This window comes from Ovis aries, chromosome 14 (genome assembly GCF_016772045.2).
Source record: "Ovis aries strain OAR_USU_Benz2616 breed Rambouillet chromosome 14, ARS-UI_Ramb_v3.0, whole genome shotgun sequence".
Classification (NCBI taxonomy): Eukaryota; Metazoa; Chordata; class Mammalia; order Artiodactyla; family Bovidae; genus Ovis; species Ovis aries.
The window spans coordinates 6,118,790-6,190,516 of NC_056067.1; the positions used below are offsets into that span (position 1 = coordinate 6,118,790).

A 71,727-nucleotide genomic window follows, 5' to 3' on the forward strand; every position below is an offset into this window, starting at 1 on the left:
TTTAAGAAATATGTCTGCCTCTTTGAATTAGCGACGGTCACTTCACGTGGTGCTGTGATATTTTTGAAGAATGTTTTTGTTGGTGCAGCTTTCTCAACCACGTTGGTGCCTGACTCGGGGCGCTGGGAATTGACAGGCCTGAGAGACCTGTTTGGTTTCCATTAAGGCCTGCTAAGTGCACAGGAAACACGGTTTAGAGCTGAAAGAGGTTACAAAAACTGCCCTTCATTTCATGCCGTTTCCTCCTGGCCAGGAACAAAGGTGGAGCAAGGAATTCGTCCATGCCAGAGCGTCTGGAAGTATGTGGGTTAAATATTCCCCACGGGGCTGTCTGTGGTGTTTGGGATCCTTTATTCTTTGCCAGCCTGTGTCTGGGTGGGGTAGGGGGTGGGGGGCAGCACAAACACTGCCGTCCTGGAGGCCCCGATGCCTGGTGGCCTTTGTGGTGAGGAGGAAAAGCAGGGGCTCCTCTGTCTACGGAGTGCGAAACCCCGCCCAGCTCCCAGCCAGCATTCTGCTTTAGCTATTTGTCACTGCCGCCTCAAGAAGCTTTTTTTCCCCCAGGGAACACATTTCTCCTCTCAAAACACACATCCCTCCATCCTCCTGTCTTCCTCTTGGAAAAGCTTCTCCTAGGCATCGTGTGCAGAGTGGAATTCTGCCAAGGGAGTCGGGGGGGAAACAGTTGTACGGTGATCACGTGGTGTGGCGCTCAAGGCTGTGAATTCTGAACTCAGGCCTGCTTCAAATTCTAGCCTGTTTTTTCCTCTAGCCAGGTGATCTCTTTGAGCCTCAATGTCCTCACCTGTAAAATGGGGATAACAGCAGCCTTGCCGAGCTGCCCTCTTGAAAGGGCAGAGTGCAGATGTTGCCGGGCCCCTCACGTGCTTTCTTTGTGCGTCTGGGGAACCACACGGCAGTGGTATCCTCTCCTGTTGTCTTCCAGACAGAGCTTCTGCCATGGCTCTCCTAATTCCAGTAACCCTTCCAGAAGGGTCCCAGCCTGGAAATAACCACTTCAGAGCCGGAAATCACCGGTTCGTATTTCAGACCCTCTGAACAGACCTCTGACTTGGGCCAAACTGAGTGGTTCCGGACCCAGTTCTGGCTGTGTTAGAGAATGAGACAGAAAGCCAGCATTTCTTTCTGGAACAGAATATTCTCTAAGGAATGATCAGGGAACAGCTAGTCAGGATAAGCCCTCGTTTCGGCTGCCGCCGAGGGGCTGGGGCAGGGGTGGCGGTCCCCGGGCGCGCAGTCCCTTCGGTGTTGTTCTGTGTGGGTCCTGCTCTTGTGTTTTCGCTTCCCGCCTCGCCCCCCGTGGCAAGTATTATAAATAGGTCTCCTTCTTATCTGATCCTCCTCTAAATGTTTTTCATTTGAAAACCACAGTTAATTTCAGATAATTGTCTGAGATAATCTCAATTTGTGTGTAATATAGGCCTGAGTTCTAAGAAAAACGTGACATTTCTGGAGGACCTGGGTTTGGTCCCTCCAACCGAATTCCCGCCCTTTATCGGAGACAGGCTGTGCTGCGGGCCTGTGGGCTCCCTTTTCCAGAAGTGGAGAAACAGTCTTCCCCCACAGCGCTCCTCTTGAACTCAAGGGCTTCCCGGGTATGACTGTTTTAAAGCTGGAGAAAGGGGCTCAGGGTGGCGAGGCATGAGCCCCGCAACCCTGCCGCTGGGATCAAGTCTGCGTGTCCTCCGCGCTCTGACTCCACCCTCCACCCTCTGACTCTCACCCCCCCAGCCCCCCGATAACCGCAGTTGTAAATGTTGTGCAAAGGCTGCTGTGCAGCTCTGGTAAATAACAGGCCGCTTCTCAGGGCCTGGGCCACCCTTGTCCCGGCCCACCCTTGTCCTGGCCCGAGTTAAGAGGTAAAGAACATTCCAGTTGCGAGTTTGGAGGGAAAAAAATATTTTTGAAGTTTCTTTTCTGCTAACAAGGTAGGCAGAAGACTCAAATTCCAGTAAATGAAAGTTAAAGACAGGCTGGTTTGCAGAGTAGTCATCTCCCTCCCTCCTTCATTTTTCCATAAAGTGCCATAAAAAGCCATTATACTAACAAACATTTGGGGAAGGGAACAGGCTCCCAGCCAAGAAGCCGCAAGCTTCAACGGGGGTGGGGTGGGGGGGCGGCGGCTGGGGGGTGCGGCGGGGAATCTGAGCCCTGAGGCATGGTTTCCTGAGCAGTCAGGATTCTAAAAGAGATCAAGCATTAACAACACTGCCCAGACCAGCTCTGTGGCCACCCGGACTCCCTCCCGGGGCATGGAGGTCAAGGGAGGGCCACCTCCTCCAGTGCAGTCCTGCTCTTCAGCCTGACCTAAGAAGCATGGGGCGAGCGCTCCTCCGTGACCCAGCCTCCACACCTGAGAAGCAGACACGTCTCTCTGCTGAAAGGACCAAAAGCAAACCCAATGCAATGCAGTTCACAATCAAAACTCCAGCTGCATTTATTTTTTTCAGGACTTAACTGTTGTGAAACACAGAACTATTATGCAAAAACGGATACAGGAGAGCAGAGCTCCCCAGAAAGCTAGGTCAACCATGGAAAAGAAGAAATGGGAAAGGGCTACAGCCCACAGAATATTGACATACTACAAAACCATAATAATAAAATCAGTATGGTACTGGCTCAAGAACAGAGACCCACGAACAGCGCCTATTATAAATGAGGACTTGAAATATGATTAACACACTTTATAAATCATCGGCAATGATTATCTAGTAGACGGTATGGAGGACCTAGCCATATGGGGAAGAATAAAATCTGTATCCCTCTATTAGACAAAGGTGGAATCCAGATGAATAAGGGATTAAATGAGAGGCAACGTGATAAGGTTAACAAGGAAAATTGAGAAGAATATTTTTATGACTTAGAGGTAGAGAAAAATCTCTAAACAAGACCTAAACCCTCAAAGTCTAAGGGGGAAAAAAAAAATGGATGATTTTGATCATTTAAAAACTGAGGACCTTCTTTTTAATAAAGGATAGCAAAGATGATGCTAAAAAAATACAGACGGCAGCACAATATTCCCAATGCCCCGAACGGACTAAGAACCAACATAGGACGTGTGAAGGAGACTTGTCAATTAACGTGAAAGGAACCATAAACTGCAATACAAATGGGGCAAAGGATATGACAAGCAACTCGCAGAGGCAGAAAGAAATCCCAGTGGCTAAAGCAAGGAGAGGCGTTCAATTCATGAGTCTTCGGAGAAACCAAATCAAGCCTAGTGAGATCTATCTTTCATCAGATAAGCAAGGAAGAGAAAGCTGGATAATTCCAAGGGTTGCCAAGTGTAATGCTCTTGGGTTGTAAGAGAGATGGGGAACTTGGTGAGGCCATCCTAAACAGAGTTTCCTGAGACTGAGAATCTGTGAGCATTAGCTAGCATCTACAGTCCAACTTCGGGAGTATCTCGAAGAACCCTCACTTGGCTCCATCAGAGAGAACAAAGGGCATGTCCTGGGTACCTGTGGTTCCTGGGCATGGGAGGCAACCGTGGGATCCACAGTTGAGGAAAGAGGGGGTATATAAGATGGCGGGGTGCATTACGGAGTACTGTATCGGCAGCAGTTAGCAGAAATTTGGTGGATTGCCAATCGGCGCTAGGTGAAGTCCTTAAAAACACTCAGTTTTTCACTGAGTGAAAAACAAGGAAAGCACAGTCAGGGTTGCTGGGGCTCAGGCGGCAATAGAGCACCCCATGTGGCTACTGGCCCAAAGGAAGTATCTGATTCTGTCAACAGGTCGATGGGAAATCAGGAGGCTTAGTCAGCCCTAACTGGAGAGTAGGGGGTGGTATCTGGGACTATTCCGAATGGAGTCTGTGGACTGTCAGCTGCTCAGTTTTCTTTCCCTTGTCCTTTCTCTCCCACTTGGTAGCTGAACTGGGGATTCTGCAGGGAGGAAAACCCTGAATATGAAGCGTTACTAGACTGGCAGGCAGTCTACCTGTCCTAACGTGAGTGGGGAGACTCCTGGGTCGCCCTAAGCCAGGTGCCAGGTTTGCCAGTGTGAATTCGGGCCTGTTCGTTTCTGCAGGTCGCCACTCATCACTGGCCTGCCTTGCCCTTGCACGTGCAGTCCGTGTTCCAGCATCACGGAGGGAACCTGCTGAGCTTCACGGAGCATGTGGAGTCGATTTCAGATGGGCTATGGGGGAACCAACCATGATTGGATGGAATGAGGGTTCTTTTCCCCCTTCCTCCTCTGACCAGGCATACACTGAATATTTTTGAGCGCGGCCCTCCTATGAACGTGCACTATTGATCTGCCGGTGCCTGGCAGCTCTAGAAGTGGAGGAGGGCCATGGACGAGCTCGCCCAACACTCTTGTTCTGGGGAGCCTGGGAGGATAGATTCCATTCTGCAAGCAGGAGGCCAGGGAGTTCGCTCATGGTGCAGGAGACAGCAGGTTATTTACACTGTGTTTGCGATCAGGGGTCACAGAGAGGGGCCAGGAGTTGAATTCCAAGAATGGCACAGAATCCAGCTCTCTGAAAAGGAAATTCAGGGTTTGGACAACTCCCAAGGAGCAATAATTCAACCGGACTAACCCGATGAACTGTTTTTAAATGAGTTTGGAGAAATATAGTCAAACATTGAACAGCTTCCTAGAACTGAAACACCCGGGCAAAGGTAACCTTTTATTAGACCTTAGCAGTACGGCTGGGGAACTGGTCAGAGTGTAGGGCTCGGCTACCCCAGGAGGAGGGAGAGGAAGACTCCGTCTTATCTTCTCCATTGGGAAGCTGTGGAGCGCAAGGCATGCGTTTTCCACTTCCTGATAATTCCTTCTCAGAAGCTAAAGTATCAGGCAAACAAAGTCAACTCTGTGTATTGAATGCCTCCTCTATGCCTGGGGATCTGGTGGGGTTTCCCCTATCTTATCTCATGTAATCTGTTTGCAAGCCTTCAAGGAAGAAATGATCTTTCTCCATTTTTCCAGAAGAGACAAGGAGTCTCTGGGAGGTTAGAGAGATCCTCAAGGTCAGATGGCATTTACAAAGAAGGTGCAGGTTCAAATCCAAATGGCTATTCCACCCTGGAACGTCCTTCAACCCAGACCTGTGTTTTTAAGGGATATCAGGCAGCCTAGAGGGCCCGGTGATACCAGGGATGAAGGGATAAATGGTCGCCTCCCCATCCATCTTCAAGCAAGGGTGCTGGAGGAGAAGCTGTGCACTGAAAGGAAGCCGGGCAGAGTAATAGTCGTAGTCATGATAGTGGCCTTCCATCAAGCTCTCATGTGCCAGACACGGAAAGAGGGTCTGCAGGTGCCACAGTCCCAGGAGCTGCTTAGATTACTCAGGTTTTCCCTTTGGCAAAGTTGCATTTCCAACTTCAATTAAGTATCCAAACTCAAATATATAGTACTTCATGGCAGAGATCCTAAATATGTCTGACTTTCAAACCAGCACTTAAAAACAAAACAAAACAAAACACCACCTGAAGTTGCTCTCCTAGGAAATGGGAGTGTGGGGGGCGGCAGCGGCAGCAGCCGTGGGGGCGTTGCTCTGGTAGCTGCAGCAGGATGGTGGTGGAGATGGAGGTGGTAAAAGAGCTGGTGGTGGCGGTGCAGCTGAGGCCGGTGGTGGCGGTGGTAACAGCGGTGGTAACGGTTATAGAGGTGGTGGTAGTTGCGGTGACAACAGCAGTGGCGGTTACGGGGACCCTGTCGATGGTGATGGAGATGGTGGTCGTAGAGGTGGTGGTGGTGGAGGTGATGGAGGTGGTGGTGGTGGTGGTGGAGGTGGTGGTGCTGGTGGTGATGGGGCGATGGGGTGATGGTGGTGGTGATGGGGGCGGTGGTGCTGGTGATGGGGCGATGGTGGTGGTGGTGACTGTGGTGGCAATGGGGGCGATGGTGCTGGAGGTGGTGGTGATGGCAGCTGGGTGGCAATGGTGACGCTGGAAATGGTGGTGGAAGTGATGGTGGTAATGGAGGTGATGGTGGTGATGGTGGTGGTGGAGGTGATGGTGGTGGTGGTGATGGTGGAGGTGATGGGGGCGATGGTGGTGGAGGTGATGGTGGTGATGGAGGTGATGGTGGTGGTGGTGATGGTGGTGATGGGGTGATGGTGCTGGTGGTGATGGTGGTGATGGGGTGATGGTGGTGGTGGAGATTGTGGTGGTGATGGGGGCGACGGTGCGGGTGATGGGGTGATGGTGATGGTGGTGATGGTGGTGGTGATGGGGGCGACGATGCTGGTGATGGGGCGACGGTGGTGGTGGTGATGGTGGTGGTGGCGGTGGAGGTGATGGAGGTGATGGTGGTGGTGGTGATTGTGGAGGTGATGGGGGCAACGGTGCTGGTGATGGGGGCAACGGTGCTGGTGATGGGGTTATGGTGGTGGTGGTGATTGTGGTGGTGATGGGGGCAACGATGCTGGTGATGGGGCGACGGTGGTGGTGGTGATGGTGGTGGTGGCGGTGGAGGTGATGGAGGTGATGGTGGTGGTGGTGATTGTGGAGGTGATGGGGGCAACGGTGCTGGTGATGGGGGCGACGGTGCTGGTGATGGGGTTATGGTGGTGGTGGTGATTGTGGTGGTGATGGGGGCAATGGTGCTGGTGATGGGGTGATGGTGGTGGTGGTGATGGTGGTGGTGGTGGTGGAGGTGATGGAGGTGATGGTGGTGGTGGTGATTGTGGAGGTGATGGGGGCGACAGTGCTGGAGGTGGTGGTGGTGATGGGGTGATGGTGGTGGTGGTGATGGTGGTGGTGATGGGGGCGATGGTGCTGGAGGTGGTGGTGGCTTGCAATTGTGTCACTGGAAATGGTGGTGGTGGGGTGATGGTGGTGGAGGTGATGGTGCTGGTGATGGGTGGTGGTGGAGATTGTGGTGACTGTGGTGGTGACGCTGGAAATGGTGGTGCAGGTGCTGGGGGTGATGTGGTGATGATGGTGGAGGGGTGGTCACCTTGCCAGTGATGATGATGGTGGAGGGGGACTGGTCCTGATGGCGGCAGAGGCTGAGGTGGTGGTGGTCACAGTATTAGTGAGCAGAGTGGCTCTAGTTGCTTCTAGTTCTTCTAGCTTCATGGGTGAATACACAGAGGGGCTTCTTGGCACTGCCTCCTGTGGGGGGGGGGTGGGCTTAGCGGAACAGGGTTTTCTTTTCCCACCACCTAGGTGGTGGTAGATGTGAGGGTGCTGGTGGTTGCTGTCCATACACCCTCCTCTGGAGGCACTCCTGAGGCCTCTGCAGAGATTCTGAGAGAGGCTTTGATTTTCTGTATGCCTGCTAGTGTTACTTAGCTTTTTCTCCACAGGCTGCCCCTGAATTCCTTCACCTCTATTCACTTCCACACTGTGGACAAGGCCGTAGACATCCAGGACCAGCCAGGGAGAGATGGACCCCATGACTGCTTCCCTGAAAGCGGCCTTTGACCGCTCTGTGCTGGAACACATGAGCCTCTGCCTCGCCCCTGGCACCTGAACCAGGTGACTGCTTGCCAGGGCCCAGCCCAGTCCAAAGGGATTTGGGATTCAGTGTCCCAAAGAGGCACTGATTAGCTGGCAATCAGGCAGCGATTAGCAGGCCGGGTCACCTGCAGTTCAGTGCCCATTGTTCCCTGCAAAGTCCTGGGATGTTTGCCACGAGGTCGGAGAGTGCGAACATCTGAGGATCCCAGGGCCTGCAGCTCTGCTGTGTCGAGCGGTGATGAGGAAAAAAGAAACCCTGTTCCGCTAAGCCCACCCCCACCAGGAGGCAGTGCCAAGAAGCCCCTCTGTGTATTCACCCATGAAGCCAGCTTGAGAGCCCAGCACTGATCAGGAGAAGAGGCCCCGAGGATACACTGAAGAACCAGAAGCAATGATCACACTCTTCTTCATGCCTGATGTGGAGAATTGTGAGCAGGGAGACTGGACAGAACTGGGCCTGGACTGGGATTCTGCTGCGGCCTTGACCTGTGACTTTGGACAAGATACTCAACCTCTGAGTGTTACTTTACCTCGGTTTTTAAGAAGGTTAATAATAATGCTTGTTTATTATGATTGTTTGGGGTTTAAATGAAAAGAAAAAGTGAAGCAGTTACCGTCGCCTCTAGGACAGAGAAAGCAACCACAAGCGCTATCACCATTACCATACCGTGTAGCAGAAACGCCAGCATTTGAAATGCTCTAATTGTCCTTTCTTCGCAGACCACCATAAGGATGGGAGAGCTGACTCTTGCAGAGCACTCACCACGGGCTGGGCACACAACGAGCCCCCAACATGTGACAGTACTAACAACGAGAACTGTCATTACTATCTGCTCAAAGACGGTTGCAAAAGAATATTTTTGCAGCATGGCTCACCACGCTGCAGCATATAATCAGGAACATTTAGATGGAGCCTACTTTTGAATTAGAAGGGGATTAATGAAATGATTCATGGTACATTCACACCATCGAGCCCCATTTGGCCAGGTAATCCCCACGCCCTCGGATGACCTGGAGGTCTTGCTAAAACGCACATTCTCGTTTGCTGGATCTGGGGTGAGGCCCACGAGCCGGCATTTCTAATGAATTCTCAAGTGATTCCAGAACTAGGGTTCATGGACCATACACACTTTCATAAGAAAGAGAAGTGTGGGTGTATGCATTTCTATACCAGTAGAGAAAAAATTCCTAGACTCCATTAAAGAAGAGTCATTTCCAAATGAGGGTCTAGGAGTGCATTTTTCCCCCCTTTCCCTAAAATGTTCTATTTCCACCCCCCCAAATGCAATAATGAACATGTAAAGGAAATCGTACAAACACCACACGCTTTATCACAATAGGATAGAAAGCCCCTCCCTTCCCCTAAGTCCTGTCTCGCAGCTCTCCCAGCACACACCTTCCTGGTCAGAGGCCTGAGCCCGGACCTCCTCCTACAGCCACACGGTGCCGGGACCACAAGGACATCGAGTCAGTGTCCGCGGGCCCTGTCAGCGTCGGCTCTCCCAGGAACAGGGGACCCAGCTCAGAGCCGGCAGCTGGCCAGGGCTCGGGGCCCAGAGGTGTGCACGCGGCCTGGTGAGAGACGGGCAGCTGTGAGCCCCGAGGATTCTGAAGGTGATTCAGGCTGCCCGTGGAGAGGGCTTCCAGCAAACAAGGCAGGGCAGTCTCCAGAGAAGCAAAGAGCTTGAGAAAGTCCATCCCACTGGCCAGAGTGAGGGGGGGGACCCCAGGGACCCCCCTCTTCCTTACGAGTCCCCTCAAGAAAACAGGGTACGTGAGCCCCGTGTCTCAGCCTCACCAGGCTGTTCTTGTCACTGAGAGGCTGGTCTGCGTGGGCAGAGATGGGAGTGCACAGGGGAGTGAACTGAAATTCACTCAGTTGTGTGGGGCTCTGCGACTCCATGGACACAGTCCACGGAATTCTCTAGGGCAGAATACTGGAAAGGGTAGCCTTTGCCTTCTCCAGGGGATCTTCCCAACTCAGGGATCAAACTGGGTCAAACTCTGACCTGGCCATTTAACAGCTAGACCGCCTTAGACCTGCGCTGAGGCTCTGTGTCCCCATGAGGAATGGGGTGAGTGCTGCTCCGCCCTGGTCTCCTCTGGTCAGGCCCCCAGCAGGCCTGCAGACGATGACTCCGATAATGGGCACGGGTTTGGTTGCTGTCCTCCTCACCTCAAAGCTCCCCCTGTACTTGCCTAGAAAAATCACCCGCCCCCAACCACTGGGAAGTCCCTCGTCCCCACCAGCCCTGCAGTCGGAGGAGCAGACGTGCGCTCGAGCTGGGTAACAGAAGACGGAGGGACTTGTCACTGAGATGTGGGACCACGTGGGGTTGGCCACAGAGGCTGGAACTGGGGCTGAGAAGGGGCCCTACCCCCAGCTTGAAGGGGAGGGGCAAGTACAAGGGCCCCAAGAAGGCAGCTGTGCGGAGAGGGGCTGTGTGCCTGATAGGGGCTCTGGTCTTTATTAAGGGAGCGGCCACCTCACCAAGAAAGTGGTGGACAGCGAATAAAGAGCCCACTCCCTCTCTCACTACCTGTGGACATGCTGCGGACGTGCTTTTACCAAGACTGGGGGGTCCCCCTGGCTTCCCCTTGGTACCTCCTGACCGCGTTGGTGGCTTGCTTGTGTGCACTGGTGCAGGTTCAAGAGATGGAGGCTGTCATTCCAAAGAGGATTGTTGTTGCTGCTGTAGAGTCGTTTAGCCATGTCTGACTCTATGCAACCCCACAGATTGCAGCACACCAGACTCCTCTGTCTTTCACTATCTCCCAGAGTTCACTCAAACTCATGTCTGTTGAGTCAGTGATACCATCCAACCATCTCATCCTCTGTCGTCCCCTTCGCCTCCTGCCTTCAATCTTTCCCAGAATCAGGGTCTTCTAATGAGTCAGCTCTTTGCATCAGGTGGCCAAAGTATTGGAGCTTCAGCTTCAGTCCTACTAATGGATGTGCTGTGCAAGTTGCTTCAATCATGTCCAACCCTGTGCGACCCCGATGGACTGTAGCCCGCAGGCTCCTCTGTCCATGGCTCCTCTGTCCATGGGATTCTCCAGGCAAGAATACTGGAGTGGGCTGCCATGCCCTCCTCAGGGGATCTTCCTGACGCAGGGACTGAACCTGGGTCTCCTGCCCTGTGGTGGATTCTTTACCGCTGGGCCACCAGGGAAGCCGTACCTATGAATATTCAGGGTTGATCTCCTGTAGGATTGACTGGTTTGATCTCCCTGCTGACTAAGGGACTCTCAAGAGTCTTCCCCAGGACCACATTTCAAAAACATCAATTCTTTAGTGCTCAGCCTTTTTTATGGTCCAACTCTCACATTCATACAGGACTACTGAAAAAACCATAGCTTTGAGTCATTTATAGACTCCATCAAATTAGTACTCTAAAGTGCCAACTTCCTTGTAATCACTGACATCAAAATGTGGTCATAACTGTTCATGCCAAAGGGCCATCCAGGTAATGCCGAACAGGCTCTTACCATTTTACGTCACGGCTCATGTTTGGAATGAAAACACAGGGTTTGAGAATGCTAGCAGGGAAGCTGACTTCCCTGGCCCCCCCTACTGGGACATGGTTCCTGCAGAGGCACCTGCAGTCTCAGCCTCCAGTCTTGGGGGAGATGGGTGTGGCCCCTTCCATTTTCCATGCGAGGACCCGGAGGCTCAGGGGGCTCAGCCACTCACCCAGCTCTACCCACCGCGCAGGTGGCAGGGTGAGGCTCAGACCTCGGGCTGTGTGTGTATGTCCACGTTCAGTCCTGTGGTTAGACTGGGCTAATCTCAGAGCACCGCTGAGTGGTCAATGCTATGATACGTATTAGAGATGAGGGATTGAGGGGGGCGGTGCCAGAGAAATACAAGGGAAACAAAACGTGCTTGGCCAGAGACGGCGGTGTAGACACAGGCCCCTGGGCTTGAAAGAGGAGCCGGGGAGCCACGGACGAGGCACCGTGCCTGGGGCTCCGGGTGGGCCCACTCCACTGGGCAGAGAGGTACGAAGGACTGAGGGGCATGAAGAGAAAGTTCTAGATTGCTCCTCATTGTCTGACCCTCACTCCTAGTTCTAGGCATCTGCTGTTCCCTGCTTTGACTCTGAAGCTGGAGGTCCCTCCCCAGACCCTTTTGTGTCTTCAAAGAATCATAGGAAGCGTGACCCCCAGCTCATATCCACAAAGCTGGGGCCCTCTCTGCCTCCAGGGCTGGAAAGAGTGTCGTCAGCCAGTGCCGACAGTGAACGTCATCTTCACTGTGGAAAAGCCGAAGGAAGCTGCTGCCTGTCCTTTCAAGACTAAGTGTTGAGAATTCAGGAGGCTAGGAGATAGAGGCAAGATGGGATAAATGGGCAGACGGGATAAACACTTCGATCCAACACTCAACACAACTTTTGCAGGGCTTGCGTTTCCTGAAAATACAAATTAAATCTGCTGATTAAAAAAAAAAAAATCCCCTTCCTGTGGCAAAGTTACTTTTCTATTATTTTGGGGAGGACAAAGTGAGTCATGTGAAATTTCAGGAATATCACACAGACTCATGCACACACACAGCAGGTAAAGCCGTAACAAAAGTCCTTTTTGCTTTCCATATATCTCGAGGACAATGAAGCCATTCAATCAGTGCCCGGGAGGATAATTATCTTTTTGGACACATGACCTCACAGTCCCACGCTATTAAGCACACAAAATCTGAAAATGAGTGGCATTAGTGATTCTATTGAAATGGATACAAGGGAACTGAAACAAAATAAAGCCAGCTTTACCTATGTAATCCCTGAAGGAATACGTGCTAAGAAGATGGTGACTTAGGACCCTTAGGAAGAAAGAGTACAGGGAAGTGACCTAGTGGATGCTTGCAGGGTTTGACTCGCTAGATGCCTGACCTTCTCGGCTTCGGGTCACATGGGCTTTGGGGCAGGTGACTGAGGATGGGGGCTGACTTGGGTGAGGGTAAGAACTGTGATGATCGACAAGTCCACGTAAATGATTGCATCCCCAACTGCCCCTCAGTTATTGCTGCCTTTTTTTTTTTTTTTAAATTAGGATCCTAAAATAGCTGTGCTTTGGGCTACTAGAGCCAGTCCATAGAAGGGTTACTTACAGAAACTTATGGTAGTTTCGCCTTCACTCTTGGGGCACTCTCGTCCAGGCTTGTGGGCCCTCCCTTCTCTGCAGATGTGGGTGCAAGCCGCACCAAGCTGACGTGTGCTGGAAGGTGTGTGACTGCGCTGCTCTCACAAGCTGATCTGCCAAAAGAGACCCACTGGGGATCGGGAGAGCCTGCGGGCAGCTCGCATGCCCTCAGTATAGGGCCCGCTTCCTGCCTTTCTGGAATAGTTTCTGTACAGAGAAGGGGCTGAGCTACCTGCTCTTAATAGGGAGCTTAATTTCTGTGTCCTGAGCCCCACCGTGTGTGGTCCCAAATTTATTACTCCTCCTGGAAGGCCTAGGAGTGGGTGTTCAGGCCCATGGAAACCTTGGGGAGGGGGCTGAAGGTCTCAGGTGGGAATGTTGACCCACTGTCTCCATGGCCCGTCCTTTCACCCCTCTTCTGCCTCCCGCTCCAGCCCCCAGAGAGACCCACAGGAAAAATGCTTCAGAGCAGGAAAAGCAGGAAACCTGGCTGATGGATTAATCAATCAACCAACAAGTACTTATTGAAAGGACCTAATTTTTACTCAACAAATGCTGACAGGAGGGGATGGTGCAGGAACAGTTAATGGAGGACTCTTCAAAGTCAGATAGAGGACTTGAGACAGATAAGCAACTCGCCATGGATTCATTCAACAGGCGGTGACTGACCACCCGTGCGCGAACTGTACCGCCTCCTAGGAAACAGGGGTAAGGAAGACAGGTTAGACTCATATCCCATGGAGTTTATAGTCTATCAGGGCCGTGGGTCGTGCTTTTTTTAAAAGCACTTAAAGGTAGTCCGTATTATAACTGGAAAACAGCCTCCTTAGGCAGCATATAGTAGCTACAGAAATGAGGACATTCCTCAGCTGGTAAAGAGTCTGCCTGCAATGCAGGAGACACAGGTTCAATCCCTAGGTTGGCAAGATCCCCTGGAGAAGGAAATGGCAACCCACTCCAGTATTCTTTCTTGGAGAACCCCATGGACAGAGGAGCCTCGGCAGGGGGCGGGGGAGCTACAGTCCAAGAGTTCAAAGAGAGTTGACAGGACTGAGCGGCTAGCACACACGGAGCTGCTGTAGGCTTGCAGCCCTACAAGGATGGAACCAAGCGGGTTTTGGGAATCCGATGATGGTGGCGGCAGACAAGATGGACTGAGGGTGAGGATGAGGTACTGGGTTGAGTGACGTGCCCCCCACGTCCATATCTACCTAGAACCTCGGGATGTGCTATGATTGCACCACTATAGGGTCTCTGTAGGTGTAATTAGTTAAAACAAGGTCATATGTTTTAGGGCAGGCCCTGAATCCAGTGACAGGGGTCCTGATAAGCCAGTCTTGTGAAGATATAGAGGCCCAGAAAAAAAAAAGGCAAGTGAGCATGGAGGCAGAGACTGGAGTGATGCAGCTAGAAGGCAGGGGACACCAAGGATTACTGGCCGTCACCAGGAGCCTGGAGGGGAGTACGGGCAGGTTCCTTCCAGAGCTTTTAGAGGGAGCAGGGCCCTGCTGAGAGGCTGACTTCAGACTTCCAACTGCCGGAATGGTGAGAGAATAAACTCCTGCCCACAAGGAACTCCAAGTGCTGGTCGGCTTCAGGATAAGAGGATTGAAACAAGGGGATACAGGGCAAGACGGAAGGAGGCTGAAAGGGATGCGAACAATGCCGAGGAGAAAAACATGAGCTGTCCCTGACGAGGGCAGTCAGGGTTTCTTCACTGAGAAGATGACAGCTTCAGTTCAGTTCAGTTGCTCAGTCGTGTCTGACTCTTTGTGACCCCATGAATCGCAGCACGCCAGGCCTCACTGTCCATCACCAACTCCCCGAGTTCACTCAGATTCACGTCCGTTGAGTCAGTGATGCCATCCAGCCATCTCATCCTCTGTCGTCCCCTTCTCCTCCTGCCCCCAATCCCTCCCAGCATCAGAGTCTTTTCCAGTGAGTCAACTCTTCTCATGAGGTGGCCAAAGTACTGGAGCTTCAGCTTTAGCATCATTCCTTCTAAAGAAATCCCAGGGCTGATCTCCTTTAGAATGGGCTGGTTGGATCTCCTTGCAGTCCAAGGCACTCTCAAGAGTCTTCTCCAGCACCACAGTTCAAAAGCATCAGTTCTTCGGCACTCAGCCTTCTTCACAATCCAACTCTCACATCCATACATGACCACTGGAAAAACCATAGCCTTGACTAGATGGACCTTAATTGGCAAAGTAATGTCTCTGCTTTTGAATATGCTATCTAGGTTGGTCATAACTTTTCTTCCAAGGAGTAAACATCTTTTAATTTCATGGCTGCAATCACCATCTGCAGTGATTTTGGAGCCCCCCAAAATAAAGTCTTACACTGTTTCCCCATCTGTTTCCCATGAAGTGATGGGACCGGATGCCATGATCTTCGTTTTCTGAATGTTGAGCTTTAAGTCAACTTTTTCACTCTCCACTTTCACTTTCATCAAGAGGCTTTTTAGCCCCTCTTGACTTTCTGCCATAAGGGTGGTGTCATCTGCATATCTGAGGTTATTGATATTTCTCCTGGCAATCTTGATTCCAGCCTGTGCTCTTCCAGCCCAGCGTTTCTCATGATGTACTCTGCATAGAAGTTAAATAAGCAGGGTGACAATATACAGCCTTGACGTACTTCTTTTCCTATTTGGAACCAGTCTGTTGTTCCATGTCCAGTTCCTACTGTTGCTTCCTGACCTGCATACAGATTTCTCAAGAGGCAGGTTAGGTGGTCTGGTATTCCCATCGCTTGCAGAATTTTCCACAGTTTATTGTGATCCACACAGTCAAAGGCTTTGGCATAGTCAGTAAAGCAGAAATAGATGTTTTCTGGAACTCTCTTGCTTTGGAAGAGGGTGTTTGCTATGATCAGTGCATTTTCTTGGCAAAACTCTATTAGTCTTTGCCCTGCTTCATTCTGCATTCCAAGGCCAAATTTGCCCATTACTCCAGGTGTTTCTTGACTTCCTACTTTTACATTCCCGTCCCCTATAATGAAAAGGACATCTTTTTTGGGTGTTAGTTCTAGAAGGTCTTGTAGATCTTCATAAAACTGTTTAACTTGAGCATCTTCAGCGTTACTGGTTGGGGCATAGACTTGGATAACTGTGATATTGAATGGTTTGCCTTGGAGATGAACAGAGATCATTCTGTCATAAAATAACTGATGAGGGTGGGCCAGCCAGTGAGAGGAGAGGAGAGGGGAGAGGACCAGAACCATGGAGGTGGAGAGAGATCCGAGCTCCAGAGAAGTGAGAAGGAGCTCCTAGGCGTCAAGAAGAGAAAGAGTGATCAGGGAGGAATCAATTCTTTGGCTAAAGGTTTAAGTCACTTGGTAGAAAAAAGAAAAAATAATGAAGTAGGTTTCAATACAGAATGTTGGAGGAAAAGACAGAGGTTGAAGGCAGAGAAGAAGGGACTTTGAAGATACCAGGGACTTCCATTTCCTTAGGAGAGAGGGGTGAGAGACAAATGAATCAACCAACGTTTACTGAACACCTAGGACATGGCAGACACTGTAGCCATTTTCAAATACACTTTCTCTGCATCTGAAATCCAGACTCCCATGAAAGAAGAAAGAGATGTTAGCTTTGGAAAGAAGAAAGAGATTTTCCTCTAATGATGGGAGGGGGGAGGGCAGAGAGATGAATCTTTAAGGAAGCAGGGTGAACAGGGTCTCCCCTCAATCATCAAATATCCACTGGGAATTTCCTTTCTGCTTGACACTCTGCCAAGGGCATCAGATCCACTACCCAATGGGAGCCTCACAGCAACTCTAGAAGTTCTATTGTGGTCCTCTTCTTGGAGATGAGGAAACTGAAGCTCTTGGAACCTTTGCCAAATTATTCTTCATGCAGGCAGTTACTAGTGAAACCAGGAGTCAAACCCGAGTGTGCCTGGACAAACAACTATTTATTTCTCTGCCACTGCGTCTTCATCTGTGCAATTACCTGCAGGGCCATGGTGAGGTTGAGTCATGGGGATGATACGTGAACATTCCTGTCCTTACTCTCACTTGCCTTCTTCAGAAGGAGGCCATTGGGTCCTCACTAGACCCTCAATCCTCTGCAAGACTTTCCATCACTTTCTGGAATCACAGACTTCCTGAACACCCCTGTCCTCCCCTACTCCCCCCCGCCGCCACACACACACACACACACACACACACACACACACACACACACACAAAGGTGCCACAAGCATTAGAAACTGAAATCCACCTGCTACCTCGGCCGCAGATGTCTGCTCCTTGCTCCCAGAAAAGAAGCCATGTTGAGGATGTACCCTAAGTACAGAACAGGACCGAAAGCAAAGGGGTGTCTCCAAAAGGGATAATGCAAACTGAGACAACAGCTTCACAGATCAATAGGAAACCTTTAAAGGCCACTGATGAGCTAGACTGCAGGGACGCTCCTGTTCTGTAAAAGGAAAATAAAATGGATCAATAAGAGACGAAAACTGATATGAAATGGCTGAGATGGACGCCTGCTCCCAGGCGTTCTTCACCAACTTGGTTTTTCGGTCAGACTGTTCTTTCCCGTCCTCCCCACTGTGATGAGACCCTAAGGCCCTGGCGTCACAGCAATGAGCCCCTTGAAAGAGGGCAGCAGAAAAGCCACAGGTCGGGCCCATCCCACCACTCTGCACACTGGTTCCCACAAGGCGGGCAATCTGCCTGAATGCACCGAGCTGGGGATAAGAGGAAAATGTGTATGCCTAGACTCAACCCTTCACCCGCACCCTGCAGTCCCATTTGTGCGGTGTTTCAGCAACATGGTACATTCTAAAGGGCTCCCTGATGCCTTTAAAGGATTCATCTACTGACTATGTGATCTCGGGCAAAATTTTGTAACCTCTCTTAGCCTCAATTTCCTTTTCTCTAACCTTGTGAGCGTTGCTATGATGGAACAGGACAAATGATCATTGCCACCTTCTTCGTCACCACCACTGGTCCAATGATTAAGTGGGTGGGTGTGGCTGAATGCTGCATGCGGCTCTGTCGGGGGAGGGTTGAGTCAGATGGACCATTAGTTGGGCGGTCTTGAGCAAGTTGTGAATCTTCTCTGACTTTCATGTAATCCATTGTGGACCCAGGCCAAAAAAAAAATCTCAGCTGGCTGCTGTGAGGACTGGAGGAGGCAGGTAAAGTGCTCAGCACGTGCTGGGCATATACCAAGTGGTCAGTAAGGGTCCTTTCTCTTTGCCCCCTGACTCCATCCATGACTGGTGCCCAGCAGAGAGCCTTAAGCTGAAATCGTGGTGAGTCCAGGTTGATAATCTGGAGTCCAGGTCAAGAAGAAGACAGGAGGGGTCATCCTGGGGAGAGAGAGAGGTAGAAACCTTCGCGGTCTAGACTGAAGGAGGTCCTGGCAGACTCGCGCCCTTGAGGAGAAAGCGTCCCACCTCCATGACACCGATCCTCGCATCTCTGGAGCCTACAGCTTCACTCCAAGGTGCTGGGGTGCCTGCACAGAGCAAAGGGACACGAAACTTCTCTGCTGGGCCCCTGGCCAACCTTCTCCAGCTCTCTGCCCTGGAGTGCTTGGGGCTCTCCTGTTTCCTCACCCGGTGCCCGCCGTCTCACTTTGCTTCTAGGCCTCTGGGCTCCACTGGTGGTCCAGGGATCAAGACGGCCACTCTCCCGCCGTAGGTACGGGTTCATTCAACACTGCCTGAGCCCCTGCTGTGTACCAGGCCCTGTGTTGGGCAGCAAGCACCATGAGATGAACCAAGCAGAGTCCTCACCCCTCAGGCCACCCTGTGCTGGTCCGTAACCACAGATGTCTTGAGCTCTGCCCCACGCCGAGACCATTTTGCCTTGACGAGAAATCAGAGAATGTACGATTCTCTCCCATGTTTTTTGAACAACTCCTTTAACACCGCCTCCTGCGCAACTGACAACCCTAGAACGTCACCCTGAGCCCCCCATGCCCTCCCTCCTCCCGCGCCGCTGAGTCCGGCGTCCCCTCCCCCACACTGCCCTCCTGGCTTCTGCCTCTGCTGTCCTCTCTCCCATTACACTTGGATGCTTCCTCCCCTTTTTGTCTCTGCTGCTTGTTGGCTCACTGCTCCCAGTGGAGGGTGGGGACCTGCTCTTTCTCTGCCTCTCTTGCTCTGACCCTGAATAAGTGAATATGTAAGCATCCGGGTGTCCAACTCTCATGCGCCCCCCAGAAGGCATTCTTACTTGCCAGACAGTCTATTGTCCTGGCTGTGTGTGGCCTACACTGTGTCTGGGTGAGGCCTACGCAGCTTGTCTGCCCCCACCCTCTGCAAAAAAAAAAGGAGCCACGGGGAAGCCAACCCTTTTCTTTCTGCTATCTCACTGCTCCTTGGAAGAAAAGCCATGACGAACCTAGACAGAGCAAGCAGAGACATAACTTTGCCAGCAAAGGTCCATCTAGTCAAAGCTATGGTTTTTCCAGGGGTCATGTGTGGATGTGAGAGTTGGACCGTAAAGAAGGCTAAGCGCTGAAGAATTGATGCTTTTGAACTGTGGTGTTGGAGAGACTCTTGAGAGTCCCTTGGACTGCAAGGAGATGAAATAGTGAAACCTGAAGGAAATCAACCCTGAATATTCACTGGAAGGACTGATGCTGAAGCTGAAGCTCCAACACTATAGCTATCTGATGTGAAAATCCAACTCACTGGAAAAGCCTCTGATGCTGAGAAAGATTAAGGGAAGGAGGTGAAGGGGGCGACAGAAGATGAGATGGTGGGATGGCATCACCGACTCAATGCATATGAGTTTGAGCAAGCTCCAGCAGATGGGGAAGGACATGGAGGCCTGGTGTGCTGCGGTCCACGGGGTTGCAGAGTCGGACACGACTGAACAATACAATCTCACTAATCAGGAGTTCTTCCACTATAAGATTTCTTATGCCATTGTTGTTCTTAGCACACACATCGCCTGGTTCCTCTGAGTTCTCCTGTATCGTTTGGAATTCCATTTTAGCAATGAACTCTATCCTTTAGCAAGGACGAGACCTTCCTTATCGAACATAAAGAAGACCTCTGCAGGTCGCTTTCTTTCTTCTCTCTTCCACCTTCCTTGGGAGGAGAGGGACTGACGCCTGTTGGCACCTCCACATTTCACGACGTCATAAAATACGTGCTCGGGCGCATCTCACCCAGGAGTGATTAGCTTCTTTCCTACAGGGAGAGAACTGAGGCTCAGAGAGCGGAAGCCGCGTGCTGCAGCTCACACCACATGACGTGACAGGTCTCTACGACTCCTCGCTGTCATCTGAAATACACACATGGCGGACACATGTGAACACGTTTGGACCCCTGTTGGCTGGGTCCGTGTGACATTCATTATAGAAAATGTCTGTCTGATTTTATCTCATTCCTGAGTCCTGCTGCGGGGCTTGGTGCAGGCTTTGGAATGACTGTCTTCTAAGGGATTCTGTGTTCAAAGTTGCGCAGTGCAAAGGACAGAATTTTGAGCAAATCGGGGGTAGGGAGAAGAGCCAGAATGTCTGAGTTCAAAGCCCAGCCCCTTCGGTCCAGATGACCTCAGGCGACGGGTTGAGGTCATCCCCGGAGGGTGGTTATGGGTCTTTCAGCTCCGGATTGCCTCCTCCTGGGGCTCAGGGTGGAGGTCACATGGTCACACATGGGGATGCGGACTCTTGTCTGGCACATGGGCTGCATAAATGTGCACCGATGAGCTCCTTCTCTGCAGTGGAGTTGGACCTACAACTCGTTAGCTGTGAGACTCTTGGATAAATCTCTTGACAAGGCCAAGCTTCATTTTTTTTCTGGTTAATAAAACAGAAGTAATACTCCTGGTGGCGAAACTTTGCTAGGAGCCTCTGATGAGCTGTTTTCTTGCTAAATGCATGCCCGTTTTCTTTCCCTTTGCTTGAGACAGCTCACAGGGCTATATATCAATCCTGGGGACGGATGGAAGAAACAAGGAGGAGGCAATGAGGAGACACACAGACGGGCTGGGGCTGGCTGAGGCTCAGCTTCACGGGGACGATCAGAGACCCTCCTCTCCACTGTTCCCACCAGGAGGGGTCTGGCCTGGACACTCCACTGGAGTCCGCCCTGCCCCTTTCCCAGGTGGTCCCCCAAACTTCTTGGGGAGCGGCCCTGCTGACGTGGCTCCCCCAAGGGTGACAGTGGTGATATGCAAGATGACTCATGCCTGCACTGGGCTCTTTCTGAGTCACTGCAGAGCCTGGTGGTGACTGGAAGAAAACACCCCTGATCAATACCACATTTCCAGTTTTCATTAGAGTTTTTAATAGCTCGATGCTCTTTTGGAAGGCAGAATCAGGCATGTGTAACCTTTTTGGAGACAGAAATGTTTCAAGGCCACCCTTTGAGCTTGGATTCGAGGACAGCCTGGGTCCTCTGGGAGGTTTCTCTCCTTCCAGAAGCTGCGTGTAGTTGGCTCAACATGGGACAGATCCCCCCGTCCTGCCTTGAGGTTGGTCTCCCTGTTCGTCTGTGCAGCCAGGCTTTCCCTGGGACATCGTGAGCTTGGCCCCTGCGTCATTCCCCAAATTCTACTCTTCTCCCCCTCATCACCACTGAGTTCCAACAACAGTGTCACTCACATATTGACTTTTTATTTATCGATACGTCCACAGCCCAAGCCAACTCCTTGGAGAGACCAACGGCAGTGATCGCCAGACCTCTGGGCACCCAGAGTGAGCTGTTCAAGGTGTCAGTTGCTCAGCCGCGTCTGACTCTCTGCAACCCCATGCACTGCAGCCTGCCAGGCTCCTCTGTCCACAGAATGCTCTGGGCAAGCATCTTGGCTTCTGGGTCTCCCCTCCCACACCCGGGGCCTCCCTGACAGGCTCATCTAAGGCACTGCTGTTCCAGTTGCCATCATGCGCTAGTTATTTCCCCCTATTTTTCCCCATAAGTTGAGATGATGAATGGCTTATCTATGTGCTTCAGTATCTCTTCCATGTGACTGAAAGCTCCCTGGGCACCTGGGGACTTGGTCACCGCTCACCCCCCACACTGTGCCTGGCATCCAGCAGGCCCAGGGTAAATGAGTGCTGAGGGAATGAATGAGTCTTGGGCGACACACGGTGGGTCACTAGGGAGGCTGGGAGGTCTCTGCCGTGTTCCCGTGGGGGTTAGGCTGGGTGGGTGCACCCACGTGTGTGTGGGCATGTGAATGGAGGAAGAACCTTCTGTGGCTTGGACTACTCCCTGCTAGAACCCTTCGGCGGCTCCCGCTGGCCCTGGATGGAGCCCTGACCCGGCTGAGCTTGCGAGGCTCCCCGTGGACTGCCTGCCCCTTCCCCTGAAACCTCCTTCCCACACTGCCTCCCGCTCCCCACTCTGCAGACCGCTGCGGGCTCCAGGCACACCCACTGGCTTGGCTCTTTCTGCTCTGAGTTCCCTTTCTCACCTAAGCCCCTGCCATCTATCTCCAGGGAGCCTTTTCGGAACCTGGGTTCCATCTCTGTGTCTGTGATGTGCTTCCTGCACTGTCGCCTAGCACCAGGGCCTCCAAAGCCGGGAAATGCAGAGCCTTCTTTTGGGCAACTGTGCAGTGGACTAGCACATTAATCTTTTAATTCTAACCTTCGTGTGCCTGACAACGTGTATGAAATATTAGCATATCGGTGCCCACCGGTTAATGTTAAAGGATGAAATATAAATGTGTATAGGAAGTATGATCAAGAAATTTATAATAAGCGTGCATAGTCAAAAAAGGTCAGAGGCCATGATAACATCACACTCTTCACACATCCCTGTATTTGCTGCTTTTCAAACTATTCATTCATTCATTTGGCTGCACGGGGTCATAGTTGTGGCACATGGGGTCTTCTCTGAAGCAGGCGAACTTTTATTTGTAGTATGTGGGGTCTAGTTCCCTAGTCAGGGATCAAACCTGGGTCCCCTGCCCTGGACTGCAGAGTCTTAGCCACTGGACCACTAGGGAAGTCCCTGTATTTGCTGCTTCTTGTCTGTTTCTCCCAAGACCACTTTTAAAGGAACTCATGAGGGAAGGAATACCATACAGAGTAGTGCTACCCAAAGGTAGTACAGGAGCTGGTTTTTTACATAGTACATCAGAGAAAGGCGCTGAAAAACACTGACACCTCTGGAGTGCTCACTGCCCTTTTCAATCCTCTTCCATCCTTTCTCATTCACGTAGGAGAGAGTCTCAGCCAGGGGGTCAGGATGTTTCCAACACTTTTGGGTTAACACTTGCTAGATGCCCTTTTCAGAGAAGGCGATGGCACCCCAACTCTAATACTCTTGCCTGGAAAATCCCATGGACAGAGAAGCCTGGTAGGCTGCAGTCCATGGGGTCGCGAAGAGTCGGACACAACTCAGCAACTTCCCTTTCGCTTTTCACTTTCATGCACTGGAGGAGGAAATGGCAACCCGCTCCAGTGTTCTTGCCTGGAGAGTCCCAGGGACGGGGGGCCTGGTGAGCTGCCGTCTATGGGGTCACACAGAGTCGGACACGACTGAAGCAACTTAGCAGCAGCAGCAGCAGCTGCCCTTTTTAACAGAGTGATCAGGCTGCAGGTTCAAGACCTTGGAGAGGGTCTCTTATCCAGCCAGACACCAACAGTGGGGCTTCATTTTCATTTCTCCTTTCTATTTGGGACAAGCCATGTTGGTTTTTCTCTGCTAAGCTTGCAAAATTTATTAAAACAGATTTATCTAAAGAGTGAATAAATTTTTAAAATACTGAGTAAGTTATAATATATGTATAATTGAATTTGGCAACTCATTTACATTTGGGAAACACTAGGGTAGGATAATGAATGTCATCTTTGAAATGTGAAGGCGCTGTTAAGATTTCTAGCTCCGGCTGAATATGCGGTCACTGTCGAGTTATTGTCTGAAGCCGACGTAAAATGAGGGCCGAAATATTTAGCTCTCAGCAGTTTTTTGAAGTGTACTTAAAGACATTCCCCAATGCGTACACCTGATTGGTTTGTGCAATGAATGGAAGCAGAGAGAAGGAAATAAATTTGAATCAATGAAGCCGTGAATCTGGCTCCTTCATGAAAGCCCCGCCCCTCTTCTCTGGGTCAGGCTCTGCTGGGTTTCCTTCTCTCTCTCACTGGGGTCGCATTCAAGACCCAGGTGACATTTACCCAGGAGACTTGGACAAACTCAAGAACCCTCCTGGTCCCTCAGCTTTCTCCTTTGAGGTGCTGACTGTGAGAGGAGTACAGAACGTGAGAGAGACCTGGACTTGTTTGTGGCTGCTGTGCTGGAATCCTGTTAGGACTTTGGAGAACATAGGACTCTTTAAATATAACTCCTGCCTGGGCAGTGGGTGAGCTCCCCATGCAAAGACGTGCCTGAGACCAAAGCAGGTGACCACCTCATGTCTTATCTTCTGTCTAAGAAACACCATGTTCACCATCCTGAAAACAAAGAGACACTTTGAAGGCATCACGAACCAGGCCTAGAATGAGCATTTCTGGAATCCACAGGTATTCTCTGCAGACCTGACATTAAAGATCAACATTCAACCATCCCCTCATGCAAACACTCACAAACACAGCTGCTCCACTTACATTGCAAAAGGAGAGTTATGTTTTTTAAGAAGTCAAATCACCTACATTTTCTTTTGAGACAACAAACAAATGAACCTCCCCTCTCCACGTCTTCTCCCATTTTTCAGTGGTTTGGCCCAATCTTCTTCAGATGATATTTGGGTCGGGAAATGGTAGATGTGGAAGCTCCCAGACTTCTTAAGGGGCAGTCTCACTCCGTCAACACAACGCAGAAGGACAGCTGTACTCAAGGGAAGAGGCCTCCTCCTCTTGGCAGAAGCAGTGACACGTGTACACAGGGCGGGGAGGAGCTGCTGGGTCCACGTCTGTGTCTCACACAAGCATGCCCACGTGCACAGACTCCAGTCATGAGTCGCAGCACTCACTTCTGCTAGCACAAGGCTCGAGACGAGCATCAGCTTCTGCCGCGGGGCCTCCCTGTGGAGTCTCCACTGGATCCCCAAGGAGGACGCCCTCAGGTCCCTCCGCTGTGCTTTCAGCTTCTTTTCCGCCAGAGAGAAATGTGAGAGAAAAGAGCGAGAGGTCAAACAGACAAACAAGCTTCTGTCCATGGGACCACTCTGGCAGGGAGCTGAAGGGGGTTCCAGATGCTGCGCTGTCCCGCGATGACCCGCACTCCGTCCACCTTTTCCCGCCACTCACCTTTTGCCCAGACCACCCCTCAGGCAAGCCTGCCCTGCCTCGGGCACAATACCATGCCTTTTCTCTCCTCTAATTAGCGGATCAAGGTCCACCCACTTGATGGCCCTCACATGATTCTCCTGATGAGAGCAAGCCACAGGGTCTTCTTTGAGAGATGCTGGAGCACGGACTGGAATTGCCCAGATGGGAGGGCAGACCGTGAAGGCAGAGGAGACAGACCACGCGAAGTCAGATGGAGAAAAGAGACTGGCTTCATGGCTATCTGGCAGAATTTGTTTTCTAGCTTCACCTCTGAGTGAGACTTCTGTGGGCCTATGGGGTGAGAGGAGACGAGGAGCCTTATAAGGAAAAAGGATGTGAACACACGTCCTCTGTCTGTGGAGGAGAGATGGTGAGAAGGCATTTGAGAACAAGGTGACGGATAAAGGAAATGTTTACAGTCGGAGATTTGTGTTTGGTTGAAGTTGCTTTTGGCAAAGAGGGTAAGGCCTGCAGTGACTGTAACAGATTTCAGTGTCCTCAGGGATGATTTTCCCTTATTACCATCCCAAGCCTGCTGCATCTGTCAGAATGTAGCCGACCCTCTTTCACAAAAGGGAGAGGATTTTCTGTTTAAGTCAATACCTATGTAACTTCATTCATCAAATGAAAACAGCCATCATTTTAAAAAACACTGCGCCCTGAAGAGAATAGTACCTCTATGCTTGCAGAAACCAGTACGAACGCCCCAAAACCAGAAGCAGTTATCAGGAAGTGAAAAACTTCTCTTCAAAAACAAACTCTGATCAATGAAACCAAAAGTTGTTTCTTTGAAAAGAGCAACAAAATTTACATACCTTTAGTTAGACTAACCAAGAAAGGGAGAAGTCTCAAATTACTCAAAATCAGAAACAAAAGCACCACCAACTTTACAGAAATAAAAGGGCTTGTAAGAGAATACTATGAACAGTCATATGCCAATAAATTGGATAACCTAGATGAAATGAACAAATTCCTGGAAACTCACAAACTACCAAGACTCAAGCAGAAAAAGAAAGACATAGTCAGTAATCAAACAAAATAAACCTCCAACAAAGAACACCCAGGACCACATGGCTTTATTAGTGAAGTCTTCCAAATATTTAAAGAATCAACACCAATCTTTCTCAAACGTTTTCAGAAAGAAAAACAGGGAACACTTTCTAATGCCAAATAAAACCACTAGAAAAAAGAACAAAAACTATAGTATCTCTTACGAATATAGAGGCAAAAATTCTCAACAAAATACTAGTAAACTGAACCTAGCAACATAATTAAAGGATTATACATCAATACCAAGTGGTAGTCATCCAAGGAAGGCAAGCTTGGTCCGAATAAATCAAGGTAATATACCATATTAATAGAATAAAGGGGAGAAAGCCACATGACCATATTAATAAATGCAGAAAGAGAATCTGACAAGACCCATCATCTTCCATGATAAAAACATACAACAAGCTAGGAACAGAAATTAACTTCCTCAACATCATATAAGGAGAATATATGAAAAACTTACAGCTAACAAACTCACTCAGTGGTGAACGAGTGGACACTTTCTTTCTAAGATTAGGAACAAGACAGAAATTTCTATTCTCACCACTTCTATCCAACAATGTACTGGAATACTTAGGAACAGACTTAACCAAGAAAGTGTAAGATGTGCACCCTGAAAACTCTGAAACTTTGCTGAGAGAAATCAAGGAAAACCTAAGTAAATGAAAAATGACATCTATGGTTATCCATGACCATAGATAAAAAGTCTTAATGTTGTTAAAACGGTAATAGCTCCCCAATGAAACAGTACAAGTCTATCAGAATTATAACCATCTTTTTTTATTTTTGATAGAAATGGACAAGCTGATGCTAAAGTTCATAACGAAATGCAAAGTACATGAATAGTCAAATTCTTGAAAAACAAAGTTAGAAGACATACTCCTGATATCAAACCTTGTGGAAAAACAATGAAAATTAAACTGTGTGATACTGGCATCAAGACAGACATATAGATCGATGGAACAGAACTGAGAGTACAAAAATAAACCTATACATCTATGGTCAATTGATTTTCAACAAGGTTACCAAGACCATTCGATGTGAAAGAACAGTCTTCTCCACTAACATTGCTGTGGCAACTGGATATCCAAGGGCAGAAGAATTAAGTCAGGTCCCCTACATTATACCATCTGTGTATGCTCAGTCGCTCAGTTGTGTCCAGCTCTGAGGCCCCATGGACTGCAGCTCACCAGGATCCTCTGTCCATGGGATTTGCCAGGCAAGAATACTAGAGTGGGTGGCCATTTCCTCTTCCAGGGGATCTTCCCGAGCCAGGAATCGAATCCTTGTCACCTGCGTTGACAGATGGATTCTTTACCACTGAGCCACCTGGGAAGCCCTCAGTTTATACCATATTCAGCAAATTAACTCAAAGTGGATCAAAACCTAAATGTAAGAGCTAAAACTATAAGAGAAAAAAAGGGATAAATCCCTATGACTTGGATTAGGTTGTGGTCTCTTAAACGTGACAGAAGAGCACGAGCAACGAAAGAAAGGAAAAAGGCTAGATGATGACCTGCATTTCAGCAAAATTAAAACTCTGTGCTTCAAATGATGCGCCTTTGAAGCACGATCAAGAAAATGAAAACTGTAAGCGTTGGGGACTGAAGGTGTGTGTCCTTAAATTCATACGTTGACACTCCACCCGCGAAATACTGAGGCGTTTGGAGGTGGGGCCTGTGAGTAGACAGGGTTAGATGCAGCCAGTAGGGCGGAGCCCTCACAAATGGGATTTGTGCCCTCTGCGGGCCTGAGAGGGCATGGGGGACGCAATGAGAGGGTGGCAGTCTGTGACCTTGAAGCCTGTTCTCACCAGAACCTAACAGGCCAGAACCCTGATCTCACAGCTTCCAGCCAGAGCTACCCAATACAAATCTCTGTTGTTTGTAAACCACCCAGTGAGCAGTGCTTTATTACAGCAGCCTGCACCAACGAAGACAACATCCCAGAGAATCACAGTGTTTGAAAATCACACATCTGACAAAAGTCTAGAATTCAGAGTCAATGAAGAAATCTCACAAAGCAATAAAATGACAAATCACCCAGTTAGAATATATGCAAAAAGCCTAAGCAGACGTTTATCTAAGGAAAATAAACCAACGGCAGACAAACACGTGAGAAGATGCTCATCGTCGCTATTCATTAGGAATATGTAAATCAAAATCATAATCTGATGATATCACTTCACACCTACCAGGATGGCCATAATTTAAAAATGAGAAATACAAGTGTTGGTGTAGGTATGGAGATATTGGAAGCCTCATTCATTGCTGATGGGAATATAACACGGTGTAAACACTGCGAAAAACATTTTGGCAGTTCCTTAAAAGCTGAAACACAGAATTACCATATGACTCAGAATTTCACTCCTAGGTATATAGTGAAAACAGACAGAGGCATACGTCCACAGAAAAGCTTGCAGAAAAATGTCCAGAGCAGCACGACTCACGCCACCCAACAGGTAGAGACAATCCAAATGTCCATCAAATAAAGAACTGACAGATTAAACATGGTATATACAGACGCTAGAGCATCATTCAGTCAGATAAGGGACAGAACACAGGTGCTCCAACATCGACAAATCCTGAAGGCGTAATGCTAAGTGAACAAAGTCAAACGCAATTGGCCATATAGTGTATGAGCCTATTTATAGCAGCAAGTGCACAGAATGGGCAAATCCATGGAGACAGGAGGTGGTGCAGTGGCTGCCAGCGGATGGGGGGGTGGGGAAAATTGGGAGGGAAGTGATTGCTTTTTGGGGTGATGGGAATATTCTAGAATGACTGCACAACACTGCAAACATGCCATAAACCACTGGATCGTGTGTTTCAAAAGGGCTAAAGCATTTTCTTCTATAAAATTATTTCGAAAACAATAGCAAACTTTGATTTGGGAAGATGAACTGTCAACACCACCCCTTTGCCATTTGGTCCTGGGTTATTCCTTTTCCTGTGCCAGCTGCTCCCCATGCCACTTCCCATCACCTGTGTCCCACCAGACTCTGTCGCTCCCACGCTGACCTCTCCTTTCCCAGCACACCAGGCGAATCTCCCCGCAGGTCCTTCTGCACTGGCGACCGGGGGCTCCTGCCGAGAACCTTCTGCTCCTGGTCTGGGCGTCAGTGGTTTCTTTTCCTTTTGTGGTCACAGTTCAAATGTCCCCCTTAAGAGAGATCTTCCTTGAAAACTAAAATCGATCCCATTGCACCAGGAGGTGCTGGAAGGTTTGAGTTCGCCCCTCCGGGTCCCATCTACCCCTCCCCTTCTTCTGTGCTAAGGAAGGCTGATCTTTACGGGCAACAGTGGGCTCTAGGGACCTCAGGCTACAGGCTGGATCTGGCCACTGGACGTGCTCACAGGCAGTCGTGGGCAGGAGGGGTGTGGGTCAGAGTATTGATGCCCCATTCCGTCCCTGCTGGGGGTCTCCGGTTCACCCTGAACCTGCCCACACCTACATAAACAGTCCTTTACGGAATTCTCCTTAATTATTCAATTTGTGCTGTCTGTCTTCTGATATATGTGTGTTGACGTGCGTGTGTGTCCTGTTATATATTCTTGACAATAACTTTAAATATCTACATTTTTATCAAGCTCTTCCTCTAGGAGAGTAAACCTCACGAGGGGAGACAGTCTGCCTGCCTTTTTCACAACCATAGCCTGGGTGCCTGAAACTGTGCTCAGCAGGAAATACGTGCCTATGAATATATTTGAATACTTAATACATCGTTGTTGTTACTGTCGCTCAGACACTCAGCTCTCAGACACTTTGTGACCCCATCGACTGCAGCACGCCAGGCTTCCCTGTCCTTCCCTATCTCCTGAACTTTGCTCAAACTCATGTCAGTGATGCCATCCAACCATCTCATTCTCTGCCACCCCTTTCTCATTATTTGCAATTATTTTATCAAGGGAAACCTACATATTGCTAATGGATCAAGTCCCCTACATTGCTTCAACTGGCTTAAGCTCCCAGGCAACAAGGTTTCCGAGTTCATGCTCATTTTCCTTAACCCCTTTGGCTCTAGAGAGCTGCAACACAGGGTTACAAACGAGTTACTCTCTGGAATGGATTTAGCTGTAAAACCCTTCTGTTCCAGGTTAATAAAATCTAGGAAATTACCTCTGAACAGCCAGAAATACATTGTGGGCAAATGAGGAGACAGCTGAGAAATAAGGATTTGAGTTTTCAACGCTTATGTTTGCTTTCACTCCTAATAAATATTTAAGTTAAATTGAATTTAACTTAACTTGATGACTATTTAAGTTTAATAGTCATCTGTTTATAGCACTACTTTCTGCAAATTTTTAGTTAAGAATCTTTGGCTCTTAACCAAAATGCATTTTTTTTAAAAAAAACCACCTTCCTCCTTCTACTATAAATTTGTAATTCCACGTTCACTTATGTAATTGTTGTATGAAATCAATTTCAGTTGTATTTCTTTTGCAGAAGCACAGATGGGAAAGGACTCATTTGCATTTGGAATTTACTTGGTACCGTTGACAGCCAAAATGAGAAATTGTTGAGAGTCAGAATAATGACCCCCCTTCCCCCACAAAAAAAGGGTCAAGTCCTAACGCTGTGAGTATGTGTCTCTATTACTTGGGACGGGAAATGGGAATGATGGTTGCAGACGAAATTAAGGTTGCTGATCAGCCAACCCTAAATAGGTGATCTCGGACGACCCGGATGGGCTCAGTGTAAACACAAAGGTCCTTCAAGGTGGAAGAGGGAGGCAGAATCAGGGGGTTGTGAGGTGAGGAGGACTCCGCCCACTGTTGCTGGCTCTGAAGATGGAGGAAGGGCCACAAGCCAAAGGGCGCAATGACCTCTAGAAGCTAGAAAAGGCAAGGAAATTAGTTTTCTAATTCTCTCCTAGAGCTGCCAAAGGAACACAACTATGCTGATTTTAGCCTAGGGAGACCCAGGTCAAACTTCTGAAGTCCAGAAGAGTAAGATAACTAATTCGTATTGTTTCAAGCCAAGCTGGTGACTGTGTTACTGCAAGAAGAGAAAGTCAGTGTAGACATACCCGCATTCTCCGTTTTAGAGGTGCAGCCTGTGCCCCTCCTCTAAACTAGGTGTCATTATTTTTTGTGGGACGTTTCAATCATGCAAACATGAGTACAGAGTCATTTAGGTAGAGTTTTGTTTTTGTTTTTTTTTTTTTTTTTTTACAGGTCTATAATAGATTCCAAATATTCCCATCAAAATGGGAGGTGCCCCTAAGTTAAGTTGGGTTGATCTTCCAATTCCCAGCTCTTTTGCAAGAAGCAAAAGAGAAAACAAAAATCTCCAAGCACCCCAAAGTGTATAGCAACAATGCAGATTGTGTGGCCTTTGCTCTTCCTGCCCAGCACAGTGGTGAGCTGCAAGAAAAGGGGTTACTATGCATGAGGAAGGTAAGACCTGAGTTGCGAGGGAAGAGCAGCTCCCTAGAGCAGTGTGTTATTTGCAAAGTACATTTTCCTGCTTCCACGGTGTGCAGGGAACCTGGGCTTCCTGACATGTTGCAGCTAGCTCAGACGCTCCGACAGAGCCAAATGACTCAGCCCCTGGACCACTACCAATGTTTTCGGGATTGGATCCTGGGCTTATTTTCTGAGGAACAATGTTGAACTGGTCTCTGTGGCATTGTGTCAACTGACATCACCCTTTAATTGCAGATATGTCACGGCAGACTACCACCAACACCGAGTGAAGGATCCCAGGACGAGTTAAACGGCACAGTGGAAGCTGCGGTGCGTTTCCCATATTCCTGGCCCGGCAGAAGGTCCAGGCCGTGAAGATGTGTGCTATTCAAGCTTGCTCATTCTGACCTCGAAAATGCTCAAACAGGTTGAATCACATTTATCTACCAAGTACAAAGCAAAACGGTGTGACAGTCTCTCTGAAGGGCACCTTACTCTGCTCTCATCTATTTTAAGTAACTCCCACGAATCAGATAGTGCTTGAAACACACACAGCTAGGTTCACACCAAAAGCATCTTTATGTCCCCCTGCGGATGACTAACGTATATGCCATGAATTACGGGCCTCAGAATAAGCTACTGCTTAGGGATTGTGAAAGTGAATATCTGCATGGAGGGTGAAATCTTGAGCCCAGTGGCCTTTGAATTAGTAATATCCTGTGAAGGAGACTGTGCCCATACTTGTTTTCAATACCAGAAGATCAGGAGTGGATACAAAGAGAACTGACCTTTGTGTGAGTCCTTTACGCAACTGTCCATCCAGATGTGACCTCACACATAGTCATCGGCTGGCTTTTAATAAGACACTTGACATAAAGAACAAGAGCTGCCTTTATGAACTTGGAAAGGTAAAAGTCAGTGATCTCTTTCATACCTGTGAGAACTGAGGCTGAGGACTCCCTGGATGAATGGCCCTCGTGAAGTTCTTACGAGGCTCTTGAGTTCCTGGGGAACAAAGCTGATGGACCTGCAGCGGCCTTGATGAAGGTCTGGAGAAGAAAGCAAATGGAAAAACTCACAATGCTATGTGGGTCTTTGCATTTTCCGGGAGAGAGAACATAGTCCTCTGGCGATGGGCACAGGGCTCCCCTTTGCACGGGTGCACGCATGCTACGTTGCTGCAGTCATGTCCTGCTCTTTGCTACCCTCTGGGCTGTAGCCTGCCAGGCTCTTGCAGCCATGGGATTCTCCAGGCAAGAATACTGGAGTCAGTAGCCATGCCCTACTCCAGGGTATCTTTCTGACCCAGGGATCAAACCCAGGTCTCCTGAGTCTCCTGCATTGGCAGGTGGGTTCTTTACCACTAGTGCCAACCTGAAGTGGGTACTCTCCTCAGAGGTGAGACACTGATTAAGTACCAAGGATGTCATATGCCAGGGAGCTCGCCATTCTATGTCCTCAACAGATAAATCACAGTCCCCTTTCATTATAACAACACTCTGTTCTAAGCAAAGTACTAGACACTTTCCACGTACGATTTCATGACCACTTCTCTGCCATGTTCTTTTTCTAAAGTGTCCCCCCAAAGCCCCAGAATTTGGCCAACACTGCGCTGGATGGCCTGATAGTGTCTATGTCCGCAAAGCTACTATATTAAGGCTAATGTGCATATTGTTTAAGTTAAGGTCGGGTTTGAAAAAGAACCCGGATAATCTAATGCTTGTGTTCCATACTGTGCCACTTGAGATGACTTCAGATTCTTAGGCTAAAATAACATATCAAGGCTGGCAGAATGATCTCTGCACAGTTCAAATAAATTGATGAAAAGAAAAATAAACATAATCCTCCCCAGTTCTGCTGTGTTTAGTTTATAAAATCTTACTATCTGCCTTAAGCTTAGGCATTTCCTAGAAGCGTTTTCAAAGTGTGGTCCTTGTGGAAACTACCAGGTCAAGGTCTTTGGCAGGGTGGTGAGGCTTCACAAGTCTCAACTGCTGACACCCCCCCGCCCCGGGGAACACCCATTCACAGGACAGCTTTAAAACCAGTGTTCGGGCTGGAGGCTACAGTCAGTCTCAAGCTCTGATATCTAGGGTCGCTTCCTCTCCCCCTTCTTCCCTCCTTTCCCCTTTGTTTCTCCTTCTCTCTCTCCGTTCCATGATTTTCAATTCTTTAATGCTTTAGTCTCCTCTTTCCTCCCATATTTTTCTGTCGAAGTTTACTTTTGTCTGTGTGCCAGTGAGAATTGAGAGAAGGACAATTAAATCAAATGTAGGTAGGTGGGCAGGTAGGTTTAATTACATGAAGACATTTTTTTCCATGAAGAGCAAGCTATTTCTTTAGAAAACTTCCTTGGCAAGCTGGAGGGAGAGAAGCCAAGGCCCTCATGGGCCTCAATTTGAACAGCAAGGCTCTGCAGGGGGCAGAGAGAGGAATGTGTTTATTGCTCCTGAGCAGAGGAGAGGAGATAAGGGAGGATGAGGGGCAGGAGGAAGGGAGTCAGTAAGACTGTGGGCGGGGTGGGGGGCGGTGCTCACAAACCACAGTAAGTCCACTCCCAGCTCTTGCACCAAATGTAAATAAAATAGACCCAAATGCGCGCAGAATTCATGTTGGTAGAGCCTGAGTCAAGAGTGGTGCTGAGTCAACAGTGAAGGCCGAGTTCTACATTTTGGTGGATGCCTGAGAGAACCAATCTAGGGAGCCACAGAGAAGCACGAGGCATTGCAGCCCAGATACTCAGACACTTCTGTAAATCTAAGGGAGGGCCTGAGATTGGCAGGCACAAGTCACGACCTGAGGGTCTGGCAGGCACAAGTCACGACCTGAGGGTCTGAACCAAGTTTAAAGATCTCTTAGGAAGAGAGTTAACTGGGAGTTATCAGAAGATGGGGACACTTCTGAGAGTTAGAGGGAGCATCTGAGAGATGCAAGGACAGGAGGCATATCCCCGGAAAAACCAGAGAGGCCTCGGGTATCTTGACAGGGAAAGTGAAAGTGAAGTAGCTCAGTCGTGTCTGACTCTTTGCGACCCCGTGGACTGTAGCCTACCAGGCTTCTCCATCCATGGGATTCTCCAGGCAAGAATACTGGAGTGGGTTACCATTTCCTTCTCTAGAGGATCTTCCCAACCCAGGGATCGAACCCAGGTCTCCTGCATTGGAGGCAGACGCTTCAGTTTACAGGAAAGTGAGTAAACGCCATGCAGCTGGCTCAGAAGGTCCCCCTAAACCACGCTCAGGCAGCTGAGGGACAAGAAGAAGGGGAAAGAGGTGCGACTGCCTCTGGAGGAGAAGCTCCAGAAACATGGGCCTTCACGTCTGTGAGAAGATCAATACTGGCGGCCTTAGGTAACAGATAGGTTACAGTTTTATAGTTCAGTTCAGTTCAGTTCAGTCACTCAGTTGTGTCCAACTCTTTGCGACCCCATGAACACCAGGCCTCTCTGTCCATCGCCATCTCCTGGAGTTCACTCAAACTCACGTCCATCGAGTCCGTGATGCCATCCAGCCATCTCATCCTCTGTCGTCCCTTTCTCCACCTGCCCTCAATCCCTCCCGGCATCAGAGTCTTTTCCAATGAGTCAACTCTTCGCATGAGGTGGCCAAAGTACTGGAGTTTCAGCTTTAGCATCATTCCTTCCAAAGAAATCCCAGGGCTGATCTCTTTCAGAATGGACTGGTTGGATCTCCTTGCAGTCCAAGGGACTCTCAAGAGTCTTCTCCAACACCACAGTTCAAAAGCATCAATTCTTCAGTGCTCAGCCTTCTTCACAGTCCAACTCTCACATCCATATATGACCACAGGAAAAACCATAGCCTTGACTAGACGGACCTTTGTTGGCAAAGCAATGTCTCTGCTTTTGAATATGCTATCTAGGTTGGTCATAACTTTTCTTTTAAGGAGTAAGCGTCTTTTAATTTCATGGCTGCCGTCACCATCTGCAGTGATTTTGGAGCCCCCCCAAATAAAGTCTGACACTGTTTCCACTGTTTCCCATCTATTTCCCATGAAGTGATGGGACCGGATGCCATGATCTTCGTTTTCTGAATGTTGAGCTTTAAGCCAACTTTTTCACTCTCCACTTTCACTTTCCTCAAGAGGCTTTTTAGTTCCTCTTCACTTTCTGCCATAAGGGTGGTGTCATCTGCATATCTGAGGTGATTGATATCTCTCCCGGCAATCTTGATTCCAGCTTGTGCTTCTTCCAGCCCAGTGTTTCTCATGATGTACTCTGCATAGAAGTTAAATAAGCAGGGCAGATAAATAACCAACACTGGGTTCAAAGGAATTTTTAAAAAAGGAATAAAGGAAAGAAGCCAGGAAAAAGGATGGAAGGGAGGGAGGGAGGGTGGGAGGAAGCAAAGGAGGAAAGAAGGAAGGAGAGGGGCGGGAGGGAGGAACAGGAGTCGCAGGAGGGGGGAGTTGGTCTGCAGCCACCTGCTCTCTGCTGCCTTCCTCAATGACTGAGGGTAGGATTCAAAACACTGGGACTGAGCCGTGTGTGAGGTCCCCTGGAGGGAGGAACTCCCCTCCCTGCAGACAGAGGTTGAGGACAGGCAAGGCCAGGCTGTCCTGTGCAGCCCTGGGCCTTTGCCCATAAGTAGGGTCATGCAGTTACAACTGATCTTGTTTCATTTTTTTTATAGCAAAAACCAGAGTCGAAACTTCCACAGAACAAAGCGAAAGTGGGCAACAGCCACAATGGAAACAACGTGCTCCCACTGTGGAGAGGAGACTCTGAATGGAGGCGGGGGACAGCACCGTGAATGTGACCCCACAGGCCAGCCTTGTGTGTTGCTACACCGTCCGCCTGAGGAGAGTGAGCTGAGGTCTGGAGAAGCATAAGGGAAAGGAGGCTGAAGCCACGGCAGATGCTGCAGGCTTGGGTACCACCCGCAGCTGATACACTGAAGCAGAGAGAGGTCGGGCCGGGGGGCACCCACCCATGTCCCCCCAGCTTGGTGATCTCCTCCAGATTGCTGTCAGTGAAGCGAAGGCAACAGACAACCTCACAATGATGATGATACTATCCAACAACGCTACCGTGGCCGTGACTGCCTTCTTTAAAAGCCCCAAAAGACAAGTTGGTCTTCATATCTTGAACGATTGCAAAATGCCCGTCCCCCTCCCCTCTGTCATCTTTCTGAGATGACTGTTCCCTCTGAATGAGTCATTCCAATAGGAATGTTAATGCATTTGACATGTGTCAACATCACCCTGGAGAAAAGCTGTTGGATGGTTTTACTGGCACATGCAGAGCGGGGCACCGATGACGCGCGTTTGCCTCAGCCTGACACTCACACGGCATGTTCAAAGCCGGTCGCTTGCGGGATCCTGACACTGCTTCAGTGAAGGGAGTCCTGCTCGCCATGCTCACCAGCCTTCCTTTTAGCGAAAGGAGGGCCTTTCCTTTCTTGAACCAGAAATTTGTACGGAGACTGTCCTCCACGCAGATACTGGGGGTATGAAAATAAAGCATTGGGAATAACAGGCAAAACTGGGAGTACAGGGCTGAGACAATACTGGATGTGATGATGCAGGTGTTTGCACTCAGATAATCGTGGCTTTCTGATTTTTCAGTTTGCTCTTATGTAACAAGTACAAAAATGACATAGAATGGCCTCAGTCAATGTGGGCACTGCTTGCTATGAGACTCACTCCCTAGGGACGTTGTCCCCTGGGAACTGGCTTCTGGTTGCCCCAGTCGTGGGAGGCACTGGCTGGAGTCTGGCGGCTGGGAGGTGAAGACCTGCCAGAGGGATTCTTGCCCGCTCTGTGCTGTGCTCGATGTCTCAAGCAAGGCTTGTTCCTCCTTCACCGTTCCCGCCCCACCCAGGGAGCCTCCACCACCCAGCTTGCCGTCGTGCAGCCTGGCTTTTGAGTCCGGATGCGACCTCGTCCTGCCTTTGTCCCTGCAGCTCCAGGGGTGGCAGGAGACCCCAGCTGTTACCCATCCCTGCTTGCCTTATGCTGACACCTTCAGACCCTGTAATACGACGACCCATAGTGAATTTTTGCTATTGGGCCCCTGGCTCTGACTCTTCTATCTGACAGGCTGGAGTGTGACTGGTCCAGAACATTCCACAGGGCCGCGTGAATGCAGGGTTGGAATGTCAGCACACTGTTATCTGACTTGTGTCTTTTCAATTCGTTTCCTGTCGGCCTGAAGAACGTTCTCAAAATTACGTGGACTCTCAGATGGTGTTCCATTCAAACTTTCAGAGCATGCAGTTTTTAATAACATTGTTGGCATGTGATTCTCCCCAGGAATGAAAAAATGCCCAAGACCCTGAGGGATTTACAGTCTGGGGTGGGGGGAGTAGCTGAGGGGACATTTTCAGATGATTCTGAACTCGGGTGGGGAGACACTTCTCCAAACCAGAAAGGGCAGCACGTCTTGGTAGAGTAACCACTGCTTTCTCGGGTGGCCTCGGGCGCTCCGTCTGATCTGGGGTACTGTGTGTCTTTCACAGGACGGGCTCTGCTTCACTCCCAGTTGACACGGGAGCTTGGCAGGATGCTCGGATTAGGTGTTCCCTTGTTCCTGAGACTCGTTACATTTGAGAGAGAATTCGGTCCCAGCCTGGAGGACTTTGCTCCGGGGAAGGTGAGGCCCAGCTTTTCTGGAACTACGAGACAAGCTGTACCAAGGGAGAAACAGCTCCCAGCTTTCTGCGATCATGCCGTGAGCTCTGCCACGTACCCGTGGACGGCAGCTTTTGGAGGTGTGGTGAGGTCAAAGTATACCAAGCTCCACGGTGGACACCTGGGTCTCCCGGGTGCCAACAGAAGCATGTCGACAATAAGGCCGCCCCAAAACCCTGGCCAAGAAAATGAGTGATGGGCACACCTCAGAAAACATTTAAGTTTGGGCTCATTTCAGTTAAGCCTCTCAGAGCCTCAGGTGCCTGTCCAAAGCTTACCTGAGCCTGAACTCTTGGAACCAAGCAAGTTTGCCGAGACCTGCACGAACATGCTTTCCCATGAGAAGTCTGGCAGAAAGAACCCCCTCATCTCCACCCCAGCCTGAAAAGATCCCAGCTGAGAATTACAAAAAGTACCTCCCAAACATTTCTAAACTCTGAAAAGTCTGGATTTCAGTTTAACCAGCAATGCCCAATATCTGCTCTTTATTGACGGGTGGGGTGGGGTGGGGTGGGAGGGTGAGAGCTCAAAAAGTATCTTTCTGTCCCAGATGAACATGTCACGTAACAGGGAGGCAGAATGTCTCCATGAGCCAAATACCCAGTGAAGGGCATGGCACAAAATGTGGTTCTTCCTTTCCTATTCTGGGTTGAAAATTGTGGGTTGCTTTGAGTTAGATTGGGGGGGTGAGTTCAGGCCAGTTCAGGCTTTCTCTTACTTCCTACTATCATTAAAAGCCTTTATCTAATATATTTAATGACAATGATAGTAACAAGATAATAACTGACATTAATGGAGCTCAGATCAACCCTGTGCTGAGCACTTTATAAGTGATTAGCTTATTTTATCCTCATAGCTACTCTGTAACAGATGAGAGAAATACGCCACGTGAGGCTACATTACTTGTCTGAATTCACCACTGTTAAGAGGCAGGAACTGAATTTGGGTCTCTCCAGTTATAGAGCCCAAGCTCCTAAACATTTTGCTGGATGGCTCTCCCCTGAGATGCTTTATCGTAACCAAGAACAAAGCTATCATCTGAATAAATGAAGCTGGTTCCGCTCATAAGAAAATGGGCACGAAAAAGCTTTGAGAGCGGCGAAGCCTCACAGAAAGGTTCAGAATTAATTACTACAGAGAAAGAAATTCTACGGTGTGGGAGGAATGGCAGAAAAGGGAGAGTGGGGAAGATATTGATCATGAAATGAAAAGAACTGTATCTTGGAAACATATCAATGTAATGATTATGAATATGTAAAACTTAAGCTTTCAAGGACTGGAAGGGAGAAATAAGGAGAAGTGAGGGGGTATTAATTTGTGGGGAGGTGTGAAAACGGGCACAGATCTTTTCTGTCTCTGAGTCAGATTTCCATTAGGTCATCTGTGCAAATTAAAAAAGACCCTAGGAATCCTCATCAAGAACCGGGCATTCAGGACTGTTGTGTGGTTAACCACAGCCCTGCAGACACAGGCTTGGCATGTCAGGGCTATGTCACTGAACAGCACTTGGAGGGAGTGTATACTCTACATGGCAAATGTCTGTATTCTTTCGCCGAGCCACGCTCTGAGATGTCGCCCTTATGACAAGGAAAACCCTGGACGAGGAGAAAGAACACAAACTTTGTGCCTTGACTTTGAAAAGGCTACAGGCTCTTCTGCGTGTTCTTAGAAACACGGTTGCACAGGGTCTCACATCGGAAAGTGCGTGAGAATCACCTGGCGATCCTTTAAGACCGAAGACTCTCAAAGATTCATACCTAGACGTTTGTGACACAGAAGTCCAATGGGGACGGGGAATCTGTATTGTTAACCCCTGCCCTAGTTTAACAAACCCTTCACGAGACCCAGGTTCTCGACCCCTGGGTCAGGAAGATCCTCTGGAAATGAAAATGGCAACCCACTTCACTATTCTTGCCTGGGAAATTCCATGGACAGGGGAGCCTGGAGGGCTACAGTCTAAGGGATTGCAAAGAGTCAGACATGACTGAGCACGCACTCACACGCACACAGGTGGCTGGGATGTCAGTGGCCTGCAGACCACGATGGGAGAGAGAAATTCACAACTCAAGTGAGAGGACATTAGGCCCTAATTTTCATGAGTGTGGAAACTGACATTTGTTGTATGCCGTTATAACTGAGCTCATTCTTGGAAAACCAGACTGTTTGCATTGGTGGATGGTGTGACTTTGAGGGAAGCCATATATGCTTAGCACTATGTGATCTCAAATCATATACACAGAATAACTTTGTAGAGTAGGATTATTTTGCAGGCAAGAGAACTACAGATTAGGAAGGTTTAAGTATTTTGAGTGAGGTCATAACAAGTGTGGGGTCAGGACCCTAAACCAATATGTACACTCAGACCTTTCCAGTATGCCATGCGCCTTCTAAACCTCTGTGTTCAGGTGAAATGCACAATGCACCCGCGACTGAAATAACAGTTATCTGGGAGAAAAAGTGGACACTATACACAGAATGATCACATTCACAGAGCCTGTGCACACTGGCCTTCTCAGGGAATGTCAGTCCTGAGGGCGGAGTCCCATGGTTCAAACCGTCTACTCCAGGTCCCTGCAGCCACCTTCCTACTGATGTGTGTCTCTCACTTCTCTCCCCTCTGGGACTCAACCAGTGGCTGCTACTGACCATCCGCCACGACAGAGCAGAAGCTTAATGCATCCTGTACCCTGGCTTGATTTTATCACAGTCATGAAAATGGGGGCGGGGGGAGCATACCCTCTGCAATGAAAACTTTCCTTCTGTATATTTTAATAACATTTCATTTTTTTATGATTATCAAAAGAGCATATCAATTTTTTCAGCGGATATTTATGGAATTCTAAGACTGTGTGCCAGGGAGGGAAAGGGGTTTCGATTTCTGAACAAGGCGAAGCTCTGCCCTTGGGAAGCTTATATTCAAGAGGATGGAGCACCAGTGACATGTTGGAGAGAAACAACTTCGTGCATAAGATGTTGGCAAATGTCAGCGTGGAGAAGAATAAAGCAGAGTAAGAAAGATGAGGGAGGGAGAGCGGTCAGCATGTTAGTTACACGTATTCATACATATTAATGTGTAGATGAGGAGGGCATTGTAACCCACTCCAGCATCCTCGCCTGGAAAATCCCACGGATGGAGAAGCATGGCGGGCAATGGTTCATAGGGTCGCAGAGAGCTGGACGCGACTGAGTGATGTAGCACACACAATGTGTAGATACTTTTGAAAACTTTGAACACTATGAAAAGAATATAAAACATCACCCAGAATCCTACTACACGGAGATAACCACTGCTGACAGTTTGGCCCATTTTCTTTCAGACCTTTTTCTTCTACTGAATTGTGATCACATTCTGCCTGCTTTCTTAGAGTAATCTGCACTTTTTAACCTAACAGGCCACAGTCATTCTCCCATGTCATTAACATGATTTCATAGTTAAAGGTTTGCTAAGTGCCATTGGAGGAAGGCACTATAATTGATTTAGCTATTTCCTCTGTTGTTGGTCATTTAGATGATTTCATATTCTTCCCAGTACAAATAACATGCTGACGCTCTTTCTTACCTCTGAGCTGTAGTGTGGATATCTGAGTGTTTTTCCAGAATAAATTTGTGTATTTTTGAGTCTGTTTTCTGAGGTTCTTGATGGATGTTGCCAAACTGCCCCCCAGAAACAGTTTGTAGCAAAGCCTTTCCTAAACCTTCTCAAGAGTTCTGTTTTAGGCATGCACTTAATTTGCTACCCACCCCGCCTTGAGGGTCCAGGCCTTTCAGGTCTCAGGAGATGATACGCACATGCCACTCCCTGGTGTGGCCCCTGAAAGGACCCTTGCCATCTTCGAGGTGGAGGAGAACGCCTCTGACCACATGGGCCAGGACCTGAAGAGGTGACTTTCCTCCCTTCCCCCAACCTTTGCTTGAGTGAGTCTTAATCTATTCTGGGCCTCTTGGGGCCCCGCTCCAGGAGGCTGTAATCACAGCACTAACCTGTGTTCACATTTCCCATTATCGAGCAGAAATCCCCCTGTGCATCAACATAGCCGGGCTGCTTCCTAATGGCCCCAGCTCCCAACTTCTAATGGCCCCATCCTCATTTCTCCCAAGAGCCAGCTCTTTTTGTTAGTGTTTTAAGATTCCTAGTCCAGACGAAACTTCCCCCATGATGTCCATCTGACCAAATTGAAGGTGATGCCAGCAGTGAGACAGAGAGACGGGTGTGTCTGCGTCAATAGGACAGAGGAACATCCAGGGCTATCCATCTTCCGTCTCCTCCGGTGACGCCCCAACCGCCCCCGTCTTGTCTGAGACGTGGGGCTGAGCGACGATGTCCCTAATTGCCAGGACCACGCTACAGAGAAGGGGCGGACGCTGGGACTCTGCTCAGCCTCCCCTCCAACCCTGACAGCACCAGGAGACGCTGCTTTTCTGTCTGTGGGTCAAACCCCTCCAGAGTGCGGGTCTTCCCCTCCGCAATTCACTACATCAGAACTGCAGTCTTCAGAGGAGATGTTGCCAAGGGCAACAGGGACTCTCTGGACTTTGGTCCATGCTGGGGGTCTGAGCTAGCTGGGCCTCAACAAGGAGGCCTTACCCACTCTTGACCTCAACTGCTTCCTCAAAACGGATAGAATGCTGTGCTGATGTACAGAATCATGCTCAGAAGTGATTACCAAGCATGCTGCTAGCCCAAACATAATGATTGTTTTAAAAAAGGAAAATATTATAAGCACTGGACCCTGCCAGCATCTCCATTTTTTTTTTTTCCGTTCCTATGAAGCCACCTGGGGATCAAGTTTTCCATTTCCCCCTCCTTGATCAAGGGGAGAGATTATTCCCATGTGCTTTCCATGGCCAACTACTAAGTATACGGGTTTCAGGCTAGGCACCCACTTCCGGGAAGACAGAGGCGGGGGAGTAAAGGAAAAACAAAAGTTCTTGCGCTGCAAATTCAAGAACTTATCTCTGAACTTGGATTTAACTGTTAAAAGTGTTAGTCGCTCAGTCGTGTCTGACTCATGGACTGTGGACCACCAGGCTCCTCTGTCCGTGGGATTTCCCAGACAAGAATACTGGAGTGGGTAGCCATTCCCTTCTCCAGGGCATCTTTCCGACTAGGGGATTGAACCCTGGTCTCCCACACTGCAGGCAGATTCTTTGCCGTCAGAGCCACCAGGGGAATCCATGTTAACTGTTAACCAGTAATTAAATAATGCAAACAAAGAAGAGTTCTCTTTCCAAATCCTTAAAGGATTCCTGGGGAGCAGACTGGAGCCTCTTTGGAGCCATGGAGCCCCCACTCACCCTCTCTCTCTCTGCTCTAGCATCCTGCCTCACTCAGGTTTCAGGCAAAAGTCACTCACTGGCTCAACAACTAGGACGGGGTGTCTCTTGGTTCCAGGGATTCTGTTGGTGCCGGAGGCTCAGCAGCGAGCAAACTAGAGAAAGCTCCCGGCTTCATGGAGCTTCTGCTCTGGAGGACTGAAGGCAGGTCAGCCACCAGGAAAGAGCGAAACAAGAGAGGAGCTTCAGGGCACTGCGCTGCTTGCAGGAAATTCACAAAAAAGGCGAATGGGTGCCAGTGGAGGTAGCAGCTGATGGGCGGCCACGCCTCTCCTCCGTCCCCTGTTCCATTCGCAGGAGCCAGAGGGAAGTTCCTGAAGGGAAATCGGATCTTGCACAACAGCCCCGGGAATCTGACATTTCACTCCCGGTCCTTTACGCAGTGTCTTCCTCTGTCTACTAGATGGTAAACGTCCTGAAAGCAGGCATAGGACTGCACTGTTAACGTCCTTGCAGTGCAGCCCACAGTAGGGGCTCAGCAAATGTTTGCTGAACAGATGGAAAGATGGATGGATGAACTAAGAAAGGGTCTATTTGAGGAGGCCGCTGTCACTGAGGCTTAGGAGAGGCTCCAGCTACTTCCTATTCATCAGGGAAGCACCCAGCTGGAGAGGTAACAAACAAGAGGCCAAGCCCGTGGACTTGGGAAGCTGGCTCCAGGCGTCTGAAAACGGAAGCCCCATGGCCTTGCACCACCAGCCCAGGCACAGAGCCTGGAAAGGTGACCCCAGAGCCTCGCTGTGGCGTTAGGTCTAGAAGGGTTTCCACAGGGAGATCACCGAGAAGTATGATTGACTCAATTCTTTAACATCATAATTCCAATTCCTAGAAGGTAAGAGAGGTCTTACAGGATGATGGGAATGTAACCCCTCCAAGGCTCTTAGACACTTAGATTATGAAGGTACTCTGGGTTCTGCCTTTATCATCTCCAAGTAAGGCGCTTGCTGGTAGTACACCTGATTCTTTCTACTCACCAACTCGGTTCAAACCTTCACTGAGGATCTTTGCTAAGAAGGTCAGGCTTTCTGCTTGGGCCAATCAGAGGTCTTGAGGCAGAGGCACTTTCTGAATCAAAGTTAACCTGGCTTTATCCAAAAGGCCGTGAATCCCTTATTAGAGGAGAAACTGAGGTCCAGGCTGGGCACATCAGTGGTGTTACACAGCTTTCCCCCAGAAAGTAGAGCATACCTCCGAAAACATTTTTAAGTAGAAACTCTGTAGATTGAAGAAGCAATTACCTGTCCTCCTAAGAGCAAAAGTCCTCTTCAGATCTCTTCCAGTTAGTGAAAACAGGTATCAGCGCAGGTCATCTTAAAGTGAACTTGCAAAATGCATAGGAGTATCTTATCTGAAGATCAAACACTGGATAAGAATTGAAAAGAAAGAAAGAAAGAAAGCTGCTCTCAAATGCTGTCCACATCTGACCTTTTGTAAGCCTACAACATAAAACCCTCACTCTCTGAGTTCTCAAAGGGGACTTTCTCCTCTTCTGCATCCATGTCACACACTGGGAGTCAGGACCCAAGGGTTTTCTAGGCCTTTTTAAACTCATCTGCAAAGAGAGGTTGAACAGTTCTATCTCCTAGTGTGGTTGTAAGGGTCCCCAGGGGGTTGCACTTAGGAAACACCAGGCTTCCACTCAGCATTTCATAAATCATGGAGGCATCTGAAGGTGATGCCTTCAGTTCCGGGGCACTGAAAGTTTAATATTTCTTAATAATACTAACTACACAGGGCTAAGGCAGAGACCGGTAGGACTCCAGTGCTCCTCCTGGTCCCTGGTTAGGGAAGCGGTGAACAATGTGTTGATTTTATCACTTTGGTGACCTGTACACCCACCTAGCAAGACCAGGCCTCAACGTGTAGTCTCAATTTCTTGATTTAGGAGAAAGACCCATACTCTGAGAGAAACTTATTTTTACCAGTCTCATAAAAAAGTAATTTCCCACCCACGGAGAGTGGACTGGACTGTAAGGGGCCCTGCTAAATGATATAGGGATATCAGACACCACAGAGGACATGTGTCTGTGCTGGATATATCCCTATATCCCTAAATGATATAGGGATATCAGACACCACAGAGGACATGTGTCTGTGCTGGTTCTTCTTCCTACCCACCCTCACCCTAGCTTCCACGCTATGTCCATCCATGAAACCTCAGCTCAAACATCACCTCCTCTGTGAAGGCTGCCTTGATTGCTCTAAATGACTAAGTTCTTTTAAACTCTGTGGTGATGTCATGTATGTATGGCTTCCTTGTAACATGATAACAGTGTAACTTGGGGTTTGGGTAACACTGTTTTTCTCACTTGACTGCAAACGTGGGGGTGGGAGTCCCCAGTGCCCACCACAGGGGCAGAGCACCCTCCAAGGAAATGCTGGGGGAAGGAGAAAAGACATCCGTGTGGCTCTCGGCTACAAAGAGCACTGAAAGCAGGCAAGAAATAGCACCATGTGGGTAGGTGCCTCACTGCCCTGAGAGGCTGGGAGGAGGCAGAGGGTGCAGCCAGAGGGGTTCAGGTTAGCATTCAGGAAGGAAGCAAGCCGCTCCGCAAACATTCTCTCAAATCCTGGGCTGCGGAAAGAGTTACAGTGGGCCACCAGGGCCGTATCAGCCTCTACAAACACAACACTCTGCTCAGCCCCAGCCCTGATTTTTATTTTTCCGTAGGTTTTACAGAAAAGTTTTCGAAGATAAACTTCACGGTGAAAGATTATGAGCAGGGTTTTGGCGAGGCTTCTTAAGCCAGGGGTATTTAAGGAAGGAGACAGTCCTATCTTTCTGGGACCCAGGGAGTCTCTGGGGCTGGGTGGTGCTGGACCAGCTCTTGGGGGCTGGGTAATAGCGGGTAAAGTTCAAACACACCTCCTTTAAGCCACCAGATGAGAAACACCCCTTGTTGGCTTCTGCTGTGTTAGGGGTAGAGGGGGGCATGGCTGGCGAAGGGAAGAGGGAAGGCTAGTTGGGGCCTTTCGGCTCAGCCTCTTAGGCAACAGCAGACTGCGTACAGACACGCTTCCCCGAGGTGCCAGGCTCAGAACAAGGGCTAGGGTGGTAGGCAGTCTTCTGCCAGGTAGAAATCGGCCTTGCCAGCAGACGCTCCTCCACAGTCAATCCCGCTCCCGGATGAGGGCCCACTTTCCAGGCAGTTAGCACACACACAAAAACATAGGACTGAGTTCATTTCTCACCAATGTTTTTCTCCTGCATTCTCAATCCGTAAGTTTTGCTGTTGTTTTAAATTCCTAATTCATACGCCATGGTGCCCTTGTCCAGTAGAGAACCTCCTAGCGAGGGTGCCAGGAGAGGAGGGGAAGTCTCCCCGCCAGCCTGGGGTCTGCCAAGGTGTTACTGTGTGACCTTGGCCAGGCACACAGCCTCTCTGCACTCTGTCCTCACCTTTAGTCGGGTTAATTTTGCTTGCCGTGTTGACCACACCAGTGGTGAAGCCGTAAGAAGGAGAACTGGAAGGAAGCCCCTTGAAAACAAAGAGAAAGGAAACTTGGTAAGACAAACACATTCTGTCACCTATGCTGAACTGGAAGGTTCTTCCTAACCCTGGGAACTAGTGACTCCCAGCATGCAGGTGGGTCGATGCAAGCACAGTCACGTGTCAGAGCAATGCCTTCACAGGCTTGCTCTACCTGGCAGGGGTGGGGCATGCCGAGACCTGGGGCCCAGGATCCCCCATGCATCAGGGGCTGGCTTAGGGCTGGGCACCAGCTGGAGCCGAGGACATTCTCGGCCTCAAGTCCTGCTTTTGTCTGGCCTCTGGGAACTAAGGGCTCCGCTGCTAAGCGCCGCAGTTTACCCATCTACAGCAAGTTTTAAATCATGGCAACTGCTTAGCAGCAAAAGCACAGTGTCTGATAGTGTCTAAGTATGGCAAATGACAGCTATTATTATTTTACTACTGATGTTATTATTAACCCGTATCCGAAGGACCCAGTGCTGTCTACACCTCAATTCTCTTTCCCTATTATCCAGGCAATTTCCCTCCTGAAAAATTTCTAAACCGAGGACCTGCTTTGTGGCAAGGAAACTGCGTTCAGCAATGCCAAAGTGCTTCTGAACCAGTGTTTGTATGGGGTGCGGGTTGGGGTGGGGAGGACCTTCGGGGTGGGATGGGGTGGGGTGGGGGGCATTGGAAGGAACCCAGAGGCCAGTTAGAGATTGGTGGGGGCGGGGGAAGGGGAGGAGGAGGGAGGGCGAGAGAAGCTGCCCGTGCCCTCGCGCAAGTTCGCCGAGTTGATAAAGTTATTAAAACATAAAACACGCACTGGCTCGGGGCGGGGGCGGGGGGGGATAAATAAATAAATAAATAAATGCAATAAACAGCCCGCGCACCCCGCGCCGTTGCAAAGGCGCGGTGCAAAGGCAGGAGGGCGAGGGAGCTCGGAGAAGAGGAATGAGTCGGACAGGTGAACCAACCTCTCGGGGCGCGGTGCAAAGAGGCGGCAGCCCCGCCCCGGCTCGCCCCCAACTCAGCGCCGGGCCCTCCTCTAGGGGAAAATAAAAAAAGGCCGGAGAGGGAAAAGTCGGGGGAGGGCGGAGCCAGCACGGGCCTCGTGCGCCATTGGTCCATCCGCGTAGCAACAGCCGCGTGCCGACCAATGGGAGCCGCAGGCCGCGCTCCAGGAACCTGGTGGGCAGACAGATCACCGTCCCAGGCAGGAAAACAAACGCAGGCGCTCCTCAGACTTCAGCGCGAACTTTTCCTTCTTTCTCTCCCTCCCCTCCCCCTTTCCCCTTGCAACTCGTCTTCACCTTTAGTCGACGCTTGCCTGAGTCCCCCCACCTGGACGCCTTTTCGAAGGTCATCCCTTCCCACTCCCAAGGGAGAAAACCTCATTCGTGGTAAAAAGCAAAGGACCTTGGAAACGGTTGGTCGGGCTTTCAAATCCCACTGGGTCCCCATCACCAGCGGCCCTTGGCAAACTTGAGTTACAATAGCTTCGCTTTTAATAGTGTGGTTGTTGTCTGAACAGATCTGCAAGGTCTGTGCCCAAAGGAAGGGCCCTTTGAACATCTATTGTGTGCCAGGCTTTATATGCCTTGCTGCTTTTAATGCTCCTTGTAACTCTGGGAAATGAATCGCCCTGTCTCCATGTGAGAGGTGGGAAGTTGAAGTTCAAAATAAGCAACGGAAGTTTCCAAGCAGGCACCCTTGGTATGTGGTCTAGCAGGACTCAAAGCCAGGCAAAGATCACTCCGGTTCCTTGACATCACACACCTCCAGGAGCATGCATCCGTGTAAGATACCCTAAAGGAAAACGCTGCAGGGTGTGAGGAGCTGACCTCAGAGTCCCGGTCTGCTACCAAACCAGGGTGTGACCTGCACAATCGCATGAGGTGCTGGCAGTGAGAAGGTCTCATCTCACATTCGGTTTCAGGCTCTGCTGTTGCTGTTTTGAAATTCTTCAAGATTTAAAGACTGGCCCCTGTGTTTTCATTTTGCACTGGGCCTGCGAATTAGGTAACCAGCTGTGCCTCCAGGGATAAGAAGCTTCTAGGACAGTTCTGTGAAGACAGCTTATTTCAGCATCCTAGAGGAAACACACTGGGGGAATTTAGACCTTAAGTAAAGGACAAGACTTGTAAGTGTCTCCCTCTCTCTCCCTCTCTCTCTCTCTCTCTCTCTCTCTCTCACACACACACACACACACACATGCTTCTGCACACACCCTGCAGATTAGTCTGTTTTATTACACTGTAACTGTAATTTGAGTCCCCAGTCTATTAAATGGGAGTGTATATATTTATGGCTGTGTTTATGTGTGTGTGCGTGCGCCTGCGTGTGCTTGCTGGGAGAGGGAATAGGGGATTGGGGAATTTACGACACACAGACACAGCCCTGATTATTGACTCTATTCCTTCCCTTTGGAGACATTACAAGGGATTTGAACCAGGCCCTGCTTTTATGAAATACATACTTGGGAGGTTTTGGAGAGGCGGCAAATGCTGGTCTGTGTGAGACGGAGGATGGGGTGGCGCCAGGTTCTCTGGGAGGAGACAAGCCTTGAATACACCATCCGCGGGGCCTGGCAGAAAACCCACACAGTCCTGCATCTGTTTTTATCCCCAAATCCACGTCCTCTTTCTTGGCGAAAAGAGAGGCCTGGTCTTTATTCTCCCGATTGTGCTGACTTTACTCTCCAAGTTAGGAGATTATGGGTGAATCACCAATGGTGTGAAAGTCTGGAACAAACGAGAGGAAAGTGTGCATGTTTTCCTGACACTGATTTTGGCAACCAGGATGTAAATTGCATGCAGTCAGGGTTGTAAGGGCCTCTGAGATGGCTGATAATTTTGGAGATCTGTGTTTGCTTTGTGGTGAAGGAAACTGAGGCCCAGGGAACTAAGCCCAGTCCTGCAGGCTAAAGAGCTGGGTGGTAGAGGTCTAAGTGGGTTAGAGTCCACTTCTCCTGACTTCCATTCCAGGCTTCTCTCTTGCTTTCATTTCTGTGTGAGCAGAAAAATGCCATAAAGCATTACATAATCAGTTCGTGTGGGGAAAGGTTAATTTGATGAACAGCAATATGGGGTCAAAGGGGAGGGTAACTAACATTTATTAGTGCCTGGAACTTGCCCCTGCTTTGCCTACATGGTCTCATTTAACTGAATCTTCAGGACAACATTGAGAGAACATAGGTAATATTATTTTTATGTAACCAATGGGAAAAACGAGTCCCAGACTCATGGTGTAACTTGCCGAGGCTTCCACACCTTGTAAATGGATTAGCCGAAATATGAACTCAGTTCTTCTTAATCCCTGGATAGCAGGACTAAATTATTCAGGTCATTATGGCTCCATGGCAGCTTGTGTTAATGACAATATAAACTAGAGAAATGAGTCTATACCTGACAAACAGAATTCGTCTGTTGTGGTCAACATAAACTAACTTTGGGTTATTAGTTACTCTTAATTCAGATTTGTCTCTATTTTTTGTGGGCTTTCTGGTGATGCTGTGCCCCCATTCACTTTGAAACTGCAGATCTACTAAAAATCTCAGTCTAACCAAAATATGTCTAATGATTTTCTTGGTAGGTTTTTCAGGAGGAAAAAAAAAGAGCAAATGGCTTCACTGATTCAGTCATTTGATTCTAGGTGAAACTGGCAAATACTGGCAGCTATTGTGATGACAAAGACTTCCCCAAGGCTTCTTCTCACCAGTTAATGGAGACTCAATGGATGCAAAGCTTCAGTTCAGTTCAGTTCAGTCGCTCAGTCGTGTCCGACTCTTTGCGACCCCATGAATTGCAGCACGTCAGGCCTCCCTGTCCATCACCAACTCCCGGAGTTCACTCAGACTCGTGTTCATCAAGTCAGTGATGCCATCCAGCCATCTCATCCTCGGTCATCTTACAACTATGAAAACAATACTTGTGTGACCCGGTAAACAGATCAATAGAACTATAGGGCCCTCACAAGATATAGCTGATTCCCAACCCCCGAATCTGTGAAGGTGACTTTATTTGGAAGAAAGTCTTTGAAAATATAAATGAGGACCTCAAGATGAGATGTTCCTGGATTTAAGGTGGACCCTAACTCCAATGATAGGTGTCCTTATAAAAGGAGAGGATACATAGAGTAAAGATGGCAAGGTGAAGATGGTCCCAGTCTAAGTGTCAATCACCAGAGGGATGGATAAAGAAGTTGTCACACACACACACACACACACACACACACACACAGGAATAGTATTGAGGCACGAAAAAGACACCACACCATTCACAGCAAATGGATGAACCTAGAGATTATCATGCTAAGAGAACTAAGTCAGAGGAAAGACAAATATCCTATAATATTACTTATATGTAGAATCTAAAAAAAATGATACAAATGAACTTATTTACAAAATAGATACAAACGTATGGTTACCAGAGGGGAAAGGAAGAGAGGGATGAATTGGGAATTCGTGATTAACAGATATCCACTACTATATATAAAACAGACGAACAACAGAGACCTGCTGTATAGCACAAGGAACTACAGTCAACCTTATGTAATAACCTATAATGGAAAACAATCAGAAAGAGAATATGAACCAAACTAAATCACATTTATATGTGAATTAAACTAAATCACTTTGTTGTATACCTAAAACACTGTAAATCAGCTATACTTCAATTGAAAAAAAAAAGAGATGGAAGCAGAAATTGGAGTGATGCTTCTTCAACCCAAGGAACATCAGGGACTTCGGGCAGCCACCAGAGGCTAGGAGAGAGGCATGGAATGTGAATCCTCCAAAAGCAGCCTATCCTGCCCACACCTCAGTTTCAGACTGCTGGTCCCCAGAACTGTGCAAGAGTAAATATCTGTTGTTTTAGGCCAACTAGTTTGTAGCAGTCTGTTATCAAAGATGTAAGAATGTAATACAAGTACTAAATTATTTTACCATATTTTAAAAAGGAAAGAAACACAGCATGAAAACAGCATTAAAAGAATTCCAAACTAAAACTGTCTGCCTAGAAACATATTGGAAGAAATGATTAAAAATGAGATGTGTGTCTGTATATCAATAAATAGTTCGTGAGGTTTAATCAATCAATACTTATGTATATAATTCAGAAAGACTGTCTAGATTGGATTAGCTGTTCATTGATGAACTGAACATTGAAGAGACTTGTTGATCTGGCCTGCATCCCGTATGTGTCTAAGAAGAAAGGGAGTATTTCTGGAAGTTTAGCATCTTTGTGTAAACCGAGCTTTCCACTTCTGCCTTGGGGATGGATAGAAAGCTGAACAGAGTATTACTCCCGCCTTAACACTAAGAAAAATCCAGATGAACTAGCTTTTCTTGAACCTGTGAGAGAGTTGAAGTTAGAAGGTCACCAAGTAGCCCAATTTCCAAGTAAAGAAAGGCCTCTCCAAGGGATGGGAGAATTGGGATAGGAGTACAGTTTTCCACATGGCAGGCCAAGGGAAGAATGAACACCAGGAGGTACCTTAACATTTTAAATAAATTGCCAGAGATAGAGCCTAGGCCAGTAGGAGGATAGGAGACCTCTAGGACCCACAGACACACTGGGAGCTGTCACTCACTTGTAGCATTTCCAGTTTGGTCTACCAGATAGATGCTCACAATAAGGCTGAGAACTAGCAGTAGACCAGAGGGAGCCTCTTTGGGTGATGCAGCCCTAGGGGAGAGAACCCACTGCCGCTGTGGGGGCGGGGGCAGGGTGGGCAGGACACCTTTCCTCTTACTGATCAAAATCCTTAAGCTACCTGAGAGGCCCAGCAAACCCTGCAGCATCCAGGGCACAGGCAAAGAGTCATTAAGGCCTGCTGCTGCTGCTGCTGCTGAGTCGCTTCAGTCGTGTCCACCTCTGTGCGACCCCATAGACACTAGCCCACCAGGCTCCCCCGTCTCTGGGATTCTCCAGGCAAGAACATTGGAATGGGTTGCCATTTCCTTCTCCAATGCATGAAAGTGAAAAGTGAAAGCGAAGCCACTCATTCGTGTCTGACTTGCAGTGACCTCAGGGACTGCAACCTACGAGGCTCCTCTCTTGTCCTACTCTCTCCTACTCTTGTCCATGGGATTTTCCAGGCAAGTGTACTGGAGTTGGGTGCCATTGCCTTCTCCACATTAAGGCCTGGGGAATAATAAAAGATACAGTCCCTCTGTACCTGCGGAGGGTGATGAAAGTGTTCATTACAATCAAGAGCTACTTCTGGGGGAGGGCAGCAAACTGCTGTCCCACGTGACTCATCCCAGGCATGGGGCAGAGGCTGGCTGCCCTGGAGAAAAGGCACGGAGAAAGCCAGAGAACCCACCTGTGAGGCCCAGGTGTGCAGGCCCACCTCAGAAAAGAACTGCAAGTTGACTGTTGTAAGATACGTTCATTGTACATGTAGGGTTAAAGTGTTATTTGCAGGTGAACTGCAATAATTTAAAGACACATGCAGTAAACCCTAGAGCAGCTCCGAAAAACAGCTCAAGAAAAAGGTACAAATAATAAGCCAATAGGGAGGATAATCTTTTCAACACATGCTAATTGGACAGCTATATGCAAAATAAATGAACCCTGGTCTACATCCTGAACCATTATAAACTAAATTAGCTAAAAATGTAAAATATTGGAAGAAAAGGTAAGAGAAACAGTGGCATCAGAGTAAATCTTAGGTTGGGCAAAAATCTCTTTGATACAACACAACAAATACAATCCACTTTAAAAAAATCTGTAAATTGGACCTCAGCAAAAGGAATGATTTCTGTGCTTTAGAGGCCACAGTGAAAATGCATAAACCAGCCAAAAGCTGTGAGAAAATATTTGCAAAATAAATGCCTGATGAAGGATTTCTATCAAGAGCCTATAAAACTCCATAATAAGAAAACAACCCAATAAAAAAAATGGGCAAGATATTTTAAGAGACACTTCACGAAGGAAGATAGAGATGATAAATAAATGCTTGAAAAGATGCTTAGCATTATTAGTCATTAGGGAAATCCAAATTAAAACCACAATGAGACATAACTACCTATTAAAATGGCTGAAATAACTTAAAAAATCAAAGTGGCAACACCAAGAGCTGACAGGAGTTAAGAACAACTGGAATTCTCATGTAGTGCTCATGCAAACACAAAATGGTACAGTCATATTGGAAAGTAGTTTGACACTTTCTATAAATATAAACATACACTTATATATTAGCCAGTAATTCCATCCCTGGCTGTTTACCCAAGAGGAATGAAAGTATACTTTCACACAAAAACCTCAATACAAACGTTTATAGTGGATTTACTCATAATCACCAAAACCCAGAAGAAACCAAACCATTCAAATGTCATTTAACTGGTGGATGGATAAACAAATTATGGTATACCCATACGATGAAATACAACTGGACAATAAAAAACCACATCTAATACCTGCAATACTGTGGGTTAGTAAAAAATGCACTGGTAAGTGAAAGAAGCCAGTCTCAAAACAAACCAACTGCATGGTTCCAATCATGTGACATGATGGAAAGAAAAAGAGCTATGAAACTATAAGAACAGACAGCACATCAGTGAATGTCAGATGCCAAGGTTACAAAGAGGGCATGGGGAACATTTTGGGAGTGATGGAAATAGTCTATATTGTGAATATAAAGGTGGCTACATGACTGTCATATTTGTCAAAATTCACATAATGGAACACAGAAGGTTAATTTTGTCGTTGATAAATTATAATGCCACAAACCTGACTTTAAAAGAAAAGAAAAGTTTGCGATTCGGAAACGTGGATTCCAGGACAGACACCACTGTTCACTTGGCTCCGGGAAGAATGGTGAATGTGTCCCATCCCAATTATATCTGAATTGCTATGAAAGAAAAACCTACTTAATCCAGAAAACAATAAAGAAGTATATAGAAACATGGGCTTCCCTAGTGGCTCAGCGGTAAAACATCCACCTGTCTATGCAGGAGATCTGGGTTGGAAGATCCCCTGGAGAAGGAAATGGCAACCCATTCCAGTCCTGGGAAATCCCATGGACAGAGAAGCCTAGCGGGCTGCAGTCCATGGGGTCGCAAAGAGCTGGACATGGCTTAGCGACTAAACAGCAATATAGAAAGACGTAGACCGTGTACAGAATCAAGGAACAATGAATGAACCTCCGGGTAGAACAAGAATCTGGGCCTCGTGGGAATCAAAAATCAGGAGCAGAAAGAAAGTTTTCACCAGGGTCGTCCTCTCTGCCTTTTTCATGGCTTCTTTCTCTCAGTGTGTCTGTTCCCTCCTTCCCCCAGCTTCACATGTAGACAGGATAATCCCATCAAAAATGTACTTCATATTTTCTTACAAAGGGCACCACCCGCAGCCCAGGGACTCCCCTTTCCACTATCTCAGGTGAGAGAATGTGATTGGTACAGTTTAGTTAGGTGTTTACCGCTGGGCCATTCAACTGTACACAGGTGGCTTTCAACTGACTGGTCTTAGGAGAGGCTGACACAGTTTCAGAAACACTGCTTGATCTGGTTCTCAAACTGTAGAGACAGTTCCGAAAAAATCTGTCCGTGATGCTGAGAATCATCGGGAACACTTGCACACAATCTCTAAGGTCCCAGCGCAGACCTGCTGAATCCCCGACTTGACGGCGGCACTCACACTTGGCAGCACGCAGGAATCACTGGGGGAGCTTTACAGCCGCTGATGCCTGGATCCTATACCCCGAGCTTCTGATGGGGAATTGGTCTGGGAGACAGCTTGGTCATCAGCAGTTTGAAAAGCTCCCCTGTTGAATCTAATGTGCAAGTGAGGTGGAGATCCGCAGAAAGGACTTGGGAAGCGGTGCGTTGAGTAAGCATCCCAGGTGACTCTTACAGTCAAAGGACTTGGAAAACACTCCTACAAGTGAGGGATGAGGGAGCAAGCTTAAGAAGAGGAGGTGGGAAGAGGAGCCAGTGCTAGCCCAGAGGTCACGCAGTCCAGTCTCACCTGGCATAATCTGAGCATTTTTCTAGAAGGTGGAACGTTGAGTGGTGGAAGAAATAACCGTTGAAGAGAGAAAGAAATCGCCAGAGCCTTGGGACCACTTAGAGTTAATTCTGTCGTCCTTGAGGCCATCATTCCTTCATCTTCCCATGCCACACTTGCTAGGCATCTATTGTCGACTCAGAGACCCCTGGGTGAATAAAAACACAGACACACTGGGACCCTGTAGTATTTAAAATGGCTTTTGGCAGCTTAAATGATGGAGGAAGGTCTTGACTGAATTAAAATAAAATAAACAGGATTGCATATTTGCATCCCAGTCCTTTTCATCATACTGCTTCTTTCTCAGAGACAGCCTACGTATAATGGTAGCAAAATCCGTTCACATCCTGATTTAGAAACACTTAGCTACCCTTGTTGACAATGAGTCCCATGCTATTTTTAGCCTCTTACAAGAATTTAAACAAACAAACAAACAAGCAAAATCTCTACACAATGGGGCAATCTTCCAGAGGGAAAATTACAGCTTTCTGACCACATTTTATGGACAGATTTCTAACTGTTAACCAGTGGCTGCAGGAAGACGCAGATTCCAGAGTCACCTCTGGGCAGAGAGAAGCTGCCCGGGTTTGGAGGGCTGCGTTCCGCTGCAGTTCCAGGAAAGAGAGGTGCTTTCCTGCCTCCCCTGGCCCCAGCCCCCTTCTTTCCTCGGAAGGTTCAGGGTTCATCCTCCACGCCTCCCATCACCAAGTCACATTCAACCACAGCATCTCCTGAATGCTGACCCCTTTCTGGTGGTTGTGTTCATACTGGGAAGTCATAAAAACTGGGGAGCAGTTTTCCAGATCAAGCTTCCCTTTGCCAGATAATTCCTGAGCTCTTGGTTTTACTTCAGAGGCATGCAATTTAATTTTCTCCCTCACCATCATCCAAATCCAGACATTAACAATTTCACAGCCTGCCAAACTGTGTTTTATCAGAAGAGTGTTGCTGGATCAGGGTGGTGCAGACTAGAAAGAAGGCAGTGGAGGGAAGCTCCCACTGGGAACGGGGGACCCACACGCCGGGGGTCTTGCAAACTTGCATCTCTCCATCTCTTTACACCTCCCACTGCCCTGTGAGCTGGTATTCTGCCCAACTTTAGAGACGCAGAAATGGAATCTTACAGAGTTTTAATCTCGGGCCTTGGGAGAGCCCTGGCTAACACGAAGTAGCTAATGTAAGGATTCCTTTTACTTGTGTTTATAAGAGGATTATTGGGCCTCACTTTTCTGTTTGTGTGATTTGGTGTGGTGGGAGTGGGGTCAGGCGAAGAGGAGGAGAAGACATAATCTAAGCATTTTATTGAGGACAAAGCACACCAAAACTTCAGTCCGTCCCCTGACACCTCTGCTGTCTGGAATGGTTCAGGCTGGGACACATAAAGGACTCTTCTTTGCACAGCAGAGTCACCTTGCCTTTTTCATAAGTGTCTTACAGGAGCCCATCTGCCTGCTCTGTGCCTTGGAACGGTTAAGCAGGTGTGAACAAGCCTGGTAGCTCCAGGACAGACTGGGTGCTCAGACCTGAAAGACACCGACCTCTCCAGCAGACTTGGGCGTTTTTGCATCGTCCTGTTCATGGGGTGTGGAGGGGGGCGGTGCTGTTTGGGGGTGTCCAGTTCAGTAAGCATTGTTCCAGTTCCCAAAGGGACTTCCTGTTTCTACAAAGAAGTTGAAAAAAGTCATTCAGATTCAGAGGGAGAGAGGATGGACTATTTTTGTTTGTTAGAGGGAACATTTACAACTGGGGAGCTAGCTGCATTTCTGTGTGTGTGTGTACGGGAAGGTGTGAGGACCAAAAATCCTCCTTACATTCAACAAGCACTAGAAATTATCTCGTTTCTTAGCTGCCCCCTCCTCTTCCCAGAAAAATGGTCATTCCAGCAGGTTCTTTAAAAAGAAACCATTTTATGTTGAGACAGGTTGGGTATGGATGATATATTTTAAAATTTCCACTACAGCATGTTTTCCAAAGTTCCTGTGGGGAACACTGATTTATCAATATCAATAATCGATATTTATTGATATCAGTAATCGAGTACATATATATATCGACATTCACTTACATGACATTTATGTGATGGAATGAATTTAGTCTTTTTTTTTAGACTAAAGATAAAGCAAGATAAATTATAATCTGCAAAATATTCATTGAACTTTAGCACCTGTGATCTTGCAAATGTCCTCCTTTCTCTCTTTCACAATCTTTCTTCTCCGTCTCCCCCAAGTGTTCTCCATCCCCCCACTCCTGCCCTGACTGGAAGAACCAGCTTGTCCGCTTGCCTTTACCCCAATACCATAAACGGAAAACAAACTTATGCCCCAGGACAGGGCGCCTGGTCGTTTTCCATTGCTCTCCTCTGATAAGGTCTTGTTGGTTTTGGATTCTGTCCCCGAAAACCCCAAGAGCACACTTTCTAGGTATAGAACAAAATAAGTGGGTTTTTTTTTTCCATACTCCTCCACTCAGCAGAATCTTGCTGAGTGTGTGGGATACACCGACTCAGTGGTGCAAGATTTGATTGGAAGCAGCTGACTAGCCCCGGCCATCTGGTAAATGCACTCACCAAAGAGGCTGTCCCTTGTGGTTGCTTAAGAAAAACATTTGTAGTCTCTGGGTCACAATTGTTTCTCCTTTGTTCTGCTAAATGCTGAATTGAGGCTTGCTTTTCCCCAAAGGCTGGGGATGAGGCCTCTAAAGAGAGGGCTGCGTGCTCAGGGAAGGGACCCCAGGTCTGTGTGCTGGTGATCTCTTATGTGAGCCCCATGCTTCTAGACCCGTCCTCTCGGTCTTGTGGGGATTTATTAATAGATCTCTCCCCTGCCCTTCATTGCTTATCCTCTTATAGATCAAAACTATAAGCTCTAGAGATCAAAACTGCAGTGCTACAGAGTAGTGGGGTGTCCTCCCTGACTCCTCCAGAAGACTGTAAGTTTCCTGAAGGCAGGTGCTAACTCAAAACTTGGAACCTGGCAAGAATAGCCATCTGATAAATAGCTTTCCAGCACTTCAGTGCATCAGAGAGTGTGGCCTCTTGCCTTAGTTTCTCCAACCCAGTTCTGGAGTGGAGAGGCATGTCCGAAAAACACAGGAAAAAAAAAAAAAAACCCAAAACCATCGTCCCTGCACGTATGTCCTGCTTCTATCCCAGCTTTCCTTTGGGGACCCACGACTATTGAGCATGGACCTGAGTAGATGTACTCTGAGATGAAAATGATCAAGAAAAAAAATTCCAAACTCCCACCACTCCTGCCTGGTCTGGACTTACCATGGTGATTTATTTTGATTCCACTAAACTCCCTAGAGAAGGGGCAGAAACTCATTCTTTATCTTCCACTGCTCAAAAGCATGCTGCAGACTTTGAAGCCATAGGAAAAGAAAGGCATCTTGAGCAACTGGCTGAAAAAAAAAGGAAAAATGCAAATAAAGTTTGGGCTGAGAAGACACAAGAGTGGTTATCAGAGAAGCACAAAGTTTTCCCCCAAAAGTGGGAATTGCTACTCTTTTTTTTTTTTTTTGGATGATCTCAAGGTGGCTTGAGTTGTAAATATGAACTGTTTTTAACTGGCCTCCTGAGTGGCCTTGGAACTCAAGACCAGAACTGGTCAAAGATTTTTATTTCCCCCAACCACAGGGAGGAAAATGAAGGCAGGGTCACTAGCAGCTTAATCAGCATGGTAAAGTCAAGCCTTTTATTCTTTGTATACCACAGTCAACAGAAAGTTATTGCTTAATTAACCCCTCTGAATGAATACCTGATAATTAATAAACCCATGAAGTATACCCTAAGGCTTTAAGTTGAAGAAGGCTCCTCTCTTCAAGTGGAAAAGAGGGGAAAAAAAAAAAAAAACATGCTGAACTAATGGGAAAAAATTCCGGTAGAAGGCAAAGCAATTAGGATTAGTGAATTCCATTTCACTTAAAGTTCCAAGATTATAGAAGCCATTTATCTAACAAATTAATAATGGGAGTGACTTGCCTAATATGGTAACAAGTCCTTCTATTTTATTAGTGGAAATCCAAACTGAGTAATTTAATGATAGACAAGCTTCCATATATATAATTTTTTGTGACACCTTTTTTTTTAAAAATGTCATTGCACAGAGATGGTTGTAGATTTACGGGTCCCTTCTAAATGAGTCCCCTCTCCAGTTTGGAATGATACGTTTAATATTATGGCTTGGTTGAAAATCAATATATTTTTAGAGTTTTCTTTCGTTTTAAAGAACTTTATAATCTCGTTAATTGTGCCACCATAAGAGAAGAGAAGGGTTGATAAGGTGGTTCATGGTTCACAGGTATTAAGAAATTTGCTGTAGACTCTGCAAATGGGAACCACTGGGCCTCTGCTGAGTGGACCATGAAGAAGCTGGGTGGAAGGGCAGGAGGGAAGGCACTAACTCAGGGCCACAAAACTACATTTTCTCTCTAAATTGAGGGAAAATAGGAGCTGTGTCCTGAAAATGTTTACGACAGTGATCTCAGGACAATAGCTGCTGGGCTCCAGTTTCTCACGGAGCCTCTGGGGCTTTGACCAGGACTTGAGGGCACTGTCCCTCTGACCCTCTTTTTGTCTGAGGAGGTGCTCATCTACCCATTCGATAGATACTTACTGAGCTCCTGCCATACACCAAGTATTTAGCTAAGAGTCCTTCCAAAATTTATTAATACAAACAGCTCATATAGCTCACCATCAAAACAGCAAAAACCCAATTAAAAAATGGGCAGAAGACCTAAAGAAACACTTCTCCAAACAAGACATACAGACGGCCAAGAAGTAAATGAAAAGATGCTCAATATCATTCATGATTCAGTTCAGTTCAGTTCAGTCACTCAGTCGTGTCCGACTCTTTGTGACCCCATGAATCACAGCACGCCAGGCCTCCCTGTCCATCACCAACTCCCCGAGTTTACTCAGACTCATATCCATCGAGTCAGTGATGCCATCCAGCCATCTCATCCTCTGTCATCCCCTTCTCCTCCTGCCTCCAATCCCTCCCAGCATCAAAGTCTTCTCCAATGAGTCAACTCTTCGCATGAGGTGGCCAAAGTACTGGAGTTTCAGCTTTAGCATCATTCCTTCCAAAAGAAATCCCAGGGCTGATCTCCTTCAGAATGGACTGGTTGGATCTCCTTGCAGTCCAAGGCACTCTCAAGAGTCTTCTCCAACACCACAGTTCAAAAGCATCAATTCTTCGGTCCAAGGCACTCTCAAGAGTCTTCTCCAACACCACAGTTCAAAAGCATCAATTCTTCAGTGCTCAGCCTTCTTCACAGTCCAACTCTCACATCCATATATGACCACAGGGAAAACCATAGCCTTGACTAGATGGACCTTAGTTGGCAAAGTAATGTCTCTGCTTTTGAATATGCTATCTAGATTGGTCATAACTTTTCTTCCAAGGAGTAAGCATCTTTTAATTTCATGGCTGCAGTCACCATCTGCAGTGATTTTGGAGCCCCCAAAAATAAAGTCTGACACTGTTTCCACTGTTTCCCCATCTATTTCCCATGAAGTGATGGGATCGGATCCCATGATCTTTGTTTTCTGAATGTTGAGCTTTAAGCCAACTTTTTCACTCTCCTCTTTCAATTTCATCAAGAGGCTTTTAGTTCCTCTTCACTTTCTGCCATAAGGATGGTGTCATCTGCATATCTGAGGTTATTGATATTTCTCCCAGCAATCTTGATTCCAGCCTGTGCTTCTTCCAGTCCAGCGTTTCTCATGATGTACCCTGCATATAAGTTAAATAAGCAGGGTGACAATATACAGCCTTGACGTACTCCTTTTTCCTATTTGGAACCAGTCTGTTGTTCCATGTCCAGTTCTAACTGTTGCTTCCTGACCTGCATACAGATTTCTCAAGAGGCAGGTCAGGTGGTCTGTATTCCCATCTCTTTCAGAATTTTCCACAGTTTATTGTGATCCACAGAGTCAAAGGCTTTGGCATAGTCAAGAAAGCAGAAATAGATGTTTTTCTGGAACTCTCTTGCTTTTTTGATGATCCAGCGGATGTTGGCCATTTGCTCTCTGGCTCCTCTGCCTTTTCTAAAACCAGCTTGAACATCACTCGTCATTAGAGAACTGCAAATCAAAATTACCATGAGATATCACCTCACACCAGTCAGAATGGTCATCATCAAAAAGTTCGCAAACAATAAACGCCGAGGAGGGTGTGGAGTAGAGGGAGCCCTCCTGCAACATTGTTGGAAATGTAAATTGGTGCAGCCACTACGGAGAACAGTATGGGGTTTCCTTTAAAAATCTGAAAATAGAGCTGCCGTACAATCCAGCAATCCCACTCTTGGGCATATATCCAGAGGAAAACATGGTACCCCAGTGTTCATAGCAGCTTTGTTCACAACAGCCAAAACATGGAAGCCACCTAAATGTCTACAGCCAGATGAGTGGATAAAGGAGGTGTGGTAGATACATATACCCAATGGAATATTACTCAGCCATTAAAACAAAGGACATGATTCCACTTGCAGTAACATGGATAGATCTGGAGATTATCATACCCAATAAAGAAAGTCGGACGGAGGAAGATAAACACGTGATATCACTTATATGCAGAGTCTAAAAAAATGATACAAATGAACTTATTTACAAACAGACTCACAGACTTAGGGAGTGAACTGAGGGTTAGTTACCAGGTGTGGAACGGTACTGGGGGAGGGATAGATCGGGAATTGGGGATCGATGTATACACACTACCACATTTAATATAAAATGCCTTTCCATGAAAAAAGGAAGAGTCCTTGCTCTTTCCTCAAACTGATGGGGGAGTTAAACTGATGGAACTGTCTTAACGGTGATTGCCCCAGAGTTCCGGCTCTCATTCATGCCTGAAGAACAATGTGCTTCAGCGTGGTGACAGGCAATAGCCATTAGTAGGGTGACACGTGGTCTGAAAAAATTCTGAGACTTGAGGAAAGAGAAGAATGGCATCCAAGTCCCAGAACCATGACCTTGTACAGGTCCGAGCCTCAGTCTCCATCATCTGCGCATCAGGAATCAGACTGTTTCCTGCACGGGCTAGTTACTGTGCTGTGGGTCAGACTCCTGCCGCATGGTGAGCAGGCGGGGATGCTAATAACCTTTTCTATTCCGCTGGCATGCAAAGTCTCGGAGGAATTCCAGAACTTCGAAATAATAATAATATTAACAATAATACTAATGGTCACAGAAACACTGAGAGTAGATACCATGCCAGGCATACTGCACAGAATTTGCTAAAGTATCCCATAACCTGAGGAGAGCGATATTATCTAGCCCATTTAGAGACACAAAAGCGGGTCTTGATCTTTCTGATCCATAGCCCATAGTCCACCTGGCTCCTCTGTCCATGGAATTCTCCAGGTGAGAATACTGGAGTGGGTAGCTGTTCCCTTTTCCAGGGCATCTTCCCAACCCAGGGATTGAACCCAGGTCTTCTGCACTGCGGGAAGATTCTTTACCATCCGAGGCACCAGGGAATCCCTTCTGATCCATTCCTAAAACTATTATTATGAATAGTGAACATGTATTGAGTGTTTATAACTATATACCAGGAACTTGATATTTGTTATTCTCATTCATTCATTGAGCAAATATTTACTGAGTGCCAGATATTCATGGTATGGTGGTCTGATCAGTATGGACTGGTCAACAGGAGAGAAAGCCAGTCGGGAGAGAAAACAGAGCAACTGAAGTGGGTACTGTTGGTACATTTAATCTGTAGGCAAGGAAAACAAGGACTCCAGGACATGACTAGTCCTCAGCAGGACTGCATTCAAATCCAGATTCTTCACTTTTAACCTTGACACTTGTTGCCTCTAAGAACATTTCCTGGGCTCAGGGGACTTCAGACGTTGGGGGTGGGGTGGCAGAGATGACCTGTCCAGAGATGTCCACGTGTCATCCTGACTACAGGTCACTCCTTACTATCTGTCGGATACTGCCTCCCAGCCAGGAGACCCAGGCCTATCTTGAGGGCAAACTCCAGGCTCCAAACCAGCAGCCCTGGTTCTTCTGTTTGCCACCAAGAGCCACAGTTACAGAAAGTTGCTCATTTTTCTGTGCTTCTTTATCAGTCAAATGGAGTTAGCCATATCTATCTTAGAAGGATCTCTCATCTATTTAAAATGAAACCCTCGTGAAAATGTGTTTTTAGAGCCAAAAAACACAATATCCATTTAACATACTACTAATTTGAACAAATGGTGGAAAGAAGTTGGGATGGATTTTTAAATTTGCTCTCGCTTTTGATTTTGCCCAATGATACTGACGACAAATATTTAAAGGAAAAGTGCCGGTTGAAACAGAAACCAGGGGCAGAAAACACCCTCAATATGAAAGCTGGGAGAGATCAGATTGCTTCTGATGATCTTTGCCTCTTTCTGTTGGCAAGCTAGCCCCTCTACTGCAAACTTCTCAGCGAGAGCACCTTAGCAGGCACACTCTCTCTCACAAAATGAGGCTTCCTGTATGCGGTGTTGCTTAAATTTTTACACAGGAATCAGATGCATTTATCTAAACACACACATACTCCAAGATCAATTGTATTTGATAATATAATGGGTGCATTTTTCATCTTTAAAATTCTGGCAAGAGTAGTTTTCCTTTGCAGATTGAATTAGCAAAATAGGACCAGATGAAGTCAATCGTCAGTTGTTCAAAGGCAGGTACGTATTATAGAGACAGATCATAACCTTAGAGGCTGCTGATGTGGGAAGATAAATTCCTCCTCATAAAACGCGTATTCGTAGCAATCGGCACCAATGCACTTCATTTCTCTTACCCTTGTAAATCTTCAGAACTTGAATGAGGTGCTTACTTCCTATTACCTCACTCAGACCAGAAGAGTCGAGATCATCCAAAAAAAAAAAAAAAAAATCCCTCTTTCTTTTCCAAACCTGCTTTGCTTCCTTCTAAAGAACCATAGCATCAACATCAAACAGAACTAGTTAACAGAAGTTTTAAGAATTAAAAACATTAAAGGCTCAGCCAAGTCTAGACATCCCCAAATAAGTGGATGGTGAGGGGATACAGGACTTTGGTCCAGTTATTCTGGCCACCTTCTTAATGGACAATTTGGATCGCTGCACAGTCAATCCGCTTAATTGCCTCTGTGTTGGCCATTAAAACAAATTGAATGCGCTATGGCCAATTTGGTCATGTCATAAAGAAATGGCCTATAGGGCCCGTGGAGAAGCAGAATTTCAGCCATTATTCGATTATATCTGATCAATGGAGACAGCCTGTATGGGAAATTCAGGAGCCAGAGAAGATCGTATAGGAGCCCTTGGCCTACACTGCCGACTACTTTATTAGGATCAGCTGTCAACAGCAATGACATCAGCCAGGTGGTTGACAAAGCATCGCCTTTCTCTGTCCTGGGGAGAGAAAAGTCAGGGCCTCATGACTTTGCCTAAAATCTCCAGTCAGCAAACCAACAGGTCATCTTCTCTACGTTGAGTCCTGAGTAATTTGAGAAGGAGAAAAAAAAAAATTCCAAATCTCCACTGGCTTTGACCTCTAATGTTGGTACAAAAATAGCTCTCTTGCTGCGTTCATGGTGATTAATGCCGGGTAAAGGAAATTTAAGCAGGGCCTGATTTTCTTATTTTTCTAGATCTCATCTCCAGGTACTGTAACTTTCCCTGTCCCCTCTGCTTATTCGAGAGGTCTCAGCATCTTCACTTAGGGCCTCTTCGACTGGGAGTGTCATCTGAAGTCACCTTGTTCTTCAGAATCTTTGTGAAGCTGGATGAGAGGAATAACCCTTAGCAAGGGTTTTGCTGGATTATACTTGATAAGTTTAAGCCAAGAAGAAATAACTGGGGGAAATAATAATGAACACTTGTTATATGCTAGGTGCTAACCACAGCATTTTAAACATATTGCTCCATTTAAACTTCAGCTGCTCCTGAGAGGTAGGTTCTCATTTCTCCACTGTTTAGGTGAGGCAGCTGATACTTAAGAGTTTAATGACTTGTCAAAGTCAAGGTCATCCAGTAGGGTCAGGTTCAGGATGTAACTCCTGGCCCCTCCGACTTCAAGGCTTGTGCTTGTAAATAACCATGTCATCCTAAGTACCACTGGCTGCTCCCTCAGCCTGTGAAGGGCAGTATTCTCAGCCAGGGGTTCCATGTTAATGGGGAGGTTATCAATGGGATTGGAGCCAAAAAGATAGCACCACGTGGCACCAGCGGGAAGTGTTTGTCACCACTATATTGATAGTTGGGCTGGAGACCCTGTTGTTCAGTTCCTCCATCATGTCTGACTCTTTGCAACCCCATGGACTGCAGCACCAGGCTTCCCTGTCCTTTGCTATCTCAGGAAGTTTGCTCAAATTCATATCCATTTAGTCAGTGATGCCATTGAACCATCTCATCCTCTGTCACCTGCTTCTCCTCCAACTGTCAGTCTTTCCCAGCATCAGGGTCTTTTCCAATGAGTTGGCTGTTTGCATCAGGTGGCCAAAAATATTGGAGCTTCAGCTTCAGCATCAGTCCTTCCAGTGAATATTCAGGACTGATTTCCTTTAGGATTGACTGGTTTGATCTCCTTGCAGTCCAAGGGACTCTCTCAAGAGTCTTCTCCAGCATCACAGTTTGAAAGCATTAATTCTTTGGCACTCAGCCTTCTTTATGGTCCTGCTCTCAAAACTGTACATGACTATTGGAAAACCCATAGCTTTGACTACATGAACTTTTGTAAGCAAAGTGATGTTTCTGCTTTTAATACACTGTCTAGGTTTGCCGTAATTTTTCTTCCAAAGGGCAAACATCTTTTAATTTCATGGTTGCACTCATTGTCTGCAATGATTTTGGAACCCAAGAAAATAAAACCTGCCACTCTTTCCACTTCTTCCCCATCAACTTGTCATGAAGTGATGGGACCGGATGCCATGATCTTTGTTTTATGAATGTTGTGTTTTAAGCCAGCTTTTTCACTCTCCTCTTTCATTCTTATCAAAAGGCTCTTTAGTTTCTCTTCACTTTCTGCCATAAGGGTGGCATCACTTGCGTATCTGAAGTTGTTGATATTTCTCCCTGCAATCTTGATTCCAGCTTGTGATTCATCCAGCCCAGAATTTCACATGATGTACTCTGCATATAAGTTAAATAATCAGGGTCACAATATATAACCTTGTACTCCTTTCCCAATTTTGGGCCAGTCCATTGTCCCATGTCTGTTTCTAACTGTTGGTTCCCTACCTGCTTACAGTTTTCTCAGGAGACAGCTAAGGTGTTCTGGTATTCCCATCTCTTGAAGAATTTTCCACAGTTTATTGTGACCCACCCAGTCAAAGGCTTCTAGCATAGTCAGTGAAGAAGTAGATGCTTTTCTGGAATTCTCTATAGTCCAATGATCTATGACCCAAAGAATGTTGGCAATTAGATCACTAGTTCCTCTGCCTTTTCTAAATGCAGCTTGTACATCTGGAAGTTCTAAGTTCATGTACTGCCGAAGCCTAGCTTGAAGGATTTTGAGCATTATCTTACTAGCATGTGAAATGAGCACAGTTGGTAGTTTGAACATTCTTTGGCATTGCCTTTCTTTGGGACTGGAATGAAAACTGACTTTCCCAGTCCTGTGGCCACTGCTCAGTTTTCCAAATTTGCTGACATACTGACTACAGCACTTCCACAGCATCATCTTTTGGGATTTGAAATAGCTCAGCTTGAATTCCATCACCTCCACCAGTTTTGTTCACAGCAATGTTTCCTAAGGCCTGCTTGACTTCACACTCCAGGATATTTGGCTCTAGGTGAGTGACCATACCATCTTGGTTATCTGGGTCATTAAGACATTTTCTGTATAGTTCTTCTCTATATTCTTGTCACCTCTTCTTAATCTCTTCTGCTTCTGTTAAGTCCTTACAATTTCTGTCCTTTATTGTGCCCATCCTTGCATGAAATAGTCCCTTGATATCCTCCATTTCTTAAAGAGATCTTTAGTCTTTCCCATTCTAATGTTTTCCCCTATTTCTCTGCATTATTCATTTAAGACGGCTTTCTTATCTCTCCTTGCTATTCTCTGGAACTCGGCATTCATTTGGGTATATCTTTCCCTTTCTCCCTTGCCTTTTGCTTCACTTCTTTCATCAGCTATTTGTAAAGCCTTCTCAGACCACCATTTTGCCTTCTCGCATTTCTTTTTCTTTAGGATGGTTTTGGTCACCGCCTCCTGTACAACATTACGAACCCTTGTCCATAGTTCTCCAGGCACTCTGTCCACCAGACCTAATCCCTTGAATCTATTCATCACCTCCACTGTATAATCATAAGGGATTTGATTTAGGTCATACCTGAATGACATAGTGGTTTTCCCTACTTTCTTCAATTTAAGCCTGAATTTTGCAGTAAAGGACTCATGATCTGAGCCACAGTCAGCTCCAGGTCTTGTTTTTGCTGACTGTATAGAGCTTCTCCATTTTCAGTTGCAAAGAATATAATCAATCTGATTTCAGTATTGACCATCTGGTGACGTACATGTGTAGAGTCATCTCTTGATTTGTTGGGAAAGGGTGTTTACTATGACCAGTGTGTTCTCTTGATAAAACTCTGTTAGCCTTTGCCCTGCTTTATTTTCTACTCCAAGGCCAAACTTGCCTGTTACTCCAGGTATCTCCTGACTTCCTATGTTTGCATTCCAATCCCCTATGGTGAAAAGGACATCTTTTTTTGATGTTAGCTCTAGAAGGAACTACATGGGACTCATATATCTAATGGAAGATGACTTCTTTTAAAGAGTTTATGTTAAACATTTAATAGAAATTTAGATTTCTGTCTCCTAATGTTTTGGGATTGATAAACCTTAACTCAGAGATGCTTCTGAGGAGGTGAAGGAAGTCATCAACCCTTTAGCAGATGGGACTCACAACTTTTCTATAATTATGTTTTCAAGAAAAAAATTCACAATTTGTAAATGGACAAGAAGACTATTCGTTCGTAAACCAAGATACCATGGAACTACTTTCAAGAGAAGTTCTAACAGTGAATTTTAAGTCATATCAGATTCACCAATAATAATTAATTGCACACAACTTTTCAGCAAAGCCATTACTACATAGCACAAGAGAGATCTGTAACATCACCACCTGAAACATTTCATGAGGATTTTTTTCTTAGATCAAGGGGTTAAAAGATTGGCAAGCTTGATTTCATGCTGTTTCTGGGACCCTTTCCAAGGGGGAGGATGTAGCTAGGGGCTCAGTTGTGTGTGTGTGTGTGTTGTGCGTTTGGCAATAGGAAAATTCCCGGAAGAATCTGTAAGTTAACAAGGTTCAGGGGAGCATGCTGTTTTGAGAGGAGTTGCTTCCTCTCTAAGCCAATAAATGGGCAGAACGTGAGCCTGTTCTTTAATGGTCCAGAAAGTAAAGGACATTCCTCACCTTTGAATCTTTTGAAAAGGTAACATAGTGGGTCAAAATACAGGGTTGGAATCAAGGCACCAGCATCGGAGGCCTATACTCTGTCGCCGGCTGGTCCACTTGTACAAGCTCCTGAACTTCTCTGAGCCTCAGTCTCCGCATCTATAAAATGAGGATAACAAGACTCGATGCCATTGGGATTAAATGAGATAAGGTACAGACGTTCAAAATTTTGTAAAAGTTGAACCTAGTGCCTGGCATAAATAGACACTCAATAAAATGACAAAAAATAGACACTTAATAAACATGGAGATTTAAGCAATCACAGTAACTGGTGTAAAGCTTTAAACCCAGGAAGAAATCAGAATTGCAACATGCAGTGAGGAATGAACTATTTGCCACTTTTGCTCAGTGAAGGTTAAGACTTTGAAGCACCCCAAGCATTTTTCATGTGGGCAAAACGGTTCTTCACTCCTAAACCCCACTACCCAGAGGCCCTGAGACTGGGGTGGGGGTTTCTCCTTGCTAGGATTTTTCTTGCCAAATGAGATGATGGGGAACATTACCTGAGTGTCTGTGCAGAGATGATGTCATGTCCCTTGAGAGAAGGGCAAAGCGATATATCACAGCTCCGAAGCCCAAGGGTTTGGCTAAATGACAGTAGTTCTCCAGCCCCTGAACTGGCTTGACTGGTTCCAGAGAAATAAACTCATCTGAGAGAAGCAAGGCCCAAGGATGTGTCTGGGCACAGCCGTCGGCTCTCAAGCTCCTCTCCTGTTAGATCAGTCACTCAGAACCAGCTCGGGCATCATGCCTGTCTGTCTGTAAAAACCCGCAGCTACCAGAGCCCCAGGAAATTGATCACCCTGCCATTCCAGTGCTGCTGGGGAAGTCTCAAGCCTTCCCCTTCTTGCCAACACGTGGCTTCGGCACCAGCGAGCCTTTCTCCTTAGGGCCCCCGACCTCCCTAGTGTGGCCATAATGACTGCCAGAAGTCCTTACGTGGAGTTGCTCAGCTGCCACCCCTTCCTGTCACCAGATCTAATCCCACAGAGCCACCAAGCGCAGCTTTAATCGTCCGCATTCTAAGATGTCTCCAGCTCCTGCCTGTGCTGGGGTCTGGCATCCAACCGCTCAAGATCTCCTTTACGATTCCGTCTCCACTACTGAGGACCTCACCCGCACGTCGGGATGATGACGCCAGCATCCCCAGATCCCTACTCTCCAGGACAGGGACCACAGCTGCCCCACCCCTGCAGCCTCGGGGCCTGGTAGAATGTGGGCTGTGGAGGGGGTTCCCCAGTTCTTCATTTCCTGTCATGTGTTTCCCATTTATCTCTGGAATTCTTTGAAATGTGTCGGAATTCCTGCACGGAGCGTGTTTCTCTTTATCACTTTAGTTAAAGGATATCCAGCCATTGTAAAGTATGTCCCAACCATTTTAACCCCTGTATTAGCCCCCTGAGGCTGCCATAACCACTTACTGCAAGCTAAGTGGCTCAAAACAACAGCGATGTCTCCTCTCATAGTTCTGGAGGCTAGAAGCCTGAAAGCAAGGTGTTGGCCGGGCCCTGCTCTCTCTGAGGGACTCTATGGAGAGTCTGTTCCATGTTTTTCTCTTAGCTTCTACTGTTACCAGCGGGGCAGTCCTTGGCTTTCCTCAAAATCTCTGCCTCCCCTGTCACACGGCTTCTTCACATTGTCTCCTTTCTGCGCAGGGCTGTGTTTTCACGTGGCATTAATCTCTATGTGTGTCTGTCTCCGTGTCTCTTCTTTTCTTTTAAGGACACCAGTCCCCTTAGATGAAGGGCCCGCTGTACTCCAGTATGACCTTATCTCAATTTGCATCTTATTACACCTTCAAAATCACGTTCACAGGTACCAGGGGTTAGGTCTTCAGCATCTCTTTAGGGGATATGACCAACCCACAATAGCCTTGTACAAGTTGCTTCCCCGCGCTGGGCCTCAGTTCCCGTGTCTTGTAAAATAAGAGTAACTTCACCCACCTCACTGTGGTCTGGTGGGGATTCACTGAGACAATGCCTATGCCTTGGGCTGAGCAAGGCTTCACCTATGACTTGTCTTCCTGTTCATCCTTAACCCTCTTCCCAGCTGTTTGTGGCAGAATATACGGGCAGCAAAGAACGTTCCAGCAGGCAGGACTCTGTTCCATGGAGGCTGAGTCGAGTCCGACAGCTAGTTCTCACCGAGCCTGCGTCCTCCAGACTGGAGGGCTCTTCTTTGTGGTTAGGTCCTCTGCTTAATTTATTCTTCTTTGTATAGAATGCAGGGGCCAGACTTGGTCAAGTGACTCTAATACAAGTTTCGGGTGATTCTAGGACAGCAGACCGAGATATGTGTCTTTGGCTGGTTACCCCTGTCATGAGTGGTTTATCTTTTCATGGTCCAAACAAATAAATACATTTACGAAAACGCCTAAAAGCTATAGGGAATCGAGTTTCCAAACTGTGTTCTTGTGGCTGACTTTTGAGTCAGAGTTTAGTAATTATGAGAAGAAAACAGCCAGTTGCACTTGGCAATGAAATGCAAATTGTACCTTTGGAAAGGTCAAACACTAGTTGTGATTAACCGGACGAGCCACATGTTCTCCTGGGCAAAACAATCCTGAGTTTTAAGCCTATTTATAGGATCCCGCACCCATTTTTCCGACCCCCTTCCTTGCAGAAGTTCATGGCTG

The 71,727-nt window shown here is 47.6% G+C and overlaps 2 long non-coding RNA genes across 5 annotated transcripts; one reads left to right on the top strand and one right to left on the bottom strand.

Moving 5' to 3' along the window:
• Positions 1-24,095: 24,095 nt before the first annotated feature.
• LOC105616822 (uncharacterized) lies at positions 24,096-47,689 on the bottom strand. Of its 4 annotated transcripts, none has more exons than XR_009596260.1 (5): positions 47,632-47,689; positions 46,600-46,678; positions 44,438-44,547; positions 32,152-32,266; positions 24,096-28,971 (listed from the first exon to the last, which is right to left on the bottom strand). It is a non-coding gene; the product is annotated as an uncharacterized LOC105616822 (long non-coding RNA). The 4 variants fall into 4 exon arrangements; XR_003591429.3 differs by having other exon boundaries at positions 24,096-25,050; positions 44,438-44,561; XR_003591433.3 differs by having other exon boundaries at positions 24,096-27,102; positions 44,438-44,561.
• A 155-nt stretch (positions 47,690-47,844) lies between these two features.
• Positions 47,845-53,504, top strand: LOC132657720 (uncharacterized). Its single transcript, XR_009596262.1, has 2 exons — positions 47,845-48,797; positions 50,309-53,504. It is a non-coding gene; the product is annotated as an uncharacterized LOC132657720 (long non-coding RNA).
• Positions 53,505-71,727: the final 18,223 nt, after the last annotated feature.